The following is a 70,166-nucleotide window of genomic DNA, read 5'->3' as shown; positions in this document are numbered from 1 at the left end:
TCTCGGGCATTGGCCAGCTCTGAGGTCAGGGCCTAGGTTGGGGGGTGGGGAGGGAAGGAGAGCAGAAGAGAAGCTGAAAAGGGCATTCTGACCATGCAGGCAGGAGAGAGGCCCAGCCTGAGCCCTGGTAATGATGATGATGGCCACTCACATGGACACAGCATGTATTGACTGACAAAGAACTTTCCCTCATGACAATCCCTGAACAGGTGACAGCACAACTATTAACCAGAGAGTAAACTAAGGCTCAGAAAAGTTGTGACTTGCCTAGGTCACTCAGATAGTAAGTGTCGAAGCCGGAACTCGAATCCAGGTCACTTAAAAGATGGGGCGCTGCTGCTCACCTCCAGGAGAGGACAAAAAGAATGGCCACAGGAGGGCTTTGGATTCGACCAAACTTCCTGACAGAAGGGGGAGGGGATGGGACATTTCTCTCCCCTGCCATCATCTCTGTGCCTTTGCCCATAGACCACCCAGCATGCAGACTCCATTTCTGCCTTCCTTCCATGATTTTTGTCCTGTCTCCAATTTCCCAGAGTCCCTTGCCCAGATATTTGTTCTGCCCCTTACTAATATAATATCACATATTAAACTAGCTGAGCTCATGCCTTCTCAACTAGAATGAAACTTCCATGAGGGCAAGGGGCCTCAGCTATTCTACACTGGACTTCCTCCAACACCCAGAACAGTAGGTTCTCCCTTGGAACAGTTCTTCAGGTGAATGAACTCACCCTTAATACCCTGCCCCCAGGTACAACCCAAGCGCTGGCTGCCCAAGCACAGAACCTTCAGGAGTTTAAGAAATCTTTTGGTTCAAAGTTCTCCAAATTTCATTCAAGAAAAGGAAGTGGCAAGTAAGGGTGAAGGTCACGGAGTTCCTTTGACCAAGGATTACAGGGACCTTAGAGGTCACAAGACCAATCCCATTTCACAGATGAAGAAACTGAGGCCTAGAGAATTAAAATGACTTGCCCAGGGTCACATGGTAGAACTCGAACCCAGATCTCCCTACCTCCAAGCTCAGTGCTCTCTCTACTAAATCATACCTACTAATAACTTGACCCTCATAGCTTGCTCCTCCTGACCTCCCCTTGGCAATCTACTTCCCCTCTTCTACCCATGGATTCCCCACCTTCTGCCCTTCCAGTGGGCACCCACATGCCTGAGGCCTTGCACCCAGAAGGCATGCAGGTTGGCACAGTTGGACAGGGAGGGTGAGCCCACTGAGTCTGTGGCTACCCCCCTCTTTCCCCCAGCTACCTTCAGGTGTTTCTGGACCCGCTCGTTCTTCTCCGCCTCAGTGGTCCGCTCTTCCTCACTGCGGTCCTTGGTGGAGGCCTCAGCCAGCAGCTCAGCACTGGCTTCAGCCGCGTTCTCATCCTGCTCATCATCCTGCTCATTCTCATGGGGCGTGCTCATAGCATTCTTCAGCTCAGCCCGGGTCTTCTCCAGGTCCTCCTGGACCATTTGGGCCTGTGTGGTAAAACATGCCAATGTGAGCCAGGACTGGTAGGGAGCCTGACCTGAGATTTCAACTGCCAGGTGAACCCATGCAGGCTGGAGCCAAAGCACTGGGATTGATTTATGCAGAATCACCCTACCAGTAGTTGTCAGAGGCAAGATCCAAAGCTTCCTGAACCAAGGAAGATTCTTTATCCACTAGAAAATAGGTGGCAGTTCAAAGCCAGCAAACTCCAAAGGACAAGATCATTGGGATGTTTAACAAAAGAAAGAAAAATACAGTCCGACATAGATAATGTTCATTGGTCACTATGTGGCCAGCAGGGGTCCAAAGAAGACCACCAGGCAGAAATCAGCTGCCATTTCTCTGAGGCTTTCAAGTTTTGTAGAGAGAAGATACCTTCCAGTAACATCCCCCTTCCCTTTTAAGAATAAGAAAGTTGACATTCAAAAACATCACATGCCCTGCACAGGGCATTAGAGCTCCCCAATCTAGCCTGTGGCCCAGGCCAAGGCACTGAGGATGGCCAGAGGTTACCCCAACCCACCCCACCCAGTGGTTCCTGCCTCACCTTCTGCTGCCACTCCACAGCCTCACTCTCTTTCTTCTGTCGGGCCATCTCCAACTGGCTAATCCGGGCTGTCAACTCTGCCATCTCGGAGGCCTGAAGAGGGGAGTGAGCCAGGACCCACTATGAGCCCGAGGGCTCCAGTCTTCCCACCTACTCCCAGGACAGAGGCTGGTTTGCTGCTCTTCTTTGCTTCCCCACAATCAATCCCATTTATGAAGCACCTACTTCGTTATTAATGAATTAATTTACGTATTTCTTTATTAAGCATTATGATAAACACTGGAATGACCCAAAAAAATGAGGATAGCCAAGCCACTGAAGGACCCCAAAAGCAACTGGGCTAAACTGGGGTCTGCCACCCAAGGCTCCCCGCTGCCCCCAGTCTGTTCCTCTAGATGCCAAGTTCAGGGGAACTTCAGAGGCACCTCACAAGGTCCTTCTGTCACATCACAGAACTTTAAAAGTGGTTTTTGTAGAATTAATTGTTTCTGAAAGGTTTGGTAGAATTCATTTGCAAATCCATCCAGACATGGAAACTTTTTAAGTAATTTATTGATGCTTTCTTCAATTTCTTTTTTATGAAATGCGGCTATTCAAGTATTCTATTTCCTGTGCTGTTAATCTGTGTAATTTGTTGTTATGTAAATATGCATCTATTGCACTCAAGTTATCGAATTTATTGATATGTAGTTGGGCAAAATAGCTCTGCACCATTTCCTTAATTTCTTCCTCATTGGTGGTTAGTGCATCCTTTTCATTTTTGATACTGGGTCTTTGGTATTCTTTCTTTCGATCAATCAAATTAACCATTGCTTTGCTTTTCTTTTTTTTTCATAATATGAAGTGAATTTTATTTATCAGTATTCTAAATTTCACTGTTATTTTTTATTTTTTTAATGAAAATATTATTTGAGTTTTACAATTTTCTCCTCAATCTTACTTCCTTCCCACCCCCCAGAAAGCAATCTGTCAGTCTTCACTTTGTTTCCATGTTGTACATTGATCCGAATTGAGTGTGAAGAGAGAGAGATCATATCCTTAGGGAAGATAAAAAATAACTTTCACTTTTATTAAGCTCTACTTTGATTTTCAGAATTTCTAAGTTGTATTTAATTAGGGATTTTTCATTTGCTTTTTGTTGTGGCATACGCAATTCCCTGATCTTCTCTTTCTCTATTTTATTCAAGTAAGCATTTAGAGAGATAAAATTTCCCCTGAAATTTCTTTGAATGCATCCCATAAATTTTGGTATGATCCCTCATTAGTATAATTTTTTATGGAGGAAGTGATTATTTCTATGATTTGTTGTTTAATTGACTATTTTAAATAACTTTAAAATTAAGTTGATTAAATTTCCAATTAATTTTTGGACTATATTTCCCTTCTATGACCCATTATTGCATGTAATACTTATTGCATCATAATCTGAAAAGCGCATGCATTTAGTATTTCTACTGATGTAAGAATGCTTATAGGCCTCAAGAATTACTTGTCTATCAGTACAATTGAAAGGCGTCTACTTTGATAGAGAGAAGGGATACAAGAGAGCTATAAAACAATTAGGACATTGGAAAAGGAAACAGTGTTATGATGGCATAAGAAAGCAGATGCATCTGAAGAGAATTTCATTTATAATGAGACTGTCGAGGGTGATGGTACTTGGAGGAAGGGTGTAGGTATGAAATGATTATGACGTGTTGAAGCTCCTAAATCAATCCATCACTCAGTAAACCTTTGAGATTTGTTCTTGTCTCAGGATAGATAAAAAAGAATATTCTTTGACAGAAGATATGAGTACAAGAGCTATAAAATAATTAAGACATGGAAAAGAAAATTATACAGGGAGAAGGAGGCACTGGAGTTTAAATAACACCACAAGTTATGAGTCACAAAGGACCTATTATAGTAAAGACAAAGAAAGAAGGATTTGAGTCCTGCATAAATCTTACTCTCAATAGACTTGGCTGAAGGAGGGGAAAACATACATTCTCAAATGGGTTGAGAAATTTCTCCTACCCTACTGTTGGGAGCCACGGTGTCTAACCTGCTTGACACCATTGCAGCAAGAAGACTCAAGGCAGTCACACCACCTGATGGAACAACATTTCGTTCTTGAACATATATAGGGATTCCATGCATACCAATATTTAGAGGTCTATTATTGATTGCAGTACTTACTCACCCTAATAGTGGAATGACTATAAAGGAAGGATTTCTGAGAAATTCTTTGAATAACACAGATTGTAAACTCGATCCAAATTTAACAGGAGTGCCTCTCCTTGAGGTATACAAAAGGCTTCAACATTATGAAATCGCTGGAAAACCCAACACTGGGAATTCCAAGGAGATGTCAAAATATATACAGGGAAAACAGATACAAATTGGGTCAGATAGAATTACAGGGAAATTAAGAGTTTTGCCCCCCTTAACAAACACAGGAATATATGAAAAAGATGGGGAGAGAATAGATAGTACAGGTGACCTATATGTAAAATCTAACAGCCTTGGTTTCTTGCGAAAGAATAAAAAAGTCACAGAAACTGTGGTTTCTACCCGGAAGGACTAGAAGAAAAATTGGTTATTATAAGAGTTAACGGATGGGTGGACAAGCATAAAGACACTCACTATAGATCTTTAAGGGAGTAGATCGAAAGACGATACTTACACAGAAAATACAAAAAAACTTTCCATTAAAAGAATTGGTTAATTAGAAACTACAAATGAATTAACAATGATACAATGTAGTAATAAACAAGTTAACACTTGAGATCATCATAGTCTGAGGAGGGATAAAAAAGTGAATTAATTATATGATAGTGAATTAAACTTGTAACCATATGATTAAACTTGTAACCACATAAATTATATGATTGATGATGAAAATTGTACACTTTTGTAACAGGAAATGTTAGCTTGCTTGCTTGAGGCGTACGTGAATCTGAGACTATCAAAACCAATCCCAGCAGCTGACAGTCAGGCAACCTGCTCCTGCCTTTACCCCTGTGTGGACACGACTCATTTCGCCGACTCCGTCCCCGCTGTCAGCTTCCAAGGACCCCCCAGAGGCTGGACCCCCGCGGGGTGGTCTTTCTGCTTCTGAAGCCCGTTACTCAGGAGGTCGGAGCCAGGGGCTGATCTCCCAGCAGCCCTTGCAGAGCCCCGGGCCTCAGTTTCCCTTACGGTCACAGAGGGAGGAGGAGCTTTCTGAGTTTATTCTCCCCCGACAACAGTCTCTGGTCCGCCCTGTTTCTCTGGCAGCAGCAGCGGGGCTCACGGGGGTGGTCCGAGCCCGGGTGCTCTGGGCCGTGTGTCAGCTGACCCCCAGCACGGTTACAGCCCGGACGCTGCACCAATCAGAGAGGGCCGTCTGAGGCCGGGGCAGGGGGGGCGGTGCTTTCCCTTCCCGCCATCAGCACCCTCCCCCACTGTGTTCTAGAAAGCTCCAACGGGAACCCACACCAGGCTGTCCCTGATTGGTCCCAGCGCCCATGCTGGCCAATCATGGTGTAACATGACCTTGCGGGACTGCAGAAGCAGCCAATGAGAGCATGGCTTTCGAGGTCCCCTCCGCTCCCCGGAGCAGTGCAGGGCGCATGCGCCCAGATCCAGGCCTGGGGCGGTGGCGTTCTCCTACTTAGGGGCGCCCCGGGATTCCCCCTCCTCGGGGCGGGAAAGCCGCGGCCAGACCCCTCGGGTGAGTTATCTGGGATTCCTGGGCTCCCTCGTCTCCCGGGGAGGACCAGGGGCCGCGGGCCTCGAGGGGGGCTCTCCGGGAGCCCCTCGGGGCCTCCCCTGGGCCCTGTGGTGGCTCTGAGGGCTGGAAGCTCCTTGCAGTGCCCCCCCAGAGGAGTCCCGGGAGAGGGTGTGGCTGGGGGCGGGGCCACAGCCCTGGCTCCGCCCCCATCGCGGGGCTCCCTTCCCCTGCACCCCCCAAGGAGAGGAGGGGTCCCCTGCGGCCTCTCAGGACCGGGTGGTCCCCACATCGTGGAAGAGGCGGGCTGGGGGCGACCCCTCGCCCTGCTCTCGTGCCCTGGGGCTTCTGCAGACCCACAGAAGCCGACACACTGGATCAAGGTCACGGGCGTGTAGGTGGCAGAGCCAGCCCTGGGGCCCTCCGCCCCGGGGGTCTCTCCTCCCTGGCCTCGGCCCAGATCTCCCAAGGAGGGAATCCCGGGCCCAGCTTCTGTGCTAGGTGCCCTCCTTTCTGAAAGGCGCCACGTTCCACCCCCCCCATTCTAGAGCATTCCATGTCTAACCAGCTCGTGCTGACCTTGTGTTCTCCTCCCCTTCCCCCAACTCAGGTCATGCCGGCCCCACCATGGGTGGACAAGGAGCCTGTGGGACTGCTGCATCTGTTCAACGACGACCAAGGCCCTGACACAAGTCAGTGACGGCACAGGCAGGGCGGGGGGCAGCCTTCCTTTTCATGACTCTGTGGGCCCTGATAGCTACCCCCCCCCCCAGAGAGTGCATATTCTCTGTCTTTTCCAAAGACAATACTCGATCTTCCTCAGTGATTTCCCCAGACAAGACATAAATGCGTAATGAAGGAAGGCAAAGAGAAAACTCAGTAAAGAGCAGGAATGGGGCAGATCTCTGACCTGGAAGTGATAACTCTGCCAATTTGTGCCTCTAGATTTCCTGCTGTATCCTGGCGAGAATGTGATCAGTCGAATAACACAGTTTACTGTGATGCTGCCTTTCCCATCCATCTCCAAACTACATGCAGTAATTGAGATTCCCCCTGAAAGTGGGGCACCTGTCCTTCGAGACTGTAATAGCCTCAATGGTACATACCTCTTCAGACCTCACAGACGCCTAAGCCCTCAGGTGAACTACCAGTTGAAGGATGGAGACTTGGTACTCTTTGCTGACATACTTTGCCAGTATCGCTGTCTGAGTGCTCCCCTCCTTCCGGTCCCCCAGGAGAAGCTTCTTGTTCCTGTGGAGGGGAGGGCTCTGTTACAGGGGACTTTATTGGCTGAAGACTCCAACCATGAAAGAGGTAAATTTTACATATCACGAAGCGGGTCAATTGGGAAAAGAGCCTGGATAATACATACAAAGTTCGTTTCTCCCTAAGGTCCTTCCTTCCTTCCTTCCTTCCTTGCTCTTTCTTATTCTTTTCTTTTTGTGTTGGGAGGGGATGCTACCCAAACACCTGGTAAGATATCTTGACATTTACAAACCTCCAAATCACTCAGACTCTCCTTTATTGGTAAAACTCATTTAGTCCATGTTTCACCTTGATTGGTTGGACGTGAAGATAAATAGTCAGTTTTTGCTATGTTTCCATAAGTCTTATGGGTCATCCCCTCCTAGACTGATTTTTTTTGAATATGCAAGTGTCTCTTCGTGGTTCTTTTCTTTTTTCCTGCTTTAATCATTGAGAAAGCCTAAACATCTTACGCTCTCAACTTCAATTTTTTTCAGGGTGTGGGGAAGAAGGGGACGTGGTCCTTCTTGTCCCCTTTTCCTGAACTCTGCCTTACTGCACATATAGCACTGAATAGAAAGTGCCTCAGTCAAAAGTGATCTAGAAAAGCCCTCGCTTAAAAAGACTAAGGTCTCTCACTGCCTCCAGGGCTGTCTCCACCCATTCTGATTTCTATCTGATCACTGATCACAGATGGTTCTGTGGACAAAGGGTGACTGGTCACTTTGCAGAGTTTCACTCTCTGAAATCTACTTCTGCATGGCATGGCATTGCCTCCCTGATGACATGTTATTCTTCAAAAGAGAAGGAGAATTATAAGTCATCAGTGAAACAGGTTACAGGAGGTCTCAATAGGACCTCAGTTGTAGCAGCTTTGTTTTGGACTCAACCTTTTATCCTGGAAATACAGATGCACATATTTGAAAGGGGAGAGTCTTTTAGTGGGAAAGGCTAAAATACATTTGGACACATGCCAGTCTAAAACCACTAGCAGTGATACAGCCAGTGAAGAAATCTATTCCAGTAGCACCACCTAAATTTAATGTGGGGACAGATGAGGTAATACCCTTAGTTGGGAAAAAAAATGCAGCTGTAAAAAAGGAGGAGCCCCCCCCCCCCACCTTATTCTCTTCACAGTACATCTTGAGAAGGATCAACACCCCATTCATGGAGATGGAAGCCACGATACAGGTGCACATGGCAGTGAATCTCTGACATGTGTGAAGAGCACTCACCTTTCAGCTGAAGCCAATAGTGTGGCAGAGTGCGTCGCAGGAGGTGAGCAAATGGAGCCGACAATCGTGAAATTGAATAGCCAGGGTAAGAGACATATAACCAATCTAGAAACGAGCCTATCAACCTTCCCAAAGGATGCCACAGTAAGTACAGTGGTGGAAACAGGCCCATTAGACATGTTAGACACTGTACTTTGGGAAGGACCCCAGAATTATTGGAAGGGGATTGTGACCCAGATATGAAAGGTGCTGAAGACAGTCAGAATAAAAAGGATGGGGAGTTTTCCCCTCTCTTTCCCTCCATGCCCAACCTTCTATAGATAACAAGAAGGGGGAACTGAGTGGCCGTTCCTGGACTAAGGAGTTTTTTCGACTTCTTTTCTTATTCTTTACATCTAGATTTGCAAAATGCCCAGTGCCTTGTCAGAGTGAATTACAACCGTGAAGGTGAGACCCACACTGGAAACAGGTCCCTGGATCCCTATACGGAATAAGAGATCTGTCATTGTATGCCTAGGGGGGATGACTTGGAAGGGAAAGTGCCCCAGGGTGAGGGTAGGGCTCTTGGCGCTTAACCTTAGTTCCTGGGAGATGGTAAGGCTCTCTTTCTTTGGACAAGAGTAGTATTTGAAAGAGGAGCCCAGGCACTCTCCAGTTTACCCTGGGTTTAAGACTTCACTTAGAATTTGGTGCACCCCTGTATCTGAGCCTCCCCAAATCTGAAGCCATTAATTTCTCCCCTCCCTGCTCTGCCTTATCTTGTATTTTAATGAAGACTCTATAAAGCTTATTATATTTTGTTTATGTAACATCTCTCAGGGTCATTCTGCTCAGAGCAGTCAGAGCCATCAGGAGCTCAACCCAATGACTTTTGCATTGTAACCGGTGAAGCTTGCCCCTTGCCACCTTGGACATCCTTGGATCTACAGCCTGGGAGCTCCAGAAAAGCAGCATTCACGAGTAGGCGAGATACAGAGAACACAAATGAAGAGATCCAGGCACAATCTATGGAGAATGACATGGAGAACCAGGTGATACAAATAGAAACACCTAGAATAGCACCAGAGTGGGGAAAAAGGGAAATGGGGACCTTGAAGAGAAAGACACTGGCAAATGAGGCAAGGAGACCCAAGAGAAAATGTGTGAGTCCAGGGGCACACGGAGAGATACCAGAAAGAGGACAGATATGTATAGCAGGTAGAGGGAAGCAGAAAATTATCCCAGAGAGAAACGTCGTAAAAGGCTGTGGTAAAAGAAAGACAGAAGAGAAGGGTATGGAGAGGCAAATCACTGACAAAGACATTTTTAAGTTTTGGGCGCCAGGAAAAAGGACCAAAACACAGGCCATGGAAACAAAGGCCCCCAGAAAAACGCTTCAGCAAGAGGAAGAGGGACAGATATCAGAAGAGTATGACCAGGAGGAAGAAGCCCTGCAGGGGTTAGCCAGAAACCCCCAAATCCTCAATGATAGTAGACATCAGAGAGGTGAGTGATAGAGGAAAACTTAATTTCATTGCCTGTAAATTTCGCAAGAGCGCAAACTGATAAACTCTTCTTCCCCAGGCCTCCATGACAGAAAAGTACTGCCTCTTGTGGAAGTGTCAATGGTAAGAGCTCCTCCTCTCTGCTCCCTACCTCTGCTTTCTTGTCCACCACGCATTTCTAGAAAATCTTTGATTTGTTTCCACCCTGAGATCCTGATGCTCTCTATAGTCCTTTCCTCCATTTCTCCCTTTCTCCTTGTCATTTCTGGCATTCCTATTTCCTCCTCTCTTTGGTTATTCCCCATCCTCTAATTTCCAGTTAGCGGGCTCCCCCAATTTCACAGTCTCATTCGTTATGACTGTCTGTCTATCTCAGGCTGTCTCAGGAAATGAAAGGCTTTCTTTCTCCTTTCTTTTTTGTTTGCCTTGCCTCTGCGCATCCTCAGAGCATATATTTTTTGGAGTTTTTTGCTGAACAGTTTGGGGGTGGGAAGCAGGCAGGTCCAGAAGAAGGAAGGCCTGCTCAAAGCATTTCTTCAGCACTTAGTAACTGCAAAGTGCTGGGCTAAACTAGGAGTACAAAGACAAAGGTAAGACAGGTCTTGCTCTTTAGAAACTCCTATTCAAATGAGGCAGAGAGTCATATGTGTAAGATTTCATTTTTCAGTCAGATGGAATGGTCCTATGGTCCTCAGGGGGCAGCGTCAAAGGTAGATGGCCATGCCTCTTCTTAAAACTGATTGCCATGGATCAAATAATGGTTTCTGAGGGCAAATCATTTGCTACTAGACTGGAATTACTGTTCCTGAGACTCTTTGGGTCTGGGGGTTCTTGACTGTCTCCATCAGTTCCGATGGGAGGTACCAATCAAGGTAGAGATGATGGTTTCACAGACTAAACCAGTCTGTCTCTTAACTTACCCTCAAGGGGTGACTTAATTTGTTGCTTCAGAAGAGGTGGCTTGCCTGGCTTGTGGGGGTGGGGTTAGGGTTAGCTTGGCTGGGGTAGCGGTCATTTGGAATTTTTGGGAAGTCTAGTCTCATCCACTGAAGCAGAATTGCCGATCCGTGGCTAGAGCCGAACCTGGAACAATGATTTGGGGAGAGCAGCCACACAAGTTGTCGAGTTTTTTCTGGCTGTCATGAGGAAGGAGGGTACATTCTCTCTGATAACTCTGGGTAGTTCTTTCCTTGGAAGAGCTGTCAGTATGATGAGGGAAAGACCAAACAGGATCAAATACAAATTATGAGAGTATGAGCCTGAATTCATTAATCCTGTTGTCCTTCATCAGGATCCCCTTTTTCTGCAGGATCCATTTTATCCGCATTCCTCAGATATACCTATTTCAGCCCCTAAACCTGCAGTCCCTGAAGCCTCACCCCCAGAATGGAGTTCCAGAATCACCCAGAGTGGAAAGAGGAGAACATACAGTCGGTTCTATTCTTCTTCCTCTCCAGCTCCTCAGCAATCACCTGTCTTTGGAAGGGGAAAGGGAAGGGGCAGAGGCAGGCCAAGGGGAAGGGGAAGGGGAAGAGCAAGTCGGCAGGGGATCATTAGGGCCCCAAATATGGAATGTCTCCTCCCTCAGGATTCTAGAGGCAAATCAGAATCTTCTTTCCAAAACCAGACACAAAAGCCTTTCAGTTTCTCCTCTGTACCAGCTACCCACTTGGCCCCTCAGTTCATCTTCAATGATTTGCCCATAATGGGCAATCCCCAAATTCCGTTTCCTCAAAGCTGGAAATGGGGGCCCCCCATAACCACCCCAGAGCCCTCTGATTCTCTAACAGCTGAGTCACCTGCCCCTGGAGCTTCCTGGAACCCCTGGGTAGGGACAGTGTGTATGACTGGGTCTACTGGGAAGGCCCAGCCTGAGTTCCAAGGCTGGAATCAGGCTTCAACTTCCAAGGAATCATTTTCATGCCTCAAGAAACGGGGGAGGGGGCGGCCCAGAAAACAAGCAGCCAGCAGGAAAAAGGAAGATAAGCCAAATGACTTCAAGGTAAGATGTTGAAGACAAATAGGCATTAACTCAGCAGGGGGTGACCACACGGAGAACTCATTGGGATCTTTCTTCCTCCCAGGCCACAGCAAAGGCCCCTGTGGGGGTTGCAGATATAGCAGTCAGGGGCAAGCCTCGCCGGGGTGTGGGACGCCCTAGACTCAGTGAAGAAGAAAAAGCTCTCCGGTTAGAGAGAAGAATTGGAAGGAAAAGCAGAGGGTTTTTGTAAGTAATGGGAATAGATCCTTTGTAAGATAGAAGCCTTTAAGAGGAGACCATGGAGAGATGGGGGCTTGCTGGGCTTCAGTGAATGATGACTTCTCTTCCTCCAGGTGCTCTTCACAGGTGGAGGCAGAAGGAGAACACACTGTGATGGCACTGGATGGAAGTCTGGTTAGTTCGATGCCAGAAGCTTCCGACGTGGTGACAGATTGAGAGGATTTGGACCTAGAATAAGGAACCTGACATAGAGTAATGATCATGGAGCCCAGTTTCAGAAACGTGTCAACAGTGGGCCTGTCATTGCAACTAACTGCGTAAACTAGGTCCCTTTATAGTCATTATAGGGTCTTGTCTTCTTAGGCCTCTACAAATTTTGTCAGCTCTAAAAGCCTACAGGAAATCACAAAAATGTCCTTTAACATCACTGCACTTCAGTTTGCTTTAAAATCACAGGATGGTCTTGTGTGAGTTTTTTGTGAATTTTTTTTTAAATTTTAAATGGAAATAGAAGTGGAGAAAAGAGAAATCGTTTGCCATGTACTCTGAATATGATAAAAGATAGTTTAATATGAGAAGAAATTTCCATTACAAGTAATCTACAAAATAAAGATCAACCTTTGTTTATAAAACTGAAATTTTTTTTCTGCTTATTTGTTGGTAGTCTTATGGTTTAGCTACTTGTAATTTAAATCCTTTCCAGATCTTGTCCTCTCTAGGTCTAAGATTCTGCCATGATTTCCCCAGGTTCCTTCTGTGGTTCAGGTTCCCCTGTAGTCACACAGCGGAAGGTTCTCGTGTCTAAAACCTCATAAGCGCATGTCAGCTGTACTTCTTGAGCCCTTTGTTGTTTTCCCCAGGTGAATTTTTCCTTCTTGACCTCAGTTTCTCCTGTAGTCTTCAGAGTGGTATATCTTCATAAGCTTTAGTAAGCTTTGGTAACTCTATCCCAAAGAGTATGTGACAAAACTTACACAATTCCCTTTAGCTTACTAAGTCCCAGTTTCCTCAACAGTCACTGAAAGCTTGGAGTCTTAGATTCTAATGTTGCTCCGGCACTGTTAAGGTTATTGTAGGCAAGACTTGATACTCAATAAATCTAGCAGCATTTAAGAGTGAATTAATTAAATGTCTGAGCAAATATAGCAGGCTAATTTTTAAGGTGATAATTTTGGGTGACCCGAAAATGAGATTATAAATATCCAAATGGGCCTTGGAAGCAAAAAGAAATTTCCCTAGGGCTGGTTTAAGGCATCATCAGGAGTACACCCTTGAGGACCCAACCAGGAGGGTCTCAGAGTATCTTTTTATTTTATACTTTAATAGAAAATTAGAAAAGGAATGGCTAGGTGGTACAGTAGATAGAGCACTGGCCTTGGAGTCAGGAGTACTTGCGTTCCCATCCGACATCAGGCACTAAATAATTACCTAGCTTTGTCCCCTTGGCCAAGCCACTTAAACCCATTGCCTTGCAAAAAAAATATTAGAAAAGAAAATAAATGTGCAATTTAAACAGCATAACATGATGGAGGACTTATTATCAAGCAATAAATTTCCATTCCAAGAATCTAATATAATAAATATTACTGTTTTCACAGAAGAAGAGCTTTGTGTTTTGTGTTTTGCTATCTTGTTTAGAAAGTAGTAGTTTAAATTATTTTTAGCCCCTGTTAATTCAATGTCTCAGATCCTTTTGTGGATCTCAGAAGATTCTTCCATTCCCCAGGCTTCAGCTGTTGTAATAATCAAAATATCTCGTCCAAAGATCTGAAGGACTTAGCACTTCCACACGTAAGATACTGTGGGTGATCTCACGTAGGTCACTTCAGCTATAGCCTCAGTTTCTTCAGAGATGGGAGGGGTATGGTTGGACTCTAAAGTCGCTGAAGGATTTATCAGCTCTAGTTCTTGCAAGTCTTTCCAGGCTTTTATAAAGTTGAGCTACACCTGATTTTTCACAGAACTTATAATACTCCATCAGATCCATAAAGTATAACGGGAGGGAATCGATGGATTCTTTCAATAGCTATTTTGCCTTCTGGCTCCATATCAGGGTCATTTTCCATCACTAAATTCTATAATATTCAATCCAGGCTCTTTTTTGTCTTCAGTGTTTTCAGGAATCCCAATGATTCTGAAGTTGTCTCTCCTGATTCTCTTCCTGGGGTCAAGCTGTTTCACTAATGAGATATTGTACATTTTCTTAAATGTTTTTTCGGTTTTGTTTTACAGATTCTTGTTGTCTCATGAAGTCATTAGTTTCCACAGGCTGCATTCTTTTTTTAGAGAACTCTCTTCATTTATCTTAACCAACTTCTTTTCCAATTGATTTTTAAGCTTATTCCTGATTTCTTCTAGGAAGTCTTTCTGAGCTGGAAACCATTCTCTCAGAAGTTCTAGATCTCTTTGAGTTAGGATCTTTGCCTTCAAGGGTTTCGATGGAAGCCCCTTTCTGATGGCTTTGCTTCATTTTCCTAGGAACTTGTGTTGGGGGAGGGGCTGATTCACAGAAGTTTTGTGTTGAGATGCCCAGAGGTTTTGCTGACTGGGTTTAGAGATTCCAAATGGGCAGCCATAAGGGGCTGCAAGAGGCTTTTCTCACTGGATTTAATAACTGTGTGACTGGGCAGTAGGGGCCACTGGAGGCTTTGCTCATTGAGTTTGATAACTCCATTTGGGCTGGCCATTGCGCGGCACTGGTTGCTTTCTCTGCAGCATCTCTGACCACGATTTGAGGCCCTCTCCCTTGACCTGGAGGGGTTGGGGGCCCTTTGCTGGATACTTTTCTCCCTCATCAAGTTAGGCTGGATCCTGGGGTGAAATAATTCCTCTCACTATTCACAACTGAAGGAGCTCTGCTGCCTACAACTAAGCCTGGGCTCTGTGTGGGGCGAGCGGGGGACTGTTACTGTGTTTGTTCTGGGAAGAGGACTACGTGAACCTATGGAGCTCATGGCCCTGAGTCGAGCAGAACGATGTCCAGCAGCACTCTGCAACTCTGTGCTGGATTTCTTCAGACCTCTGCTCGCGTGGTCAAAGCCTATGCAGCTGTTGTTTGGTTGGTCCTTGGACTGCCACCCCTGGGCTGGCTCTCTGATCTCTGCACCCGGCTCACCCACGATCCCCAAAGACAGACCTTGAGGTCAATGTTCTTCTCCTAGCTTCTGTTTCTGGCTTTTGTCGATCGGATTTCTGTTAAGAGTTTTGTTTCATATTATATATGAGGGAAGACCAGGAGACCTTGGTACAGTACTTGGCTTCTCTTCGCCATCTTGGATGTAATTCCAGGCTAGGCTTTTCTTAAAGGAAGCCCTCAGCTGGTACACGTGGGACCTGGCTCACTGGGAAAGGACTGTCAGGAACCTCTGCCTGTAAAGGATATCTAATTCAGAAGGGAACATGTCCTCGGGTTCCTCGGTGCTCTTTAATAGCAAATTGCCATGATCATTCCAGGTGCAGCATAGCTTTGTATGAGAGAGAGTTGGTGGAACTCTTTCTTAGAAATCTTAATCTGCAAGTAGTGTGCTGATTTTGTGCTGGCTTTTCTTTTGACAAATGGGATGTGACTTTTTTTTTTGCCACAACAAGATCCATTAAAGGTAAAGTAAATATCAGTATCTCTGCTTCTATCAGGATAATGACTATTGGCATATTTAACTGCTTTAAAGTAGACATTCATTCTTCGGCCAGAGGTTTTTTGGTTCATTCTAAACATGGACAAAGCAAGATGAGAAAACTTTGAAACAAATTACTTTTTTGGACACATGCAGTTTTAAAATGCTTAGTCAGTACTTATTTTTAGATTATTCTTGAACATTTGGTTACATCTTATGTGGCTTCCATTAACAAATCTGTATTATATTGGAATCCGTTTGTACAAAAGGTATTTTGATACTGACTTAGGGTCATAAAGTGTAATTCTTGCTCTTTATAAAACTTCTAGTTGTTTCCTAATTATTGGACCTCTCTTACATAACATTTTCTGTTAAATTGTATCGCTTTGGTTTTTGTTTTCTCAGGTTTTTTTCCCCTAGAGTTTTGCTTCTCAGCTGTATGTCTCCAAGACCAGCCTCTACAGGATGCCAGCCAGCTCTGCCAGCCAATCATTCCCTGGACAATGCCTTAATGAAGTCTTCACTGTAATACATTCATTTCCAAAAAAGACTCTGAAAGACCCAGAAGAATCTGCATCCCCAATAATCTTGGGTGGGGATGATGCAGGGAAATGATGTAGAGAATTACAAATGGAGCAGCACCAGAATCTGTGATCTTATATGCTGTTAAATTTTGTTAAATGGGGGGAGGTTCCCCCCCTTGAGATGTGAACTGACCCTCTAATTATTGTAGCCTTACTGTCTTGTTCCCAATTTTCCCTTTCAGTTAACTGTTCTATGGATGCCGGTATGACAGGAAATGACATGTGGAACTGGAAGATCAAGGACCGGTACATGGCTTGCCATTGGGGGGATACCAGGCTTCAAGTTGCAAGACCACTCCCCAAGTGCCACCCTCTATCCAGACTACCCCAGAAGGGTATATACTAAGAAGCCGCTTCGACCTGTTCCCTTCTTCCAGCCTCCCACCCCGAAGGAAAGGACTGTCTCTGGCTCTTCCTTAATCCAAATGGAGCACTGTGGGTCTCACAGAGTAGTTTGGTTAAGCCAACCCCCTTAGCTTCCTGTCATTCTCTGTCTCTCTCTCTATCTGTCTCTCCATCTCTCTGTGTCTCTCTGTCTTTGTGTCTCTATCTCTCGTTCTCTGTCTCTCAATCTCTCTCTGTCTGTGTCTCTGTGTCTCTTTGTTTCTGTGTCTGTGTCTCTACATCTCTTTCTTTATCTCTGTCTCTGCCTCTCTCTCTCTCTCTCTCTCTCTCTCTCTCTCTGTCTCTGTCTCTCTCTCTCTTTCTCTCTCTCCACCTGGTCTGTCCACAGGGCACTCACTACTCTTCTTAATACTTGTACCCTCTGTTCCTTGCAACATTTTTCCATAATAAAATGCTGAGCAGTTTGAAGATCCCTGGTTGCTGCAAATTCCTTTGCCTTTTCAGTGGTCTGAAATCTTCTGTCTTCAATCTCTAAATCTTGAAAACTTGGCAACAAAGGAATATTTTGTGAAAACTTTTCACTCTTTTCTTTGCTGCTGGATAATATTTTCACAGCAGAGTGCCACCCTGAAAAACTCAGCCAGTGAGTTATGGGGAAGGTGCCAGGAGTGGTACTTTGCCTTAGGCCACATAAGCTCCCTTGATAGTCCTTTAGGTGTAGCTCAAAATCTCACCCTTGATGTAATATTGTGAGTTCATTTTTTAATCAAGAAAATCACAAAAAACCTTCCTTTTGTTCAGAATCCATCTCTGAAAATTTTCTTAAGAGATTTTTATCCCAGATATATGTTTGTGTGTGTGTGTGTGTGTGTGTGTGTGTCTGTGTGTGTGTGTGTTTAAAAATATATTTCAAATTAGAGAGCTCTGTGTAGTTTTGTTCCTTTGACTCTTTTCACATCTCTTCATTGGCCTGGAGAGCGGAGAACAGATCTCTAAACTGAAGAGTTAAGTGAACTGGCCACTTCAAGTCTGACAGCATAATTGGATCAAAGTGCAATCTGTTCAAAGAAGTAGTGTCTATGGTTGTCTATGTGTCTAAACTCCTCTGTGTTTGTGTGTGTGTGTTTGTGTGTGTGTGTGTGTGTGTGTGTGTGTGTGTGTGTAATTCATATTTGAAATGGTTCCTGATTGTTAAAAGTGAGTTAAATGTTTATTCCTTTTATTTGGGGTTTGGGATATAATTGTTTCAAAAAAAGACATTTAAAATTAAATAATCAATAACTGAGTGTAGGGTGTGAGTCTCCCTTCTTACTAGGGAATTTTAATTCCTTTTGATCTCAATCTGAATTTGCAAAGAAGATCCTCCTTTGAATCAGGTTAGTAAATCTAGTTCAAGATGAGAATCTATAGGAAGCTTTTTAGAACAAACCAGACTTTGGTCGTGTTGTCTCTTCGGTTTGATTATCTGCCTGTGAAGAATCACACTTTTGACCCAGGAATGCAGGTGTAAAAGAAAGTAGAGATTTATTAAAAGAAGTTACAACACAGAAGAAAGTGAGAGGAAAGTTAAGAGGAGTTTAAAGGAAAAGCCACATGTATGGAAAGGGCAGGCAGCCATGAGGCTTGGGTCAACCAGGCCACATGGTTTAAGGAAGAGCCAGAGAAAAGCCTCCTTTTAGATGGGAGGTGGGAAGAAGCAAGAGAATGAAGGGATGCCACTTTCCTTTAAATACCCCTCCATTGTAGACCGGACAGAGGGTGGTGTTTGCGGTATGGTGTTTCACCTTGGAGCAGGTAACCTCCATTGGCAAGGTGTGTACTAGTCCTTCCTGTCTCAAGGTACTCAGTTTCCAATTTTAACACATCATTTCCTGCCTGCCAGTGTACAGGCCAAGGTCAGGTGTAGATGGAAATGGAGGATAAGGTACAAAGAACAGGGTCAAGAGGAGACCAGATACAGTCAACAGTGTCCAAGGGACGCAGAATCTCAAGAGAGGGAAGCTCCACCTATTTAATAGATTCTGTTTCTGCAAATTCACTGTTCTCTACATTACTGGCAGCCAGACCAAAGGACACAATGCTGTGCTTTTGTTCATCTCTTTATTGAATTTGAAGAGCTCCTTAAAAAATCTCAGCAGGATCAACAGATTAGCTGTTCCTGGCTGTTCCAGGCTTGACAAAAGCTCGGCACCTGATGTGGTTTGCATTGCTTTTCATATGTGTTTCTGTGTATGTTTGTGTGTTTGTTTGTGTGTCTTTGTGTGTTTCTGTGTAGGTTTGTGTTTGTGTGTGTGTTTGTGTGTGTGTGTGTGTGTGTGTGTGTCTGATTTGGAAGCTTTGTGAGGGAATACCTTTGTGATAGGTTCTCACCTATGAGCTAATTTGTTTGTTGTTAACCTAATATTGATTGACACCTATTGTAATTAAGGAGACTAAGTATTCTCTTGGGCTTATGAAAGGGAAATATGTAGCTATTTGTAACTTGTACACTGGACTGAGGAGCTTATTGTTTCATTACTTTGTGTTTATAAATTCAAGTCTTTGGAAATAAGGGTGATTTTGTCTCAGAATATCTTTCCCTGCTTTAATTGTAACTCAGAAAGACATTAGACAGGAAGAGTGATCCCGCCCTCAAGATGCTTTAAGAGGCCAGGAAGAGATAACACCCAATCAGGGTCTCTGAAAATTAAATCTGCCAACTCATATTATGTAGCTCCTAGTAAGATAACTTGCTGGTCGGTGACATTCTTAGGAATTTTATGGGTTCTCTGACTTTTGGCTGTCTGTTGTGAAAAAACATGAACTATTTGAAGTTACCGTAATAGTATTGAAACCAGAAATTAATAGCTGATTATTTTGTAGGGATAATGAAAGGGAAAATATCAGGACCACCTCCAGGGCTCCTGATATAACTAAATAATGTACCGTATAATAATGGAAATATTGTTTTGTGAAACCTAATAATTCATGTATATATATATATATATATATTGACTTGAAAACTTGATCGTTCTAAATATATATATATATATATATATATATATATATATATATATTGAAAACTTGATCGTTCTAAATACTGTTTAATTACAATGGAATTAATGACATAGGGTGAAAATTTGATGTCTGGGGCACCTAGGTGGCACAGTGGATAGAGCACCAGCCCTGGAGTCAGGAGGACCTTAGCTCAAATCCAGTCTCAGACTCTTAATAATAACCTAGCTGTGTCACCTTCGGCAAGTCACATAGCCATGTTGCCTTGAAAAAAAATCCCAAGAAGAAAGGAAATTTAAAATCCCCTAAGATGTTCTGATCATTTTAAAGAATTCTGAAAGCAATGATATGTATCTATTTGAAACATGGTTAATAACTCAATGGGTCCATTTCAAAAAGTTGCTTTTATGAAAAAAAAACCCAGATCTAAGTGTGAATTAGTATTATTGAATTATTACATCCCAACTTCTATTTATTATATTTTGTTTTTCATTAAAGATTTTATTCATTTTGAATTTTGCAATTTCCCGCTAATCTTACTTCTCTCCCCCCACTCCCCACAGAAGGCAATTTGTAAGACTTTACATTGTTTACAAAGTATACATTGATCCAAATTGAGTGTGATGAGAGAGAAATCATATCCTTAAGGAAGAAACACAAAGTATAAGAAATAGCTTCCCCTCGACTTCCATCAATATTTTTTTACACGTAAATCTTTTCCTTTACCTTTGATCTCTTTGAGATACACACATTCCAAATGGCTCTTCAAATAGGTGGGAGCAGCAGACCACCAATAATTCATTAGAGGACTTCTTTGTCCTCATCTCTTCTATCAGTTGTCATTTCTGATAATGTCAGCTGGTATATCACAGTTTCTTTCCTTTACTTTTCTCTAAATATTCATTATTTATACTCTTTTATATGACTATAAGATAGTTTTTAAAATTTTAGCTTTGGTTTTTTTTTGTTTTTTTTTTTTGGTCAGGCAAGGGGGTTAAGTGGCTTGCCCATGGCCACGCAGGTAGGTGATTTAAATCAATTGTCTAAGGCCGGATTTGAACTCAAGTGCTTCTGATTCCAGGGCCGGTGCTCTGACCACTGCACCACCTAGCGGCCCTATAAGATAACTTTGAAAGAGAAGGTATTTATCATAGAAACTAGCTATTAATTTTCTGATATTCATTTATTCACTATGGTAGCTTTCATTCAACTTTTATTTTCCTTGATCGTCTAATTTAATTAGGTCTAATTTTGCTTCGTCTGAGATCATGCTTTGTATTTCAGTTGTTTTTACTTCAGCAGAAACCAAAGAGATTCTACTTCAACCCTCATCTTAATTCTGTATGTTGGTCTTTCCCTGTCAATACTGTTTCTTGTAAACAACATATTGTTGGATTCTGGTTTCTTGTCTATCTGCTTTTGGATTATGGGTAAGTCAACCCCTTTCAAATTTTCAGTAATGATCATTAGTGGTTATTTCCCTCCATCCTCTTTTCTTCTGTTTCTTCTTCTCATTTTTTTTAGCCTGTCCCTCTTCAAGGGCCTATTTTGTTGTATCCATGGCCTCCCTTTATCTTCCCTTCTCCTTATCATCCCTGTGCTTTGCTCTCCTTCCCTTCTGCTATCACTTCCCTTCTGAGTCAGCTAGATTTTAATCCACAACTGAGCCTGTCTATATGTTGTTTCTTCCCTCTTTCATCAATTGTGATAAGAGTGAGCTTCCAACATTGCCCACTGACTCCTCCCCATTTCCCTTTCATTGTTAAACTTCTGTCTCATCCAGAGATCATTGCATGATAATCCATTCTCTGTCTATGTAGAATCCTTCAAACTACCCTTTATCATAATGAAGATCTTATGAGTTACATGCATCATCTTTACATGTTGCTATTTAAACAATTTAGCCTTCTTTAGGCTTCTCTGGAGACTTCTGTTCAGGAATACCTAAAATTTCTGTATTTCTTGAAATGTCCACTTCCCCCTGTGCATGAGGGAAAGAGACTTCTCATAACAATTCACAGAATGGAAACATAATTTCTAAATCAGTGACATTTGGAATTTAATGCTACTTAGCTTTGCTGCATAGTTTATTTTTCATCACAATTCTAGCTCTTTGACTTCCCAAATATCATATACAGCCTCTCTGCTCCTTTACCACAGAAGCCTCTAACTTTTATGTGTCTTTGGCTCCATGATATTGGAATTGTTTTCTTGTGGCTGCTTGAAATGTTTTTTTTCCTTCACCTGAGAACTCAGGAATTTGCTTAAAATATTACTGGGAGTTTCCAATTTCTGTATTTCTTTCAGAAGGTGATTGTTGGATCCTTTCTACTTTTATTTTGATGCTCTGGGTCTAAGCTATCAGGGTCCTTTTCTTGAATAATTTCTCAAAATAATTCTTAGGTGGGTTTTCGGTAGATCAATAACTCTTAAATGAACTCTTCTCCATCTCTATTTCTCCGTCAGTTGCTTTTCTGCTCATATTTTTTGTATTTTCTTCTACTTTTTCATTCTTTTGACTTTAAATGATGGGAGGAAGCAAGCCACCCTCCACTGCCTATGGCAGTTTTGGAAATCCACATCTTGCCATCCCCTTTGAGAGTTCTACCTAAAGCAATACTGTATGTCACTGAAATTTAAGTATATTGGTTGAGAATGGTAGGGGAGAAAGCAAAGAAGTAACTCACTTGTAGCAAGAGTTTATTTGTATTAACTATATGTGCACTCTTGTTCTGTAGGGTGCCAGCCCCAGACCTTTCTGCCAATGTCAGTATATGGACAAAATTTAATAGAAGATTTAGTTAAAAATCACCCAAAATGCATCTTTATTGAAAGAAAATAAATCAACCATAGGATTAAGCACAGATATCATGGGACTCTTTACTAAAGTTCAAATTAGCCTTTTTGTAGAGATGTGGAGGGTTGAATCTCTGCTCACCCCCCCCCCCAGTTCTATTTGAGTAAGTTAATACTTTTTTTCAATGAGTTACACAGACCCATAGCAGAAATCCTTAAAGAATCCCTGAAAGACACTTCTCACAAAAATTCAGAGAATGGAAACATAAGATTTAAAACAATGACATTTCGAATTTAACACTACAAACTTCCCAAGATGCCCCTGACCAACCCAGCAGCTCCGTATTGCAAATGTACCAACTTCTTTGTAAAATTTATGTACCAGACTGGTGAATATGGATAAGTTAGATGTTTTATATTATAAAATAAGCTCAGCAAATCTGTGAAATTGTAACCAATCTCTGAACGATTTTATTTGACCTGATATAATGGGCGTTTGATGCCTCCTGCCTGGAACTGACCCCCGGGTCCTCATGGCCTGAGGTCTTCTCAGTCACCTGAAGACTCTTCCCCTCCAGAAGACTGGTGCATATAAGCCCCAGAGCAAAGACCAGCCAAGGGAAGTGGACAAAAGGGAACATGTCAGGACAAGGAGTGAGGGGAACCAAGAATGGCCCAAGCCCTCTTCTATGAGCTGGCCTCCTTTTCTCTTTTCAACTGCTCCCCCACTCCCTGCTTGGAAGGAGAGAGAGGGTGGGGATGGCAGGATACTCAAAGAGGCGATCAAGACTGCAGGGGAGTCCAATCTGTGTTGTCTTTGGTCCTTTCCTTGCCAGGGGATGGATGCACTCTATAAATGACAGAGCTACAAAGAGCAACAAGCCACACCTAGATGCAGGGAGCCCTGAACAGTGAAAGGAATGGGAAAAGTCTGCTCAGGTTAGTCCCTTAGAAGTCAATCAAGCGGGGAGGGGTCCAGGAAGATGGGCTCCTTCTGTGCTCTCCTGATAGAAAGGAGGCAAATGAAATTCTAGGGTTCCACAGATTCTGCATTGAAATAGAGATCATGGAGATTGCAGAGATCTCGGGAGCCCTGCACAGGGAAAGGCGCCCTCAAAATCTGTTCAATGTACGTGGGGTGGTTCGAGGATTTCAGTGAAGATTTTGGCTGGAATACATGTCCTGTATGTTAAGAGTCACATTAGGATCCTGATGTTAGTGGGACCTGAGAACAATCCGAGGTCAAGCTGCATTGAGACTCACATCATGGGGACTGCAGACCATGGCACAGAGCCCGTTGTCCTGTGGCCTGAGGTTTGATCTCTCCTCCACTGACCTTCTGTCAGAGGCTGGGCCCAGTCCAGAGATGACAGACTGCAGAGACACAGAGGACAACACCATGAGGGGACGGAATCCCCTTTACACAGCAGTCTGAGACAATTCCACCCAACACAGGAGAGATCCATCATCTACACAGAACAGGGAGAATATGGGAAGGTGGTTTTATAAAAGCCCCCCAGCCTGGACTCTTCATCATTTGGAGGGGGTGTTTGTAAGAAAATAGGGTAATGCGGCTTGCGCAGACTCAAGGTCTGGTGCTCTATCCCCATCACCACCTAGCTTGCCCTGGGCTCATCATTCTGGCTGGCACTGCTCTGCAGGTGCATGGAGCTGACCTCACCTCATGGCTGAGCATATTCCTGTTTCTCAGGGACTTCTCAACTCTATTTCTTTTTGGGGAGTGGGAAGCCAGAAGGATAAAAGTAAAAGTTTCCCCATCACACCCTCCTGCCACCTACTCTCCCATTTCAGTAAATTCTTAGTGCCCCCAGGTCAGGAACAGGGACTGAAGCCAGAATACTAATAAGAGGTTTCCAGAGACAGTCTCAGGGTCTTCCTCAGGCAGACCTTAATGCAAACCTGCACATGGTCAGAGTACAAAAAGGGCACAACTAATGCCCGATGTGAAGATCTCCCAATCACTACTGGGGACTCATGGAAATAAAAGATCAATATTTTCCTTTGAAGGCACGTTTGATTAATACGTTTTGGGTTCAATTTGCTCCTACAACATGACACATTCACACCAACAAAATTAAAAAGTATATTGGATAAAGTGATTATAAAACAGGTAGTAATAAATCAGTTTCACAGCAAAAGTAACCAATAAGTCCTAATATAATAAATAGATATAATATAATAAAAAGAAGAGCAAAGCCTGCATAAACATAAAAGGTAAGAGAAATATTAAGATAAATATATTAAATATGAAGAGAAAACAACACCCATTTGGGGCAGCTTCAACACCTGAATCAATAGACGCTGGGGAGTCCTGAGGTACAGCCTCTAGAGTCCCCATCCGGAAGGTCATGGGCAGAGCATCCTCTCCGTGGGTGAGACTCCAATTAGGCTAAGGTCTAATTAGATCTCATATAGCTACAGAACAAAGAAGACTTCTTGCCAATATTTTCTGGAATAAAACCAAATTTTCCAGGTTGCCCGAGGAGGGAGCCACTCCTCCCCGAACCCCAAGCATTATGCTGTTTCCATTCAGCCATGGCTAGTTCCTAAAGAGGCAATGTGAATCAAGTACAGTCTTGAGAATCTGGCCAGGACCAGTCAAGGGTGTTCAGTGGTCTTTTTAAATACTCAAACTGTTTTAAATATGCACATGAGATCAATCCTGCTCTTCTCCCCTCCCTGTACATCAAGGGTGAATTGGGTGTCAGTAATTGTAGCTAAACTACAAGGCCTGATCATGGAAAACCTTAGATCTTATGTTTTAACCGTTTCAGGCTTCACACCTGGAAGAGGGATTGACCCATCCAGGCAGGGGTACCTTTGCCCCTGGACCTGCATCTCTGACCTTTCGCTCGTCTTTCTCCTTAGGAGACCAACAGGTTAGGCAGTGAATCTCCCACAGGAGCCAAGGAGACCCTTCCTGCAAGGCCAGGCACCTGGTCCCCTCCCAGGTAATGACTGTGGGAGAGTTTCATAGACAGCTATGGATGACTTTCCTTCTCTCCTCACTGACCTTGCACCAGCCAGAGGAAGAAGGACCCCAGCTCACCTCTGACTGATGTAGGGGAAAGATGAAGAGAACTGTGAATGTAGAACTTGGGTGGAAAACTAAATTGACTAAGACTTTCCTCTTGACATGTAAAATGACTAGAAGTAGAGAATTGTGACTGTAACACAAAGAGTTATACACTTGAAGGATGCTTGGGTGGAAACCTCCCCCATTCTTGATATATCACTAATTCATTGTTTAATGTAAAGTTTGTATCCTGATCTCCTTAGGCTTTACCTAATTCTTGCTGTACTAGGAGAAGCAATATAGAAAACCCTGAGTTGGATCCCAGCTCAGGGAAACAGACTTCTCAACTGTGGACCAGTCAACACTGCTAATCTGTTCTTTTCTCTCTCTCTCTCTCTCTCTCTCTCTCTCTCTCTCTCTCTCTCTCTCTCTCTCTCCCAGTCCTTCCTATGTCTTATAATTTTTTCAATAAATTTTTGTTTCATTTCCACCCATGCTTTCGCAAGTCTAAATAATGATTCCTCATAGGCAGAACCAAACCCAAACAACCAGTGCCTGCATGACCACACTCAAGGACACTTTATTAAGGATGCTGTGAACACACCACTGCTCCAAGCGAGGAATTAGAGTCCTGGCCTCAATTCCCAACACCCACTATTCCCCTAACTCTTCCCAAGAAGAGTGTTGTGAGAACAATAAAGCAAGTTTAGGGAACTTAGAAAGGAGCAGAAGATTGTAGCTGGGCCACACATTTGTAAGTAGCCTCTTCCAAGTTGTCTGCATGGCAGGACATGTTCATTTGTTTTAAAATGAAAACTTACATAATCCTATTTATGTAAAGCCATTAAAACAGTTCTCACTCCAAACTGTAATAAATGACAAAATTCAGAAGCTCAGGAAGCCTGGACTTACTTCCACTGACCCTGTGCTCAGAATTTCAGTGGGAAACAAGGTTTTAGAAGAGGCTCTTCCAGATCATTTCTACCCTGATCACACTGAGATTGAATGATAAGGAGAGTTAAGAAGGACTGGGAAACCTTTTGCTGGATAGAAGAAAATTATTGCAGTGGAACCTAATGATAGACTATATTTGTAACCGAAATGTGTCAACTTTAGTGTAAATCCCTAAATAATTCTTTGAATTTTAAATGCTGAAATATCTTCTAATATTCCTTTTCAACTCAGGGGTAGGGGTGCAGGGTGGGTTTTCTTAGTTGCATAGAGTTGTCTGTTTGGTTCTTGTCCTCACTTATCGAAGACACTCCAAATAACATCAGTACATTTGAAACAAATGACACTGCGTCAGGCTGTGGCTGATCAGAACAATAGGAGCTCAGAATACTCTGCCCTGTTTGGACACAAACAGTCCACAGGAACACCTCTCTGCTTACTCTAAGTTATGGACGACACGTTTCCTTTGAGCTATGTCCATTCTGCCTTGCTCTTAGAGCACAGTCCCCCTCGCTGATGAGGGCATGCCATGCTGTGCGGTCTGCGCCAGTGTCTCCCATGCTGCACAATCAATTCTAAAGTTCCTCAGAGGGACCTTCAGGGTGTTCCAGCATCGCTTCTTCTGAGCCTCTTGTGAACGCTTGCCTTGTGTGGGCTCTCCATAGAAAAGTTGCTGGCAAGCCTACGCCTGGCATTCTAACAATGTGTCCAGCCCTTTTGAAGACGCACTCTCTGTAGTAATATTAGCATGTTAGGCATTTCTAGGCATAGACCTAAGATTGCTTGTACACATCACTAAGAATTTTTTTAAAATAACTCTCTCCTTTGAACTGGGAAAGATTCTTCTCTTCAGCAGAAAGTGAGACCAGAGCAGGGCTCTCTGACCTTACTTGTAAACAACCTTCCTTTATTGAAGCAATGGACAACATATTTTGATTCGACACTTTAATGAGAGTTCTACAGTAGCTCAGTTTCACTCACTAAAGCATTTACCAAACCCATACTGCGTCGCATAAAATCACACTGCGGGCTGTGTGTGGCTGGATTTTGGGCAGCCTTGGCCTAGATATGCTACGAAATCCCTTAAGCGAAGGGAAAAATTGGATTCTGGTGCTTCTGGAGGACTTTTGACCTTACCACTCTACTTTCTCCCGTGAATGACTCAGTAATTGAGAAAGTAAAAACTGAGTCTCTTAAGAACAAGGAAAAGACTGTGAACTCAATATCACAATTTTGTCACATTACTACAGTGTGGGAAAATTTCTTCAGGATGACTTCTGTGCAGCCTAAGACTGGTTCAGTGTGGGAAATCAAGATGACATGGTTAAAACCATAGAATTTACGAATCTAAACCCCGTTAGTCAATTATTAAGTGTATGAGGCCAAATTTGAACTCAGATCCTACTGTTTCCAGGGCTGGAGCTCTATGCACTGTGGCCCCTATCTGCCCCGAACCCTCCACAATCTGATCATTTTTGTACTAAATTCTCTCTTTCCTTTGACTTCCCTTTTTGTATGGTCATCTACCTGTCTCATTCTTTTAGCCATGATTCCTTTCAGGCATCAAATTCAGCATGCGAAAATCTCACTTCTTCAGTTGAGTATCACATTCAGGTTCTGAGTTTATCCCACTTTCTAAGATCTACAATGTCTACTAACTTTCCTACAGAGCTTCTAAGGCATCCTCCAGTTCAGGTGCCGTCCAATGTTTTCTTTAAGCTCATAATTCTGGGTCATTTGTGTTCTCTCAGATCTGATATCCCACCATCTCTGTCCTATCCACATTCTTACATTCATAATTCATATCCTAACATTCTGTTAAGCTAACATTCTGTTAGCCTGCATAGATGACTTCTCTTATAACAAGGAATGTACTTCTTCAATATTCCCTGCCACTTCCAATATACTGCCCCAGATACCATGTTTTAAGACCAGAAGTGTGAGCTTTGAAGGGCATAGCTTCCTCAGATTTATGATGTTCCTTTTATTCTTTTATCGATTTTTCAATTCTGTTTGCTTTCAATACACTTCTCTTCTGCCTTGTCAGTATAATAACCTCAAATTACAACTCAAGTACTTTTTTACTTCAAACAACTTCACATCTACTCTATTCCACAAAATACTCAACAATCATGATCATTTAGGGGAATATCAAGACCTGGCCCAGTGAGGAAGAGATTTCAGGATATTACAAGTTTTTTTTCCTTATCACTTTATGGAAAAGGAGGTATTGTCTTGGCACTTTGCAACATTATCTAGGTATTGAAAGAACTCCATTTTCATTTATGTACCATTATCGTGTCTGACATAAAATATATTGATATGATTAAATAAACTATTTCAAAAGGTTACAGTGGCTTCTTGCCTATACTTTGGTCCACTGAGCACATACCCAAGCAGCTTCATTCCTAGCCACATTGTTTGGTTTGTCAGAACTGACTATTTACCACTTCCCAGAAACCCCAGTTCTGACTTTGTCTGCCTTCAAGGCCCTTCTGACATTCTGTGTTATAAAGACTCTCCTGGTTTTAATGCCCCTTTTTCTCTTCCTACTGCCATTCTCTGCTCTATGGATCCTACCAGTCCTGACCTTCTCAGTTGAGGATCCCACTGACTCTGGAAATTTCTCTTCTTAGGATCTAGACATCTCTCACAGTCTATCTACTACAATCCTTCCCAATGCTGTCATAACAAATTCTAGTATCTATCTCACCTTGATTTGGAAATTCCACACAACTCAGAAAATGCCTATTCTAAGTGAGCTCCTAGTTCTGACATTCTGAATTCTATGTTCTGAAATTTCCTTCAAGCCCAAATATTCCAGACTAAGATTGTCCTCTGTGTTCTTGAATTCCATAAACTTTAGGTTTTGATAAACACGACTATTGAGTATTTTGGAAAAATAAAAACAAGACGCTGCTGGCTCAAAGTGGGACCAAAATGACATGTCAGGACACAAACGTATCCATTTGTATATAAGACTAAAATGAGTTCTGAAGGCTCTACCAGAGATCAGACACAAATAACCCATATGTACAGTTGGAATAGAGAAGTCCTTCAATTTACACATCTCAGATTTCATCAAACAACAGTATAAGGCTGACAAGTACCTCTGAGGAAAAATGACATCTGGAAAAAAAGAACCAGAAGAGATAGTTTAGGAATTACTGGTTTACCTGAAAACCACCATCAGAAAAAGTGCTTGGACAGTAACATGTCATAAATTATCATGGAAAAGTGCTCGAATACCCTAGAAGAAGAAGAAAAAATAGTCCTTAAAAAATTCCATCAATCATTCCACAAAGAGATCCAAAGTGAATACTCCAAGGAATTACAATAAGAAAATTTCAGATTTCTTAGTTAAAGGAAAAAATTGCAGTCAAAAAGAAACAAATTAAAGAACCACAGTGAGGACAAAGTAGGACTTAGCATTTTCAGCATTAACAAGTCAGAAGGACTAAAACAGGATATTCTGGAAGGGAAAGGACCTTGGATTGCATTCAAGAATCAACTGCCCTGCAAAATTCAGCACATTGTTTCAGGGGAAAGGGAGACTTGCAATGCAATCAAGAACTTTCAAATTTACCTGATAAAAAGACTACAATTGAACAGAAAATTTGATTTTCAAATAAAAGACTCAAGAGATGTATAAGACGTATAATGTATTAGATGTATAAGTTAAAAAAAACAAATTGGGAAATGCTAGTTAATTATGTGGAATGATATTTCTCTTAGGACAGCTGAAAGATGGCAGAAGATAGTATAAATTGACTGATGTGATGAAATTTTTAGCTCTTGAGACTTGTATTCCTTTTGGGTCATTGCAAGGGAGGGTACTTAAAAAGGGAGTGCGGCTATAAATTGGCTGTGAGGTGGTCAAACTCTTAGCTTTTGAGGGTTGTATTTATATTGGGACATTTGGAGGGATTATTGTTGGGAAAAGTGTGTGATTCATATATAGAAATACAGATGATTTATGTGTGTTTAGCTTGTATCCTGTGAATTTGCTGAATCTGTTAATTATATCAAGTAGTTTTTAAGATGAGTTTCTAGACTTGCCTCATTATACCATCATTTCATCTGCCCAGAGTGACAGTTTTGCTACCTCATTGACAATTCTATTGCCTTCAATTTCATTTTCTTCTCTTATTGCTGAAGCTAATATTTCTAATTCAATTTGAATAGTAATGATGATAATGGACATGTTTGTCTCACTCTGATCTTATTGGAAATTCTCCTAGATTATCCCCATTAAATACGGATTATTATTTTAGGGTAAATTCCATTTCTTCCCATACTCTCTAGGCTTTTTAGTGGGAATGGAATTTGTATTTTTTCAGAGACTTTTTCAGCATCTATTGAGATAATCATATGATTTCTGTTGGTTTTGATATTCATATGTTCAATGATGTTGAGTGTTTTCCTAATATTGAACTAACCCTGCCTACCTGTTATAAATTCTGCCTGATCATGGTGTATTGTTCTAGTGCTAACTTGCTGCAATATCTTTGCTAAAATTTTATTTGAGATTTTTCCATCAATTTTTGCGTCAATGTTGATTAGGAAGATTGATCTGTCATTTTCTTTTTTTTCGTTAATTTGAACTCTTCCTGGTATATATATAACCATCATATTGGTGCCATATTGGTAGAACTACATATTCTTTGTTCTATTTTTAAAAATAGTTTCTGTAGAATTAATTGTTTCTTAAAAGTTTGGTAGAATTCATTTGTAAATCCATCCGGACATGGAAATTAAGTTGATTAAATTTCCAGTTAATTTTTGGACTATATTTCCCTTCTATGACCCTTTATTGCATGTAATACTTATTGCATCATAATCTGAAAAGCACATGCATTTATTATTTCTAGTGATGTAAGATTGCTTATAGGCCTCAAGAATTACTCTTCTATCAGTACAATTGAAAGGCGTCTACTTTGATAGAGAGAAGGGATACAAGACAGCTGTAAAACAATTAGGACATGGGAAAAGGAAACAGCATTATGATGGCATAAGAAAGCAGAGGCATCTGAAGAGAATTTCATTTCTAATGCAACTGTTGAGGGTGATAGTACTTGGAGGAAGGGTGTAGGTATGAAATAATTATGAGGTGTTAAAGCTCCTAAATCAATCCATCACTCAGTAAGCCTTTGAGAACTGTTCTTCTCTCAGGATAGATAAAAAAGAATATTCTTTGACAGAAGATATGAGTACAAGAGCTATAAAACAATTAAGACATGGAAAAGAAAATTATACAGGGAGAAGGAGGCACTGGAGTTTAAATAACACCACAAGTTATGAGTCACAAAGGACCTATTATAGTAAAGACAAAGAAAGAAGGATTTGAGTCCTGCATAAATCTTACTCTCAATAGACTTGGCTGAAGGAGGGGAAAACATACATTCTCAAATGGCTTGAGAAATTTCTCCTACCCTACTGTTGGGAGCCAGGGTGTCTAACCTGCTTGACACCATTGCAGCAAGAAGACTCAAGGTGGTCACGCTGCCTGATGGAACAACATTTTCTGCTTCAACATAGATAGGGATTCCATGCATACCAATATTTAGAGGTCTATTATTGATTGCAATACTTACTCACCCTAATAGTGGAATGACTATAAAGGAAGGATTTCTGAGAAATTCCTTGAATAAAACAGATTGTAAACTCTATCCAAATTTAACAGGAGTGCTTCTCCTTGAGGCATACAAAAGGCTTCAATATTATGAAATCGCTGGAAAACCCAACACTGGGAATTCCAAGGAGATGTCAAAATATATACAGGGAAAACAGATACAAATTGGGTCAGATAGAATTACAGGGAAATTAAGAGTTTTGCCGCCCTTAACAAACACAGGAATATATGAAAAAGATGGTAAGAGAATAGGTAGTACAGGTAACCTATATGTGAAGTCTAACAGCCTTCGTTTCTTGCAAAAGAAGAAAAAAAGTCACAGAAACTGTGGTTTCTACCAGGAAGGCCTGGAAAAAAAATTGGTTATTATAAGAGTTAACGGATGGGTGGACAACCATAACGACCCTCACTATAGATCGTTAAGGGAGTAGATCGAAAGACGATACTTACACAGAAAATAGAAAAAAACTTTCCGTTAAAACAATTGGTTAATTAGAAACTTCAAATGAATTAACAATGATACAATGTAGTAATAAACAAGGTAACAGGTTGAGGACAACATAGTCTGAGGAGGGATAAAAAAGTGAATTAACTATATGATAGTGAATTAAACTTGTATCCACATGATTAAACTTGTAACCACATGAATTATATGATTGGTGATAAAAACTGCACTTCTGTAACCCTGGAAATGATGTTAGCTTGCTTGCTTGAGGCGTACGTGAATCTGAGACTATCAAAACCAATCCCAGCAGCTGACAGTCAGGCAACCTGCTCCTGCCTTTACCCCTGTGTGGACACGACTCATTTCGCCGACTCCGTCCCCGCTGTCAGCTTCCAAGGACCCCCCAGAGGCTGGACCCCCGCGGGGTGGTCTTTCTGCTTCTGAAGCCCGTTACTCAGGAGGTCGGAGCCAGGGGCTGATCTCCCAGCAGCCCTTGCAGAGCCCCGGGCCTCAGTTTCCCTTACGGTCACAGAGGGAGGAGGAGCTTTCTGAGTTTATTCTCCCCCGACAACAGTCTCTGGTCCGCCCTGTTTCTCTGGCAGCAGCAGCGGGGCTCACGGGGGTGGTCCGAGCCCGGGTGCTCTGGGCCGTGTGTCAGCTGACCCCCAGCATGGTTACAGCCCGGACGCTGCACCAATCAGAGAGGGCCGTCTGAGGCCGGGGCAGGGGGGGCGGTGCTTTCCCTTCCCGCCATCAGCACCCTCCCCCACTGTGTTCTAGAACGATCCAACGGGAACCCACACCAGGCTGTCCCTGATTGGTCCCAGCGCCCACGCTGGCCAATCATGGTGTAACATGGCCTTGTGAGAATGCAGAAGCAGCCAATGAGAGCATGACTTTCGAGGGCCCCTCCGCTCCCCGGAGCAGTGCAGGGCGCATGCGCCCAGATCCAGGCCTGGGGCGGTGGCGTTCTCCTACTTAGGGGCGCCCCGGGATTCCCCCTCCTCGGGGCGGGAAAGCCGCGGCCAGACCCCTCGGGTGAGTTATCTGGGATTCCTGGGCTCCCTCGTCTCCCGGGGAGGACCAGGGGCCGCGGGCCTCGAGGGGGGCTCTCCGGGAGCCCCTCGGGGCCTCCCCTGGGCCCTGTGGTGGCTCTGAGGGCCGGAGGCTCCTTGCAGTGCCCCCCCCCCAGGAGTCCCGGGAGAGGGTGTGGCTGGGGGCGGGGCCACAGCCCCCATCGCGGGGCTCCCTTCCCCTGCACCCCCCAAGGAGAGGAGGGGTCCCCTGCGGCCTCTCAGGACCGGGTGGTCCCCACATCGTGGAAGAGGCGGGCTGGGGGCGACCCCTCGCCCTGCTCTCGTGCCCTGGGGCTTCTGCAGACCCACAGAAGCCGACACACTGGATCAAGGTCACGGGCGTGTAGGTGGCAGAGCCAGCCCTGGGGCCCTCCGCCCCGGGGGTCTCTCCTCCCTGGCCTCGGCCCAGATCTCCCAAGGAGGGAATCCCGGGGCCAGCTTCTGTGCTAGATGCCCTCCTTTCTGAAAGGCGCCACGTTCCACCCCCCCCCATTCTAGAGCATTCCATGTCTAACCAGCTCGTGCTGACCTTGTGTTCTCCTCCCCTTCCCCCAACTCAGGTCATGCCGGCCCCACCATGGGTGGACAAGGAGCCTGTGGGACTGCTGCATCTGTTCAACTACGACCGAGGCCCTGACACAAGTCAGTGACGGCACAGGCAGGGCGGGGGGCAACCTTCCTTTTCATGACTCTGTGGGCCCTGATAGCCACCCCCCCCCCCCAGAGAGTGCACATTCTCTATCTTTTCCAAAGAAAATAATCGATCTTCCTCAGTGGTTTCCCCAGACAAGACATAAATGCGTAATAAAGGAAGACAAAGAGAAAAGAGAAAACTCAGTAAAGAGCAGGAATGGGGCAGATCTCTGACCTGGAAGTGATAACTCTGCCAATTTGTGCCTCCAGGTTTCCTGCTGTACCCTGGCGAGAATGTGATCAGTCGAATAACACAGTTTACTGTGGTGCTGCCTTTCCCATCCATCTCCAGACTACATGCAGTAATTGAGATTCCACCTGAACGTGGGGCACCTGTCCTTCGAGACTGTAATAGCCTCAATGGTACATACCTCTTCAGACCTCACAGACGTCTCAGGCCTCAGGTGAACTACCAGTTGAGAGATGGAGACTTGGTACTCTTTGCTGACCTGCTTTGCAAGTATCACCACCTGAATGCTCCCCTCCTTCCAGTCCCCCAAGAGAAGCTTCTTGTTCCTGTGGGGGAAAGGGCTCTGTTACAGGGGACTTTATTGGATGAAGATTCAAACAAGGAAAGAGGTAAACATTAGGTGTCACGAAGTGGGTCGATTGGGAAAAGAGCCTAAATAATAGGAACAAAGGTCATTTCTCCCTAAGTTCCTTCCTTCCTTCCTTCCTTCCTTCCTTCCTTCCTTCCTTCCTTCCTTCCTTCCTTCCTTGCTCTTTCTTATTCTTTTCTTCTTGTGCTGGGAGGGGATGCTACACAAACACCTGCTAAGATATCTTGACATTTACAAACCTCCAAATCACTCAGACTCTCCTTTATTGGTAAAAGTCATTTAGTCCATGTTTGACCCTGATTGGTTCGACATGAAGATAAATAGTCAGTTTTTGCTATGTTTCCATAAGTCCTATGGGTCATCCCCTCATAGATTGATTTTTTTTGAATATGCAACTGTCTCTTCGTGGTTCTTTTCTTTTTCCCTGCTTTAATCATTGAGAAAGCGTAAATATCTTACGCTCTCAACTTCAGTTTTTTCAGGGTGTGGGGAAGAAGGGGACGTGGTCCTTCTTGTCCCCTTTTCCTGAACTCTCTCTTACCGCACGTATAGCACTGAATAGAAAGTGCCTCAGTCAAAAGTGATCTAGAAAAGCCCTCGCTTAAAAAGTCTAAGGTCTCTCACTGCCTCCAGGGCTGTCTCCACACATTCTAATTTCTATCTGAATACTGGTCGCAGATGGTTCTGAGGACAAAGGGTGACTGGTCACTTTGCAGAGTTTCACTCTCTGAAATCTACTTCTGCATGGCATGGCATTGCCTCCCTGATGTCATGTTATTCTTCAAAAGTGAAGGAGAAATATAAGTCATCAGTGAAACAGGTGACTGTAGGTCTCAATAGGACCTCAGTTGTAGCAGCTTTCTTTTGGACTCAACCTTTTATCCTGGAAAGACACAGGCACATATTTGAAGGAGGAGAGTCTTTTAGTGCGAAAGGCTAAAATACATTTGTACACGTGCCAGTCTAAAACCACTAGCAGTGCTACCGCCAGTGAAGAAATCTATTCCAGTAGCACCACCTAAATTTAATGTGGGGACAGATGAGGTAATACCCTTAGTTGGAAAAAACAATGCAGCTCTAAAAGAGGAGGAGCCCCCCACCATATTCTCTTCACAGTACATCTTGAGAAGGATCAACACCCCATTCATGGAGATGGAAGCCACGATACAGGTGCACATGGCAGTGAATCTCTGCCATGTGTGAAGAGCACTCACCTTTCAGCTGAAGCCAACAGTGTGCCAGAGTGGGTCCCAGGAGGTGGGCAAATGGAGCCGCCCATTGTGAAATTGAATAGCCAGGGTAAGAGACATATAACTAATCTAGAAACGAGCCTATCAACCTTCCCAAAGGATACCACAATAAGCACGGTGCTGGAAACAAGCCCATTAGACATGTCAGACCCTGTACTTTGGGAAGGACCCCAGAATTATTCAGAAGGGGATTGAGATCCAGAGGTGGAAGGTGCGGAAGACAGTCAGAATAAAAGGGATTGGGAGTTTTCCCCTCTCTTTCTCTCCATGCCCCACCTTCTTTAGAAAACAAGAAGGTGGAATTGAGTGGCCGTTCCTGGAATAAGGATTTTTTCACCTTCTTTTCAGATTCTTCACATCTAGATCTGCAAAATGCCCCATGCCTTGTCAGAGTGAATTACAACCGTGAAGGTGAGACCCACACTGGAAACATGTCCCCGGATCCCTATACGGAATAAGAGATCTGTCATTGTATGCCTAGGGGGGATGACTTGGAAGGGAAAGTGCCCCAGGGTGAGGGTAGGGCTCTTGGCGCTAAACCTTAGTTCCTGGGAGATGGTAAGGCTCTCTTTCTTTGGACAAGAGTAGTATTTGAAAGAGGAGCCCAGGCACTCTCCAGTTTACCCTGGGTTTAAGACTTCACTTAGAATCTGGTCCACACATGTATCTGGGCCTCCCCAAATCTGAAGCCATTAATTTCTCCCCTCCCTCCTCTGCCTTATCTTGTGTTTTAATGAAGACTCTATAAAGCTTATTATATTTTGTTTCTGTAACATCTCTCAGGGTCATTCTGCTCAGAACAGTCAGAGCCATCAGGAGCTCCACACAATGACTTTTGCATTGTAACCCATGAAGCTTGCCCCTCGCCACCTTGGACATCCTTGCATCTACAGCCTGGGAGCTCCAGAAAAGCAGCATTCTCGAGTAGGCGAGACACAGAGAAGCGAAATGAAGAGATCCAGGCACAATGTATGAAAAATGACATGGAGAACCAGGTGATACAAATAGAAACACCTAGAATAGCACCAGAGTGGGGAAAAAGGGAAATGGGGACCTTGAAGAGAAAGACACTGGCAAATGAGGCAAAGAGATCCAAGAGAAAATGTGTGAGTCCAGGGGCACACAGAGAGATACCAGAAAGAGGACAGATATGGATAGCAGGTAGAGAGAAGCAGAAAATTATCCCAGAGAGAAACATCGTAAAAGGCTGTGGTAAAACAAAGACAGAAAAGAAGGGAATGGAGAGACAAATCACTGACGAAGACACATTTGAGTTTTGGGCGCCAGGAAAAAGGACCCAAGCACAGGCCATGGAAACAAAGGCCCCCAGAAAAACGCTTCAGCAAGAGGCAGAGGGACAGCTATCAGAAGAGTATGACCAGGAGGAAGAAGCCCTGCAGGGGTTTCCCAGAAACCCCCAAATCCTCAGTGATAGCAGACATCAGAGAGGTGAGTGATAGAGGAAACCTTAATTTCATTGCCTGTAAAGTTCCCAAGAGCGCAAACTGATAAACTCTTCTTCCCCAGGCCTCCATGACAGAAAAGTACTGCCTCATGTGGACGTGTCAATGGTAAGAGCTCCTCCTCTCTGCTCCCTACCTCTGCTTTCTTGTCCACCACGCATTTCTAGAAAATCTTTAATTTGTCCCCACCCTGAGCTCCTGATGCTCTCTATAGTCCTTTCATCCATTTCTCCCTTTCCCCTTGTCATTTCCGGCATTCCCATTCCCCTACTCTCTTTGGTTATTCCCCATCCTCTAATTTCCAGTTAGCGGGCTCCCCCAATTTCACAGTCTCATTGGTTATGACTGTCTTTCTACCTCAGGCTGTCTCAGGAAATGAAAGTCATATGTGTAAGATTTCATTTTTCAGTCAGATGGAATGTTCCTATGGTCCTAAGGGGGCAGCAGCAAAGGTAGATGGCCATGCCTCTTCTTAAAAATCATTGCCATGGATCAAATAATGGTTTCTGAGGGCAAATCATTTGCTACTAGACTGGAATTACTGCTCCTGAGACTCTTTGGGTCTGGGGGTGCTTGACTGTCTCCATCAGTTCTGATGGGAGGTACCAATCAAAGTAGAGTTGATGGTTTCACAGACTAAACCAGTCTGTCTCTCAACTTACCCTCAAGGGGTGACTTAATTTGTTGCTTCAGAAGAGGTGGCTTGCCTTTCTTGTGGGGGTGGGGTTAGGGCTAGCTTGGCTGGGGTAGCGGTCATTTGGAATTGTTGGGAAGTCTAGTCTTATCCACTGAAGCAGAATTTCCAGTCCGTGGCTAGAGCAGAACCTGGAACAATGATTTGGGGAGCGCAGCCACACAACTTGTCAAGTTTTTGCTTTCTGTCATGAGGAAGGAGGGTACATTCTCTCTGACAACTTTGGGTAGTTCTTTCCTTTGAAGAGCTGTCAGTATGATGAGGGAAAGACCAAACAGGATCAAATGCAAATTATGAGAGTATGAGCTTGAATACATTAATCCTGTTGTCCTTAATCAGGATCCCCTTTTTCTGCAGGATCCATTTTGTCCGCATTCCTCAGATGTACCTATTTTAGCCCCTAAAGCTGCAGTCCCTGAAGCCTCACCCCCGGAATGGAGTTCCAGAATCACCCAGAGTGGAAAGAGGAGAACATACAATCCGTTCTATTTCTCTTCTTCTCCAGCTCCTCAGCCATCACCTGTCTTTGGAAGGGGAAAGGGAAGGGGCACAGTCAGGCCAAGGGGCAGGGGAAGGGGAAGAGCAAGTCAGCAGGGGATCATTAGGGCCCCAAATATGGAATGTCTCCTCCCTCAGGATTCTAGAGGCAAATCAGAATCTTCTTTCCAAAACCAGACACAGAAGCCTTTCAGTTTCTCCTCTGTACCAGCTACCCACTTGGCCCCTCAGTTCATACTCAATGATTTGCCCATAATGGGCAATCCCCAAATTCCGTTTCTTCAAAGCTGGAAATGGGGGCCCCCCATAACCACCCCAGAGGCCTCTGCTTCTCTAACAGCTGAGTCACCTGCCCCTGGAGCTTCCTGGAACCCCTGGGTAGGGACAGTGTGTATGACTGGGTCTACTGGGAAGGCCCAGCCTGAGTTCCAAGGCTGGAATCAGGCTCCAACTTCCAAGGAGCCATTTTCATGCCTCACGAAACGGGGGAGGGGGCGGCCCAGAAAACAAGCAGCCAGCAGGAAAGAGGAAGATAAGCCAAATGACTTCAAGGTAAGATGTGGGAGAAAAATTGGCATTAACTCAGCAGGAGGTGACCACACTGAGAACTCATTGGGATCTTTCTTCCTCCCAGGCCAACGCAAAGGCCCCTGTGCGGGTTGCAGATATAGCAGTCAGGGGCAAGCCTCGCCGGGGTGTGGGACGCCCTAGACTCAGTGAAGAAGAAAAAGCTCTCCGGTTAGAGAGAAGAATTGGAAGGAAAAGCAGAGGGTTTTTGTAAGTAATGGGAATAGATCCTTTGTAAGGTAGAAGCCTTTAAGAGGAGACCATGGAGAGATGGGGGCTTGCTGGGCTTCAGTGCATGATGACTTTTCTTCCTCCAGGTGCTCTTCACAGGTGGAGGCAGAAGGAGAACAGACTGTGATGGCACTGGATGGAAGTCTGGTTAGTTCGGTGCCAGAAGCTTCCAACGTGGTGACAGATTGAGAGGATTTGGACCTAGAATAAGGAACCTGGCATAGAGTAATGATCATGGAGCCCAGTTTCAGAAACATGTCAACAGTGGGCCTGTCATTGCAACTAACTGCGTAAACTAGGTCCCTTTATAGTCATTATAGGGGCTTGTCTTCTTAGGCCTCTACAAATTTTGTCAGCTCTAAAAGCCTACAGGAAATCACAAAAATGTCCTTTAACATCCCTGCACTTCAGTTTGCTTTAAAATCACAGGATGGTCTTGTGTGAGTTTTTTGTGAATTTTTTTTAAAATTTTAAATGGAAATAGAAGTGGAGAAAAGAGAAATCCTTTGCCATGTACTCTGAATATGATAAAAGATAGTTTAATATGAGAAGAAATTTCCATTACAAGTAATCTACATAATAAAGATCAACCATTGTTTATAAAACTGAAAATTTTTTTCTGCTTATTTGTTGGTTGTCTTATGGTTTAGCTACTTGTAATTTAAATCCTTTCCAGATCTTGTCCTCTCTAGGTCTAAGATTCTGCCATGATTTCCCCAGGTTCCTTCTGTGGTTCAGGTTCCCCTGTAGTCACACAGCGGAAGGTTCTCGTGTCTAAAACCTCATAAGGGCATGTCAGCTGTCCTTCTTGAACTCTTTGTTGTTTTCCCCAGGTGAATTTTTCCTTCTTGACCTCAGTTTCTCCTGTAGTCTTCAGAGTGGTATATCTTCATAAGCTTTAGTAAGCTTTGGCAACTCTATCCCAAAGAGTCTGTGAGAAAGCTCACACAATTCCCTTTACCTTACTAAGTCCCAGTTTCCTCAACAGTCACTGAAAGCTTGGAGTCTTAGATTCTAATGTTGCTCCGGCACTGTTAAGGTTATTGTAGGCAAGACTTGATACTCAATAAATCTAGCAGCATTTAAGAGTGAATTAATTAAATGTTTGAGCAAATATAGTAGACTAATTTTTAAGGTGAAAATTTTGGGTGACCCAAAAATTTGATTATAAATATCCAAATGGGCCTTGGAAGCAAAAAGAAATTTCCCTAGGGCTGGTTTAAGGCATCATCAGGAGTACACCCTTGAGGACCCAACCGGGAGGGTCTCAGAGTATCTTTTTATTTTATACTTTAATAGAAAATTAGAAAAGGAACGGCTAGGTGGTGCAGTAGATAGAGCACTGGCCTTGGAGTCAGAGGAGTACTTGCGTTCCCATCTGACATCAGGCACCAAATACTTACCTAGCTGTGTCCCCTTGGGCAAGCCACTTAAACCCATTGCCTTGCAAAAAAAATATTAGAAAAGAAAATAAATGTGCAATTTAAACAGCATACCATAAGGGAGGACTTAATATCAAGCAATAAATTTCCATTCCAAGAATCTAATATAATAAATATTACTGTTTTCACAAAAGAAGAGCTCTGTGTTGTTTGTGTTTTGCTACCTTGTTTAGAAAGTAGTAGTTTAAATTATTTTAGCCCCTGTTAATTCAATGTCTCAGATCCTTTTGTGGATCTCAGAAGATTCTTCCATTCCCCAGGCTTCAGCTGTTGTAATAATCAAAATATCTCGTCCAAAGATCTGAAGGACTTAGCACTTCCACACGTAAGATACTGTGGGTGATCTCACGTAGGTCACTTCAGCTATAGCCTCAGTTTCTTCAGAGATGGGAGGGGTATGGTTGGACTCTAAAGTCGCTGAAGGATTTATCAGCTCTAGTTCTTGCAAGTCTTTCCAGGCTTTTATAAAGTTGAGCTACACCTGATTTTTCACAGAACTTATAATACTCCATCAGATCCGTAAAGTATAACGGGAGGGAATCGATGGATTCTTTCAATAGCTATTTTGCCTTCTGGCTCCATATCAGGGTCATTTTCCATCACTAAATTCTATAATATTCAATCCAGGCTCTTTTTTGTCTTCAGTGTTTTCAGGAATCCCAATGATTCTGAAGTTGTCTCTCCTGATTCTCTTCCTGGGGTCAAGCTGTTTCACTAATGAGATATTGTACATTTTCTTAAATGTTTTTTTCGGTTTTGTTTTATAGATTCTTGTTGTCTCATGAAGTCATTAGTTTCCACAGACTGCATTCTTTTTTTAGAGAAGAAGTGTCTTCATTTATCTTAACCAACTTCTTTTCCAATTGATTTTTATGCTTATTCCTGATTTCTTCTAGGAAGTCTTTCTGAGCTGGAAACCATGCTCTCAGAAGTTCTAGATCTCTTTGAGTTAGGATCTTTGCCTTCAAGGGTTTCGATGGAAGCCCCTTTCTGATGGCTTTGCTTCATTTTCCTAGGAACCTGTGTTGGGGGAGGGGCTGATTCACAGAAGTTTTGTGTTGAGATGCCCAGAGGTTTTGCTGACTGGGTTTAGAGATTCCAAATGGGCAGCCATAAGGGGCTGCAAGAGGCTTTTCTCACTGGATTTAATAACTGTGTGACTGGGCAGTAGGGGCCACTGGAGGCTTTGCTCATTGAGTTTGATAACTCCATTTGGGCTGGCCATTGCGCGGCGCTGGTTGCTTTCTCTGCAGCATCTCTGACCACGATTTGAGGCCTTCTCCCTTGACCTGGAGGGGTTGGGGGCCCTTTGCTGGATACTTTTCTCCCTCATCAAGTTAGGCTGGATCCTGGGGTGAAATAATTCCTCTCACTATTCACAACTGAAGGAGCTCTGCTGCCTACGACTAAGCCTGGGCTCTGTGTGGGGCGAGCGGGGAACTGTTACTGTGTTTGTTCTGGGAAGAGGACTCCGTGAACCTATGGAGCTCATGGCCCTGAGTCGAGCAGAACGATGTCCAGCAGCACTCTGCAACTCTGTGCTGGACTTCTTCAGACCTCTGCTCGCATGGTCAAAGCCTATGCAGCTGTTGTTTGGTTGGTCCTTGGACTGCCACCCCTGGGCTGGCTCTCTGATCTCTGCACCCGGCTCACCCACGATCCCCAAAGACAGACCTTGAGGTCAGTGTTCTTCTCCTAGCTTCTGTTTCTGGCTTTTGTCGATCGGATTTCTGTTAAGAGTTTTGTTTCATATTATATATGAGGGAAGACCAGGAGACCTTGGTACAGTGCTTGGCTTCTCTTCGCCATCTTGGATGTAATTCCAGGCTAGACTTTTCTTAAAGGAAGCCCTCAGCTGGTACACGTGGGACCTGGCTCACTGGGAAAGGATTGTCAGGAACCTCTGCCTGTAAAGGATATCTAATTCAGAAGGGAACATGTCCTCGGGTTCTTCGCTGCTCTTTAATAGCAAATTGCCATGATCATTCCAGGTGCAGCATAGCTTTGTATGAGAGAGAGTTGGTGGAACTCTTTCTTAGAAATCTTAATCTGCAAGTATTATGCTGATTTTGTGCTGGCTTTTCTTTTGACATGGGGTGTGACTTTTTTTGCCACAACAAGATCCATTAAAGGTAAAGTAAATATCAGTCTGTCTGCTTCTATCAGGATAATGACTATTGGCATATTTAGCTGCTTTAAAGGAGACATTCATTCTTCAACCAGAGCTTTTTTGGTTCATTCTAAACATGGCCAAAGCAAAATGAGAAAACTTTGAAACACATTACTTTTTTGGACACATGCAGTTTTAAAATGCTTAGTCAGTACTTATTTTTAGATTATTCTTGACCATTTGGTTGCATCTTACGTGGCTTCCATTAACAAATCTGTATTATATTGGAATCCGTTTGTACAAAAGGTATTTTGATACAGACTTAGGGTTATAAAGTATAACTCTTGCTCTTTATAAAACTTCTAGTTGTTTCCTAATTATTGGACCTCTCTTACATAACATTTTCTGTTAATTATATCTCTTTGGTTTTCTTTTTTCTCAGGTTTTTTCCCCCTAGAGTTTTGCTTGTCAGCTGTATGTCTCCAAGACCAGCCTCTACAGGATGCCAGCCAGCTGTGCCAGCCAATCATTCCCTATACAATGCCTTAATGAAGTCTTCACTGTAATACATTCATCTCCAAAAAAGACTCTAAAAGCCCCAGAAGAATCTGCATCCCCACTAATCTTGGGGGGGGGCATAATGCAGGGAAATGATTTAGAAAATTACAAATGGAGCAGCAGCAGAATCTGTGATCTTATATGCTGTTAAATCTTGTTAAGTGGGGGGAGGTGCCCCCTCTTGAGATGTGAACTCACCCTCTACTGATTGTAGCCTGACTGTCTTGTCCCCAATTTCCCCTCTCACTTAAATGTTCTATGGATGCTGGTATGGCAGGAAATGACATGTGGAATTTGAAGATCAAGGACCAGTACATGGCTTGCCATTGGAGGATACCAGGCTTCAAGTTGCAAGACCACTCCCCAAGCGCGACCCTCTATCCAGATTACCCCAGAAGGGTATATACTAAGAAGCCCCTTGGACCTGTTCCCTTCTTCCAGCCTCCCACCCCGAAGGAAGGGACTTTCTCTGGTTCTTCCTTAATCCACATGGAGCACTGTGGGTCCCCCCGAGTAGCCTGGTTAAGCAAACCACCATAGCTTTCTGTCATTCTCTGTCTCTCTCTCTCTCTCTCTGTCTCTCCATCTCTCTCTGTCTGTGTCTCTGTGTTTCTGTGTCTGTGTCTCTACATCTCTTTCTGTATCTCTCTGTCTCTGTCTGTCTCTGTGTCTCTGCCTTTCTGTCTCTCTCTCTCTCTCTCTCTCTCTCTCTCTCTCTCTCTCTTTCTCTCCACCTGGTCTGTCCACAGGGCACTCACTACTCTTCTTAATACTTTTACCCTGTGTTCCTTGCAACATTTTTCCATAATAAAATGCTGAGCAGTTTGAACATCCCTGGGTGTTGCAAATTCCTTTGCATTTTCGGTGGTCTGAAATCTTCTGTCTTCAATCTTTAAATCTTGAAAACTTGGCAACAAGGGAATATTTTGTGAAAACTTTTCACTCTTTTCTTTGCTGCTGGATAATATTTTCACAGTAGAGTGCAACCCTGAAAAACTCAGCCAGTGAGTTATGGGGAAGGTGCGAGGAGAGGGACATTGCCTTAGGCCACATAAGCTCCCTTGATAGTCCTTTCGGTGTAGCTCAAAATCTCACCCTTGATGTAATATTGTGAGTTCATTCTTTTCTCAAGAAAATCACGAAAATCCTTCCTTTTGTTCAGAATCCATCTCTGAAAATTTTCTTGAGATTTTTATCCCAGATATATGTTTGTGTGTCTGTATGTCTGTGTGTGTGTGTTTGTGTGTGTGTGTGTGTGTGTTTAAAAATACATTTCAAATTAGAGAGCTCTGTGTAGTTTTGTTCCTGTGACTCTTTTCACATCTCTTCATTGGCCTGGAGAGCTGAGAATAGATCTCTAAACTGAAGAATTAAGTGAACTGGCCACTTCAAGTCTGACAGCATAATTGGATCAAAGTGAAATCTTAGTTCAAAGAAGTTGTGTCTGTAGGTGTCTATGTGTCTAAACTCCTCTGTGAGTGTGTGTGTGTGTGTAATACATATTTGAAATGGTTCCTGATTGTTAAAAGTGAGTTAAATGTTTATTCCTTTTATTTGGGGTTTGGGATATAATTGTTTCAAAAAAAAAGACATTTAAAATTAAATAATCAATAACTGAGTGTAGGGTGTGAGTCTGCCTTCTTACTAGGGAATTTTAATACCTTTTGATCTCAATCTGAATTTGCAAAGACGATCCTCCTTTGAATCAGGTTAGTAAATCTAGTTCGAGATGAGAATCTATAGGAAGCTTTTTAGAACAAACCAGACTTTGGTCGTGTTGTCTCTTCGGTTTGATTATCTGCCTGTGAAGAATCACACTTTTGACCCAGGAATGCAGGTGTAAAAGAAAGTAGAGATTTATTAAAAGAAGTTACAACACAGAAGAAAGTGAGAGGAAAGTTAAGAGGAGTTTAAAGGAAAAGCCACATGTATGGAAAGGGCAGGCAGCCATGAGGCTTGGGTCAACCAGGCCACATGGTTTAAGGAAGAGCCAGAGAAAAGCCTCCTTTTAGATGGGAGGCGGGAAGAAGCAAGAGAATGAAGGGATGCCACTTTCCTTTAAATACCCCTCCATTGTAGACTGGACAGAGGGTGGTGTTTGGGGTGTGGTCTTTCACCTTGGAGCAGGTAACCTCCATTGGCAAGGTGTGTACTAGTCCTTCCTGTCTCAAGGTACTCAGTTTCCAATTTTAACACATCATTTCCTGCCTGCCAGTGTACAGGCCAAGGTCAGGTGTAGATGGAAATGGAGGATAAGGTACAAAGAACAGGGTCAAGAGGAGACCAGATACAGTCAACAGTGTCCAAGGGACGCAGAATCTCAAGAGAGGGAAGCTCCACCTATTTAATAGATTCTGTTTCTGCAAATTCACTGTTCTCTACATTACTGGCAGCCAGACCAAAGGACACAATGCTGTGCTTTTGTTCATCTTTATTCAATTTGAAGAGCTCCTTAAAAAATCTCTGCAGGATCAACAGATTAGCTGTTCCTGGCTCTTCCAGGCTTGACAAAAGCTCGGTCCCTGATGTGGTTTGCATTGCTTTTTATATGTGTTTCTGTGTATGTTTGTGTGTTTGTTTGTGTGTCTGTTTGTGTGTGTGTGTTTGTGTGTGTGTGTGTGGGTGTGGGTGTGTGTGTGTGTGTGTGTGTGTCTGATATGGAAGCTTTGTGAGGAATACCTTTGTGAAAGGTTCTCACCTATGAGCTAATTTGTTTGCTGTTAACCTAATACTGATTGACACCTATTGTAATTAAGGAGACTAAGTATTCTCTTGGGCTTATGAAAGGGAAATATGCAGCTATTTGTAACTTGTTTACTGGATTGAGGAGCTTATTGTTTCATTTCTTTGTGGTTATAAATTCAACTCTTTGGAAATAAGGGTGATTTTGTCTCAGAATATCTTTCCCTGCTTTAATTGTAACTCAGAAAGACAATAGACAGGAAGAGTGATCCTTCCCTCAAGATGCTTTAAGAGGCCAGGAAGAGATAACACCCAATCAGGGTCTCTGAAAATTAAATCTGCCAACTCATATTATGTAGCTCCTAGTAAGATAACTTGCTGGTCGGTGACATTCTTAGGAATTTTATGGGTTCTCTGACTTTTGGCTGTCTGTTGTGAAAAAACATGAACTATTTGAAGTTACCGTAATAGTACTGAAACCAGAAATTAATAGCTGATTATTTTGTAGGGATAATGAAAGGGAAAATATCAGGACCACCTCCAGGGTTCCTGATATAACTAAATAATGTACCGTATAATAATGGAAATATTGTTTTGTGAAACCTAATAATTCATGTATATATATATATATATATATATATATGTATATAGACTTGAATACCTGATCATTCTAATTCCTGTTTAATTATAATGGAATTATTGACATAGGTTGAAAATTTGAAGTCTGGGGCACCTAGGTGGCACAGTGGATAGAGCACCAGCCCTGGAGTCAGGAGGACCTTAGCTCAAATCCAGTCTGAGACTCTTAATAATAACCTAGCTCTGTGATTTTGGGCAAGTCACATAATCACAATGCATTGAAAATAATAACCCAAGAAGAGAGAAAGTTTAAAATCACCTAAGATGTTCTAATCATTTTAAAGAATTCTGAAAGCAATGATATGCATCTCTTTGAAACATTTGAGTAAATTAATACCTTTTTTTTCAGTGAGTTACATAGATCCATAACAGAAATGCTTAATGGATCACTGAAAGAGACTTCTCACAAAAATTCACAGAATGGAAACATAAATTTTAAAACAATGACATTTGGAAGTTAATGCTACAAACTTCCCAAGATGCCCCTGACCCACCCAGCAGGTCAGTATTGCTAATGTACCTACTTCTTTGTAAAACCTATGTACCAGACTGGTGAATATGGATAAGTTAAATGTTTTATGTTTTAAAATAAGCTCAGCAAACCTGTCAAATTGTCACCAATCACTGAAGGATTTTAGTTGACCTGCTATAATTGACTTTTGATGCCTCCTGCCTGGAACTGGGCCCGGGGGCTTCGTGGCCTGAGGTCTTCCAAGTCACCTCCAGACTCTTCCCCTGCGGAAGACTGGTATGTATGAGCCCCAGAGCAAAGAACAGCCAAGGGAAGTGGACAAAAGGGAACGTGTCAGGACAAGGAGTGAGGGGAGCCAGGGATGGCCCAAGGCCTCTTCTCTGAGCTGGCCTCCTTTTCTCTTTGCAATTGCTCCCCCACTACCTGCTTGGAAGGAGAGAGAGGGTGGGGATGGCAGGATACTCAAAGAGGCCATGAAGGCTACAGGGGAGTCCAATCTGTGTTGTGTCTGGTCCTTTCCTTGACAGCGATGGATGCACTCTGTAAATGACAGAGATACAAAGAGCAACAAGCCATACCGACATCCAGGGAACTCTGAACAGTGAAAGGAATGGGTAAAGTCTGTTCAGCTTAGGCCCCTAGAAGTCAATCAAGCGGGGAGGGGTCCAGGAAGATGACCTCCCTCTGTGCTCTCCTGGTAGAAAGGAGGCAACTGAAATTCCTGGATTCCACAATTTCTGCATTGAAACAAAGATCCTGGAGATTGCACAGATCTGGGGAGCCCTGCACAGGGAAAGGCCCCCTCAAAATCTGTTCAGGTTACATGGGGTGCTTCAAGGATTTCAGTGTAGATTTTGGCTGGAATACATGTCCTGTCTGTTACGAGTCACGTCAGGATCCTGATGTGAGCAGGACCTGAGAACAATCCAAGGTCAAGGTCCATTGAGATCCACATCATGGGGACTGCAGAGCATGGCACAGAGCCCGTTGTCCTGTGGCCTGACGGTTGTAGTCTCCTCCACTGACCATTCTGTCAGAGGCTGGGCCCAGTCCAGAGATGACAGACTGCAGAGACACAGAGAACAACATGAGGGGAGGGAAGCCCCTTTACACAGCAGTCTGGGACAATTCTACCCAAGAAAGGAGAGATCCATCATCCACACAGGACAGGGAGAATATGGGCAGGTGGTTTTATAAAAGCCCCCCATCCTGGACTCTTCATCACTTGGGGGGGGGAGTTTGTAAGAAAATAGGGTAAAGCCACTTGCCCAGACTCCAGGTCTGGTGCTCTATCCCCTGCACCACCTAGTTCCCCCTGGGCTCATCATTCTGGCTGGCACTGCTCTGCAGTTGCATGGAGCTGACCTCACCTCATGGCTGAGCATCTTCCTATTTCTCAGGGACTTCTGATCCCTGTTTCTTTTGGGGGGAGTAGGAAGCCAGGAGGAAAAATGTAAAACTTTCCCCATCCCACCCTCCTGCCACCTACTCTCCCATTTCAGTAAATGCTTAGTGCCCCCATGTCAGGAACAGGGACTGAACCGAGGATAGCAATAAGAGGTGACCAGAGACAGTCTCAGGGTCTTCCTCAGGCAGACCTTAGTGCAAACCTGCACGTGGTCAGAGTACAAAAAGGGCACAACTAATGCCAGACGTGAACATCTTCGAGTCACTCCTGGGAACTCATGGAAGTGAAGGATCAATATTTACTTTGAAGGCACGTTTGATAACTGAGTTTTGGTTTCGACTTGTTGGTACAACATGACACGTTTACACCAACAAAACTAAAACTTATATTGAATAACGTGATTATAAGACAGGTAGAAATAAATCAGTTTTACAGCAAAAGTAACCAATGAGTCCTAATATAATACAAAGAAGAGCAAAGCCTACATAAACATAACTATTAAGAGAAAACATCACCGATTTGGGGCAGCTTCAACACCTGAATCAACAGACACTGAGGAGTCCTGGTGTACAGCCTCGAGAGTCCCAATCCGGAAGGTCATGGGCAGAGCACCCTCTCGGTGGGTGAGACTCCAATTAGGCTAAGGTCTAATTAGATCTCATACAGCTGGAGAATAAGAAGACTTCCTGCCATTTTTTTGTGGAATAAAACTAAATTGTCCAGGTTGCCCGAGGAGGGAGCCACCCCTCCCTGTACCCCAAGCATTATACTGTTTGCATTCAGGCATGGCTAGTTCCTGAGGAGATAGGCAATGTGAATCAAGTACTGCCTTGAGAGTCTGGCCAGGACCAGTCAAGGGTGTTCAGTGGTCTTTTTAAATACTCAGACTGCTTTCAATATGTGCATGATCCAAAAAAAATGGGGCAGCTAGGTGGGCAGTGGATAAAGCACCAGCCCTGGAGTCAGGAGTACCTGGGTTCAAATCCAGGCTCAGGCACTTGGGACTTACCTAGCTGTGTGGCCTTGGGCAAACCTCTTAACCCCCTTTGCCTTGCAAATACCTAAAAATAAAATATGCGCATGAGATCAATCCTGCTCTTCTCCCATCCCTGTACATCAAGGGTGAATTGGGGGTCAGAGATCCTCTGTAGATAAACTACAAGGCCTGACCATGTAAAATCTTAGATCCTATGTTTTGACCTTATCAGGCTTCACACCTGGAGGAGGGATTGACCCATCCAGGCCGGGGAACCATGCTCCTAGACCCTTGTCTCTCACCTGTCCCTGTTCTCTCACCTTCGGGGACCAACAGGTTAGGCAGTGAATCTCCCACAGGAGCCAAGGAGACCCTTCCTGCAAGGCCAGGCACCTGGTCCCCTCCCAGGTAATGACTGTGGGAGAGTTTCATAGACAGCTATGGATGACTTTCCTTCTCTCCTCACTGACCTTGCACCAGCCAGAGGAAGAAGGACCCCGGCCCAACTCTGACTGATGCAGGGGAAAGATGAAGAGAATTGTGAATGTAGAACTTGGCTGGAGATGTAAGTTGACTAAGACCTTCCTCTGGAGATGTAAAATGAGTAGAAATAGAGAATTATGTCTGTAACAGAAAGAGTTATAATCTTAATCGATGCTTTGGTGGAGACCCCCTCCCGATTCTTGATGTATCACTAATTCATTGTTTAATGTAAAATTTGTATCCTGATCTCCTTAGGCTTTACCTAATTCTTGCTCTACTAGGAGAAGTAAGATAGAAAACCCTGAGTTGGATCCCAGCTCAGGCCACAGACTTCTCAACTGTGGACCAGTCAACACTGCTTAGCTGTTCTTTTCTGTATCTCTCTCTCTCTCTCTCTCTCTCTCTCTCTCTCTCTCTCTCTCTCTCCCAGCCCTCCCTATGTCTGGTAACATTTTAAATAAAGTTTTGTTTCATTTCCACCTACGCTTTCACATGTCTAAATGATGATTCCTCATAGACAGAACCGAACCCAAACAGCCAGTGCCTGCATGACCACGGTCAAAGATACATGATTAAGGATGCTGTGAACACACCACTGCTCCAAGCGAGGAATTAGAGTCCAGGCCTCAGTTCCCAACACCCACTATTCCCCTAACTCTTCCCAAGAAGAGTGTTGTGAGAACAATAAAGCAAGTTTAGGGAACTTAGAAAGGTGCAGAAGACTGTAGCTGGGCCACACATTTGTAAGTAGCCTCTTCCAAGTTGTCTGCATGACAGTATATGTTCATTTGTTTTCAAGTAAAAACTTGCATAAAGCTATTAATGTAAAGCCATTAAAACAGTTCTCACTCCAAACTGTAATAAATGACAAAATTCAGAAGCTCAGGAAGCCTGGACTTACTTCCACTGACCCTGTGCTCAGACTTTCAGTGGGAAACAAGGTCTTAGAAGAGACTTTTCCAGTTCCTTTCTACCCTGATCACACTGAGAGTGAAAGATAAGGAGAGTTAAGAAGCACTGGAAAACCTTTGGCTGGATTGAAGAAAATTGTTACAGTGGAAGCTAATGATAGACTAAATTTGTAACTGAAATGTGTCACCTTTAGTGTAAATCTCTAAATTATTCTTTGATTTTTAAATGCTGAAATATCTTCTAATATTCCTTTTGAACTCAGGGGAAGGGGTGCAGGGTAGGTTTTCTTAGTTGCATGGAGTTGTTTGTTTGGTTCTTGTCCTCACTTATCGAAGACACTGCAAATGACATCAGTACATTTGAAACAAATGACACTGCGTCAGGCTGTGGCTGATCAGAGCAACAGGAGCTCAGAATACTCTGCCCTGGTTGGACACAAACAGTCCACAGGAACACCTGTCTGCTTACTCTAAGTTTCAGACGTCACGTTTCCTTTGGGCTACGTCCATTCTGCCTTGTTCTTAGAGCACAGTCCCCCTCGCTGATGAGGGCATGCCAGGCTGTGCGGTCTGCGCCAGTGTCTCCCATGCTGCACAGTCAATTCTAAAGTTCCTCAGAGGGACCTTCAGGGTGTTCCAGCATCGCTTCTTCTGAGCCTCTTGTGAGCACTTGACTTGTGTGGGTTCTCCATAGAAAAGTTGCTGGCAAGCCTACGCCTGGCATTCTAACAATGTGTCCTACCCATCAAAGACACACTCTCTGTAGTAATATTAGCATGTTAGGCCGTTCTAGGCATAGGCCTAAGATGACTTTTACACACCATTAAGATGTTTTTTACAATAACTCTCGCCTTTGAACTGGGATAGATGCTTCTCTTTAGCAGAAAGTGAGACCACAGCAGGGCTCTCCAACCTTACTTGTAAGCAACCTTCCTTTATTGAAGCAATGGCCAACATATTTTGATTTGCCACTTTAACGAGAGCTCTACAGTAGCTCGTTGTCGCTTACTGAAGCATTTGCCAAACCCATAGCGCGTCGCGTAAAATCACACTGCGTGCTGTGTGTGGCTGGATTTTGGGCAGCCTTGGTCTAGATATGCTAAGAAATCCCTAAAGCAAAGGAGAAAAATTGGATTCTGGTGCTTCTGGAGGACTTTTGACCTTGCCACTCTACTTTCTGAATGATTCAGTAATTGGGAAATTAAAAACAAAATCTCTTAAGAACAAGGAAAAGACTGTGAACTCAATATCAAAGTTTTGTCACATTACTACAATGTAGGAAAATTTCTTCAGGATAACTTCTGTGGAGCCTAAGACTGGCTCAGTTTGGGAAATCAAGATGACATGATTAAAACCATAGAACGTACTGATCTAAACCCAGTTAGGCAATTATTAAGTGTCTGAGGATAATTTTAACTCATTGTCCTACTGTCTCCAGGGCTGGTGTTCTATCCACTGTGGCACCTATCTTCCCTGTACCCTCCACTCTCTGATCATTTTTGTACTAAATTCTCTCTTTTCGTTGACTTCCCTTTTTGTATGGTCATCTACCTGTCTCATTCTTTTAGCCATGATTCCTTTGAGGCATCAAATTCAGCATGCCAAAATCTTGCTTCTTCAGCTGAGTACCACATTCAGGTTCTGAGTTTATCCCACTTTCTAAGATCTAACATGTCTACTAAATTTCCTACAGAGCTTCTAAGGTATCCTCCAGTTCAGGTGCCCTCCAATGTTTTCTTTAAGCTCATAAATTCTGGGTCATTTGTGTTCTCTCAGATCTGATATCCCGCCATCTCTGTCCAATCCACATTCTTACATTCATAATTCATATCCTAACATTCTGTTAAGCCAACATTCTGTTAGCCTGCATAGATGACTTCTCTTATAACAAGGAAGGTACTTCTTCAATATTCCCTGCCACTTCCAATATACTACCCCAGATACCATCTTTTAAGACCAGAAGTGTGAGCTTTGAAGGACATAGCTTCCTCAGATATATGATGTTCCTTTTATTCTTTTATCGATTTTTCAATTCTTTATTCTTTCGATACACTTTTCTTCTGCCTTATCAGTATAATAACTTCAAATTAAAAATCCAGTACTTTTTATTACTTCCAACAACTTGACATCTATTCTTTTCCCCAAAATACTCCACAATCATTACCATTTAGGGGAATATCAAGACCTGTCCCACTGAGGAAGAGATTTCGGGATATTACGAGTTTTTATTTTTTTTCCCCTTATCACTTTAAGGAAAAAGAGGCATTGTCTTGGCACTTTGAAGAATTATCTGGGTATTGAAAGACCTCCATTTTCATTAATGTACCATCATTGTGTCTGATATAAAATATATTGATATGATTAAATAAACTGTTACAAAAGGTTACAGTGGCTTCTTGCCTATACTTTGGTCCACTGAGCACATACCCAAGCACCTTCCTTCCTAGGCACATTGTTTGGTTTGCCAGAACTGACTATTTACCACTTCCCAGAATCTCCAGTTCTGACTTTGTCTGCCTTCAAGGCACCTTCTGAGATTCTGTGTTATAAAGACGCTCCTGGTTTTAATGCCCCTTGTTCTCTTCCTACTGCCATTCTCTGCTCTATGGATCCTACCAATCCTGACCTTCTCAGTTGAGGATCCCACTGACTCTGGAAATGTCTCTTCTTAGGATCTAGACAACTCTCACAGACTATCTACTACAATCCCTGCCAATGCTGTCATAACAAATTCTAGTATCTATCTCACCTTGATTTGGAAATTACACACAACTCAGAAAATGCCTATGCTAAGTGAGCTCCTAGTTCTGACATTCTGAATTCTATGTTCTGAAATTTCCTTCAACCCCAGATATTCCAGACTTAGATTGCCCTCCGTGTTCTTGAATTCCATAAACTTTAGGTTTTGATAAAGACATCTATTGAGTATTTTGGAAAAATGTAAACAAGGTGCTGCTGGCTCAAAGCGGGACCAAAATGACATATCAGGACACAAACGCATCCATTTGTATATCAGACTAAAATGAGCTCTGAAGGCTCTACCAGAACTTAGACACAAATAACCCATATGAACAGTTGGAATAGAAAAGTCTTTCAGTTTACACATCTCAGACTTCTTTGGAACTACTCCAACTGAGTTTTGCTCAGAGAACACAACATCTATTTTCATGTGGACATGCCATGCTGAGAGGTCCTGTGCCCATGTCTCCTGCATCTCACAAACAGTTCCAAGGTTCTTAGGACACCTCTCAAGATCCTTGCATATCTTCTTTTGGCATCTGTGTGGCCTTTGCCTTTTGTGAGTTCTGTATATATAGTCTAAAAGATTATCTTGGCAAAGCTATATTTGACTTATAGCCTACCTGACCAGGTCATTAGAGTTGGGATCTCTGTAGCAGAGTTTGTATATTTGGCAATTCAGCTCAGCAAAGATCCTTAGCCACTACCAGGGCAGAAAGAAGATGCTGGCACAAAGTTAGAAACCTCCTGGAGCTTTTCCAGAAACAAATTTGAATGGAGTCTCTAATTAGATCCTAAAAGGAAGAGTCTCCCCAAAAAGAAAATGAAGCCATTAAGATCCTGAAGGAAGTTCATGAAAAGGCCTATAGTTTGGGTAAAAAGGGGGAGTATAGTCCAGCATAGATGGGAGAGTTGGGAAGTCAGAGAAAGTCTTTATTTGTCACATCAAAGGAAAGGTCCTGGTGCAGCTCCATGAGCACTGAGGGCCTCATCCCCAGCTGAGACAAAAAGGATTTAAGCCCTGGGAGACTGTTGCAGAATTGGGCTACCCTAGCATAGGGGGCAACCTGGAAGCATCAGAAATATCAGAATGGAAAGTCAGGCATCAGGACCCAGGTTCCCCCCCCTCAAAAAAAAAAACACACCAAACATGGGATTATTTAGCCTAGACCATAAGAACAGAGCTCAATTGATAAGAGGGCCAAAAGTCAAAAAAAAAGTACTAACCACTGACAGCTACTATTCTGATAGAGTATGAAAAAATGTCCTCTCAGGAGAGGAAAACAGGGACAAAATGACTACAGGTAAAGCCTCGATGGGGTAAAAGAACTGATCTTAATTCAAAAAAGCTCACTCTGAAGAGCCAGAAAAGGATTTTAAAAACAGAAGAAAAGAGGAAGAAGAAAAATGGAGAAAAGAAATGAGAGTCATATAGAAGAATTATGAAATGTTATCCAAAGAAAACAATAATTTCAAAAATAAAATCGATCAGTCAGCAAATAAAATGAACCAACTTGAAATGGAATCAAACTGAAGAAAATAAAATTTTTAAAAGTACAATTGGACAAATGGAAACAAATGACTCTGTGTGACACCAAGTTTTCATCAAACAACAGTAAAAGGCTGACAAGTACCTCTGCGGAAAAATAATGGATCTGGCGAAAAAGACCCAGAAGAGATAGTTTACGAATTATTGGTTTACCTGAAAACCACCATCAGAACAAGTGCTTGGACAGTAACATGTGGTAAACTATCATGGAAAAGTGCTCGAATATCCTAGAAGAAGAAGAAAAATAGGCCTTACAATAATCCATCAATCACTCCAGAAAGAGATCCAAAGTGAAAACTCCAAGGAATTACAATAGGCAATATTTCTGAGTTAACAAAAGCAACTGCAGACAAAAAGAAACAAATTAAAGGAACCGCAGTGAGAACAAAGCGGGACTTAGCATTTTCAGCATTAACAAATCAGAAGGACTGACATATGATATTCTGGAAGGGAAAGGACCTTGGATTGCATCCAAGAATCAACTGCCCTGCAAAATTCAGCACATTGTTTCAGGGGAAAGGTAGACTTGCAACGCAATCGAGAACTTTCAAATTTACCTGATCAAAAGACTACAAGTGAACAGAAAATTTAATTTTCAAATAAAAGACTCAAGAGATGTATAAGATGTATAATGTATTAGAAGCATAAGTTAAAAAAACAAAGTGGGAAATGCTAGTTAATTATGTGGAATGAGATTTCTCTTAGGACAAGTGAAAGATGGCAGAAGATAGTATAAATTGACTGTGATGGGATGAAATTTTAAGCTCTTGTGAGTTGTATTCCTATTGGGTCATTGCAAGGGAGGGTACTTAAAAAGGGAGTATGGCTATAAATTTGCTGTGAGGTGGTCAAACTCTTAGCTTTTGACGGTTATATTTATATTGGGACATTTGGAGGGATTATTTTTGGAAAAGGTGTGTGATTCATATATAGAAAGACAGATGATTTATGTGTGTTTATCTTGTATCCTGTGAATTTGCTGAATCTGTTAATTATATCAAGTAGTTTTTAAGATGAGTTTCTAGAGTTGTCTCATTATACCATCATTTCATCTGCCAGAGTGACAGTTTTGCTACCTCACTGTCAATTCTATTGCCTTCAATTTCATTTTACTCTCTTATTGCTGAAGCTAATATTTCTAATTCAATTTGAATAGTAATGATGATAATGGACATGTTTGTCTCACACTGATCTTATTGGAAATTTTCCTAGTTTATGCCCATTAAATACTGTTTATTATTTTAAGGAAAATTCCATTAATTCCTAGACTCTCTAGTCTTTTTATTGGGAATGGAATTTGTATTTTGTCACAGACTTTTTCAGCATCTATTGAGATAATCATATGATTTCTGTTGGTTTTGATATTCATATGTTCAATGATGTTGAGTGTTTTCCTAATATTGAACTATCCCTGCCTACCTGTTATAAATTCTTCCTGATGATGGTGTATTGTTCTAGCGCTAACTTGCTGTAATATCTTTGCTAAAATTTTATTTGAGATTTTTCCATCAATTTTTGCATCAATGTTCATTAGGAAGATTGATCTGTCATTTTCTTTTTTTTTTTTGGTTTCTTTGGACTCTTCCTGATATAGATATCACCATCATATTGGTGCCATATTGGTAGAACTACTTCTTCGTCGTTCTATTTTTAAAAATAGTAATTTATTAATGCTTCCTTGAATTTCTTTTTTATTAAATGGGGCTATTCAAGTATTCTATTTCCTCTTCTGTTAATCTCGGTAATTTGTTCTTATGTAAATATGCATCTATTTCACTCCAGTTATCGAATTTATTGATATGTAGTTGGGCACAATAGCTCTGCACCATTTCTTTAATTTCTTCCTCATGGCTACTTAGTTCATCCTTTTCATTTTGGGTACTGGATCTTTGGTATTTTTCTTTTGATCAATCAGATTAACCAATGCTTTGCTTTTCTTTTTTTCATAATATGAGCTGAATTTTATTTATCAGTCTTTTAAATTTCACTGTTTTTTTTTATTTTTTTAATGAATATATTATTTGAGTTTCACAAATTTCTCCTCAATCTTACTTCCTTCCCACCCCCCAGAAAGCAATCTGTCAGTCTTCACTTTGTTTCCATGTTGCATATTGATCTGAATTGAGTGTGATGAGAGAGAAATCATATCCTTAAGGAAGATGGAAAATAACTTTCAGTTTTATTCACCTCTACTTTGATTTTCAGAATTTCTAAGTTGTATTTAATTAGGGATGTTTTTCCTTGTGGCTTTTCCTTGTGGCATATGCAATTCACTGATCTTCTCTTTCTCTATTTTATTCAAATAAGCATTTAGAGAGATAAAATTTCCCCTGAAATTTCTTTGACTGCATCCCATAAATTTTGGTATCTTGCCTCATTATTATAATTTTTCATAAAGGAAGTGATTATTTCTATGATTTGTTGTTTAATTGACTATTTTAAATAACTTTAAAATTAAGTTGATTAAATTTCCAATTGGTTTTTGGACTATATTTCCCTTCTATGACCCATTATTGCATGTAATACTTATTGCACCATAATCGGAAAAGCACATGAATTTATTATTTCTAGTGATGTAAGAATGCTTATAGGCCTCAAGAATTAGTCTTCTATCAGTACAATTGAAAGGCGTCTACTTTCATAGAGAGAAAGGATACAAGAGAGCTATAAAACAATTAGGACATGGGAAAAGGAAACGGAATTATGATGGCATAAGAAAGCAGAGGCATCTGAAGAGAATTTCATTTGTAATGGGACTGTCGAGGGTGATGGTACTTGGAGGAAGGGTGTAGGTATGAAATGATTATGAGGTGTTGAAGCTCCTAAATCAATCCATCACTCAGTAAACCTTTGAGAATTGTTCTTGTCTCAGGATAGATAAAAAAGAATATTCTTTGACAGAAGATATGAGTACAAGAGCTATAAAATAATTAAGACATGGAAAAGAAAATTATACAGGGAGAAGGAGGCACTGGAGTTTAAATAACACCACAAGTTATGAGTCACAAAGGACCTATTATAGTAAAGACAAAGAAAGAAGGATTTGAGTTCTGCATAAATCTTACTCTCAATAGACTTGGCTGAAGGAGGGGAAAACATACATTCTCAAATGGGTTGAGAAATTTCTCCTACCCTACTGTGGGGAGCCAGGGTGTCTAACCTGCTTGACACCATTGCAGCAAGAAGACTCAAGGCGCTCACACTGCCTGATGGAACAACATTTCCTGCTTCAACATAGATAGGGATTCCATGCATACCAATATTTAGAGGTGTATTATCGATTGCAGTACTTACTCACCCTAATAATGGAATGACTATAAAGGAAGGATTTCTGAGAAATTCCTTGAATAAAACAGATTGTAAACTCTATCCAAATTTAACAGGAGTGCCTCTCCTTGAGGCATACAAAAGGCTTCAATATTATGAAATCCCTGGAAAACCCCACACTGGGAATTCCAAGGAGATGTCAGAATATATACAGAGAAAATAGATACAAGATGGGTGAGCTAGAATTACAGGGAAATTAAGAGTTTTGCCCCCCTTAACAAACACAGGAATATTTGAAAAAGATGGTGAGAGAATAGGTAGTACAGGTGACCTATATGTGAACTCTAACAGCCTTAGTTTCTTGGGAAAGAATAAAAAATTCACAGAAACTGTGGTTTCTACCAAGAACGTCTGGAAGAAAAATGGGTTATTACAAGAGTTAACGGATGGGTGGACAACCATAACGACCCTCACTATAGACTGTTAACGGAGTAGATCGAAAGACGTTACTTACACAGAAAATACAAGAAAAACTTTCCATGAAAAGAATTGGTTAATTAGAAACTTCAAATGAATTAACAATGATACAATGTAGTAATAAACAAGGTAACAGGTTGAGGTCAACATAGTCTGAGGAGGGATAAAAAAGTGAATTAATTATATGATAGTGAATTAAACTTGTAACCATATGATTAAACTTGTAACCACATAAATTATATGATTGATGATGAAAATTGTACACTTTTGTAACAGGAAATGTTAGCTTGCTTGCTTGAGGCGTACGTGAATCTGAGACTATCAAAACCAATCCCAGCAGCTGACAGTCAGGCAACCTGCTCCTGCCTTTACCCCTGTGTGGACACGACTCATTTCGCCGACTCCGTCCCCGCTGTCAGCTTCCAAGGACCCCCCAGAGGCTGGACCCCCGCGGGGTGGTCTTTCTGCTTCTGAAGCCCGTTACTCAGGAGGTCGGAGCCAGGGGCTGATCTCCCAGCAGCCCTTGCAGAGCCCCGGGCCTCAGTTTCCCTTACGGTCACAGAGGGAGGAGGAGCTTTCTGAGTTTATTCTCCCCCGACAACAGTCTCTGGTCCGCCCTGTTTCTCTGGCAGCAGCAGCGGGGCTCACGGGGGTGGTCCGAGCCCGGGTGCTCTGGGCCGTGTGTCAGCTGACCCCCAGCACGGTTACAGCCCGGACGCTGCACCAATCAGAGAGGGCCGTCTGAGGCCGGGGCAGGGGGGGCGGTGCTTTCCCTTCCCACCATCAGCACCCTCCCCCACTGTGTTCTAGAACGCTCCAACGGGAACCCACACCAGGCTGTCCCTGATTGGTCCCAGCGCCCACGCTGGCCAATCATGGTGTAACATGGCCTTGTGAGAATGCAGAAGCAGCCAATGAGAGCATGACTTTCGAGGGCCCCTCCGCTCCCCGGAGCAGTGCAGGGCGCATGCGCCCAGATCCAGGCCTGGGGCGGTGGCGTTCTCCTACTTAGGGGCGCCCCGGGATTCCCCCTCCTCGGGGCGGGAAAGCCGCGGCCAGACCCCTCGGGTGAGTTATCTGGGATTCCTGGGCTCCCTCGTCTCCCGGGGAGGACCAGGGGCCGCGGGCCTCGAGGGGGGCTCTCCGGGAGCCCCTCGGGGCCTCCCCTGCCCCTGTGGTGGCTCTGAGGGCCGGAGGCTCCTTGCAGTGCCCCCCCCGAGGAGTCCCGGGAGAGGGTGTGGCTGGGGGCGGGGCCACAGCCCTGGCTCCGCCCCCATCGCGGGGCCCCCTTCCCCTGCACCCCCCAAGGAGAGGAGGGGTCCCCTGCGGCCTCTCAGGACCGGGTGGTCCCCACATCGTGGAAGAGGCGGGCTGGGGGCGACCCCTCGCCCTGCTCTCGTGCCCTGGGGCTTCTGCAGACCCACAGAAGCCGACACACTGGATCAAGGTCACGGGCGTGTAGGTGGCAGAGCCAGCCCTGGGGCCGTCCGCCCCGGGGGTCTCTCCTCCCTGGCCTCGGCCCAGATCTCCCAAGGAGGGAATCCCGGGGCCAGCTTCTGTGCTAGGTGCCCTCCTTTCTGAAAGGCGCCACGTTCCACCCCCCCCATTCTAGAGCATTCCATGTCTAACCAGCTCGTGCTGACCTTGTGTTCTCCTCCCCTTCCCCCAACTCAGGTCATGCCGGCCCCACCATGGGTGGACAAGGAGCCTGTGGGACTGCTGCATCTGTTCAACTACGACCGAGGCCCTGACACAAGTCAGTGACGGCACAGGCAGGGCGGGGGGCAACCTTCCTTTTCATGACTCTGTGGGCCCTGATAGCCACCCCCCCCCCCCCCAGAGAGTGCACATTCTCTATCTTTTCCAAAGAAAATAATCGATCTTCCTCAGTGGTTTCCCCAGACAAGACATAAATGCGTAATAAAGGAAGACAAAGAGAAAAGAGAAAACTCAGTAAAGAGCAGGAATGGGGCAGATCTCTGACCTGGAAGTGATAACTCTGCCAATTTGTGCCTCCAGGTTTCCTGCTGTACCCTGGCGAGAATGTGATCAGTCGAATAACACAGTTTACTGTGGTGCTGCCTTTCCCATCCATCTCCAGACTACATGCAGTAATTGAGATTCCACCTGAACGTGGGGCACCTGTCCTTCGAGACTGTAATAGCCTCAATGGTACATACCTCTTCAGACCTCACAGACGTCTCAGGCCTCAGGTGAACTACCAGTTGAGAGATGGAGACTTGGTACTCTTTGCTGACCTGCTTTGCAAGTATCACCACCTGAATGCTCCCCTCCTTCCAGTCCCCCAAGAGAAGCTTCTTGTTCCTGTGGGGGAAAGGGCTCTGTTACAGGGAACTTTATTGGACGAAGATTCAAACAAGGAAAGAGGTAAACATTAGGTGTCACGAAGTGGGTCGATTGGGAAAAGAGCCTAAATAATAGGAACAAAGGTCATTTCTCCCTAAGTTCCTTCCTTCCTTCCTTCCTTCCTTCCTTCCTCCCTTCCTTCCTTCCTTCCTTCCTTCCTTGCTCTTTCTTATTCTTTTCTTCTTGTGCTGGGAGGGGATGCTACACAAACACCTGCTAAGATATCTTGACATTTACAAACCTCCAAATCACTCAGACTCTCCTTTATTGGTAAAAGTCATTTAGTCCATGTTTGACCCTGATTGGTTCGACATGAAGATAAATAGTCAGTTTTTGCTATGTTTCCATAAGTCCTATGGGTCATCCCCTCATAGATTGATTTTTTTTGAATATGCAACTGTCTCTTCGTGGTTCTTTTCTTTTTCCCTGCTTTAATCATTGAGAAAGCGTAAATATCTTACGCTCTCAACTTCAGTTTTTTCAGGGTGTGGGGAAGAAGGGGACGTGGTCCTTCTTGTCCCCTTTTCCTGAACTCTCTCTTACCGCACGTATAGCACTGAATAGAAAGTGCCTCAGTCAAAAGTGATCTAGAAAAGCCCTCGCTTAAAAAGTCTAAGGTCTCTCACTGCCTCCAGGGCTGTCTCCACACATTCTAATTTCTATCTGAATACTGGTCGCAGATGGTTCTGAGGACAAAGGGTGACTGGTCACTTTGCAGAGTTTCACTCTCTGAAATCTACTTCTGCATGGCATGGCATTGCCTCCCTGATGTCATGTTATTCTTCAAAAGTGAAGGAGAAATATAAGTCATCAGTGAAACAGGTGACTGTAGGTCTCAATAGGACCTCAGTTGTAGCAGCTTTCTTTTGGACTCAACCTTTTATCCTGGAAAGACACAGGCACATATTTGAAGGAGGAGAGTCTTTTAGTGCGAAAGGCTAAAATACATTTGTACACGTGCCAGTCTAAAACCACTAGCAGTGCTACCGCCAGTGAAGAAATCTATTCCAGTAGCACCACCTAAATTTAATGTGGGGACAGATGAGGTAATACCCTTAGTTGGAAAAAACAATGCAGCTCTAAAAGAGGAGGAGCCCCCCACCATATTCTCTTCACAGTACATCTTGAGAAGGATCAACACCCCATTCATGGAGATGGAAGCCACGATACAGGTGCACATGGCAGTGAATCTCTGCCATGTGTGAAGAGCACTCACCTTTCAGCTGAAGCCAACAGTGTGCCAGAGTGGGTCCCAGGAGGTGGGCAAATGGAGCCGCCCATTGTGAAATTGAATAGCCAGGGTAAGAGACATATAACTAATCTAGAAACGAGCCTATCAACCTTCCCAAAGGATACCACAATAAGCACGGTGCTGGAAACAAGCCCATTAGACATGTCAGACCCTGTACTTTGGGAAGGACCCCAGAATTATTCAGAAGGGGATTGAGATCCAGAGGTGGAAGGTGCGGAAGACAGTCAGAATAAAAGGGATTGGGAGTTTTCCCCTCTCTTTCTCTCCATGCCCCACCTTCTTTAGAAAACAAGAAGGTGGAATTGAGTGGCCGTTCCTGGAATAAGGATTTTTTCACCTTCTTTTCAGATTCTTCACATCTAGATCTGCAAAATGCCCCATGCCTTGTCAGAGTGAATTACAACCGTGAAGGTGAGACCCACACTGGAAACATGTCCCCGGATCCCTATACGGAATAAGAGATCTGTCATTGTATGCCTAGGGGGGATGACTTGGAAGGGAAAGTGCCCCAGGGTGAGGGTAGGGCTCTTGGCGCTAAACCTTAGTTCCTGGGAGATGGTAAGGCTCTCTTTCTTTGGACAAGAGTAGTATTTGAAAGAGGAGCCCAGGCACTCTCCAGTTTACCCTGGGTTTAAGACTTCACTTAGAATCTGGTCCACACATGTATCTGGGCCTCCCCAAATCTGAAGCCATTAATTTCTCCCCTCCCTCCTCTGCCTTATCTTGTGTTTTAATGAAGACTCTATAAAGCTTATTATATTTTGTTTCTGTAACATCTCTCAGGGTCATTCTGCTCAGAACAGTCAGAGCCATCAGGAGCTCCACACAATGACTTTTGCATTGTAACCCATGAAGCTTGCCCCTCGCCACCTTGGACATCCTTGCATCTACAGCCTGGGAGCTCCAGAAAAGCAGCATTCTCGAGTAGGCGAGACACAGAGAAGCGAAATGAAGAGATCCAGGCACAATGTATGAAAAATGACATGGAGAACCAGGTGATACAAATAGAAACACCTAGAATAGCACCAGAGTGGGGAAAAAGGGAAATGGGGACCTTGAAGAGAAAGACACTGGCAAATGAGGCAAAGAGATCCAAGAGAAAATGTGTGAGTCCAGGGGCACACAGAGAGATACCAGAAAGAGGACAGATATGGATAGCAGGTAGAGAGAAGCAGAAAATTATCCCAGAGAGAAACATCGTAAAAGGCTGTGGTAAAACAAAGACAGAAAAGAAGGGAATGGAGAGACAAATCACTGACGAAGACACATTTGAGTTTTGGGCGCCAGGAAAAAGGACCCAAGCACAGGCCATGGAAACAAAGGCCCCCAGAAAAACGCTTCAGCAAGAGGCAGAGGGACAGCTATCAGAAGAGTATGACCAGGAGGAAGAAGCCCTGCAGGGGTTTCCCAGAAACCCCCAAATCCTCAGTGATAGCAGACATCAGAGAGGTGAGTGATAGAGGAAACCTTAATTTCATTGCCTGTAAAGTTCCCAAGAGCGCAAACTGATAAACTCTTCTTCCCCAGGCCTCCATGACAGAAAAGTACTGCCTCATGTGGACGTGTCAATGGTAAGAGCTCCTCCTCTCTGCTCCCTACCTCTGCTTTCTTGTCCACCACGCATTTCTAGAAAATCTTTAATTTGTCCCCACCCTGAGCTCCTGATGCTCTCTATAGTCCTTTCATCCATTTCTCCCTTTCCCCTTGTCATTTCCGGCATTCCCATTCCCCTACTCTCTTTGGTTATTCCCCATCCTCTAATTTCCAGTTAGCGGGCTCCCCCAATTTCACAGTCTCATTGGTTATGACTGTCTTTCTACCTCAGGCTGTCTCAGGAAATGAAAGTCATATGTGTAAGATTTCATTTTTCAGTCAGATGGAATGTTCCTATGGTCCTAAGGGGGCAGCAGCAAAGGTAGATGGCCATGCCTCTTCTTAAAAATCATTGCCATGGATCAAATAATGGTTTCTGAGGGCAAATCATTTGCTACTAGACTGGAATTACTGCTCCTGAGACTCTTTGGGTCTGGGGGTGCTTGACTGTCTCCATCAGTTCTGATGGGAGGTACCAATCAAAGTAGAGTTGATGGTTTCACAGACTAAACCAGTCTGTCTCTCAACTTACCCTCAAGGGGTGACTTAATTTGTTGCTTCAGAAGAGGTGGCTTGCCTTTCTTGTGGGGGTGGGGTTAGGGCTAGCTTGGCTGGGGTAGCGGTCATTTGGAATTGTTGGGAAGTCTAGTCTTATCCACTGAAGCAGAATTTCCAGTCCGTGGCTAGAGCAGAACCTGGAACAATGATTTGGGGAGCGCAGCCACACAACTTGTCAAGTTTTTGCTTTCTGTCATGAGGAAGGAGGGTACATTCTCTCTGACAACTTTGGGTAGTTCTTTCCTTTGAAGAGCTGTCAGTATGATGAGGGAAAGACCAAACAGGATCAAATGCAAATTATGAGAGTATGAGCTTGAATACATTAATCCTGTTGTCCTTAATCAGGATCCCCTTTTTCTGCAGGATCCATTTTGTCCGCATTCCTCAGATGTACCTATTTTAGCCCCTAAAGCTGCAGTCCCTGAAGCCTCACCCCCGGAATGGAGTTCCAGAATCACCCAGAGTGGAAAGAGGAGAACATACAATCCGTTCTATTTCTCTTCTTCTCCAGCTCCTCAGCCATCACCTGTCTTTGGAAGGGGAAAGGGAAGGGGCACAGTCAGGCCAAGGGGCAGGGGAAGGGGAAGAGCAAGTCAGCAGGGGATCATTAGGGCCCCAAATATGGAATGTCTCCTCCCTCAGGATTCTAGAGGCAAATCAGAATCTTCTTTCCAAAACCAGACACAGAAGCCTTTCAGTTTCTCCTCTGTACCAGCTACCCACTTGGCCCCTCAGTTCATACTCAATGATTTGCCCATAATGGGCAATCCCCAAATTCCGTTTCTTCAAAGCTGGAAATGGGGGCCCCCCATAACCACCCCAGAGGCCTCTGCTTCTCTAACAGCTGAGTCACCTGCCCCTGGAGCTTCCTGGAACCCCTGGGTAGGGACAGTGTGTATGACTGGGTCTACTGGGAAGGCCCAGCCTGAGTTCCAAGGCTGGAATCAGGCTCCAACTTCCAAGGAGCCATTTTCATGCCTCACGAAACGGGGGAGGGGGCGGCCCAGAAAACAAGCAGCCAGCAGGAAAGAGGAAGATAAGCCAAATGACTTCAAGGTAAGATGTGGGAGAAAAATTGGCATTAACTCAGCAGGAGGTGACCACACTGAGAACTCATTGGGATCTTTCTTCCTCCCAGGCCAACGCACAGGCCCCTGTGCGGGTTGCAGATATAGCAGTCAGGGGCAAGCCTCGCCGGGGTGTGGGACGCCCTAGACTCAGTGAAGAAGAAAAAGCTCTCCGGTTAGAGAGAAGAATTGGAAGGAAAAGCAGAGGGTTTTTGTAAGTAATGGGAATAGATCCTTTGTAAGGTAGAAGCCTTTAAGAGGAGACCATGGAGAGATGGGGGCTTGCTGGGCTTCAGTGCATGATGACTTTTCTTCCTCCAGGTGCTCTTCACAGGTGGAGGCAGAAGGAGAACACACTGTGATGGCACTGGATGGAAGTCTGGTTAGTTCGGTGCCAGAAGCTTCCGACGTGGTGACAGATTGAGAGGATTTGGACCTAGAATAAGGAACCTGACATAGAGTAATGATCATGGAGCCCAGTTTCAGAAACGTGTCAACAGTGGGCCTGTCATTGCAACTAACTGCGTAAACTAGGTCCCTTTATAGTCATTATAGGGGCTTGTCTTCTTAGGCCTCTACAAATTTTGTCAGCTCTAAAAGCCTACAGGAAATCACAAAAATGTCCTTTAACATCCCTGCACTTCAGTTTGCTTTAAAATCACAGGATGGTCTTGTGTGAGTTTTTTGTGAATTTTTTTTAAAATTTTAAATGGAAATAGAAGTGGAGAAAAGAGAAATCCTTTGCCATGTACTCTGAATATGATAAAAGATAGTTTAATATGAGAAGAAATTTCCATTACAAGTAATCTACATAATAAAGATCAACCATTGCTTATAAAACTGAAAATTTTTTCTGCTTATTTGTTGGTTGTCTTATGGTTTAGCTACTTGTAATTTAAATCCTTTCCAGATCTTGTCCTCTCTAGGTCTAAGATTCTGCCATGATTTCCCCAGGTTCCTTCTGTGGTTCAGGTTCCCCTGTAGTCACACAGCGGAAGGTTCTCGTGTCTAAAACCTCATAAGGGCATGTCAGCTGTCCTTCTTGAACTCTTTGTTGTTTTCCCCAGGTGAATTTTTCCTTCTTGACCTCAGTTTCTCCTGTAGTCTTCAGAGTGGTATATCTTCATAAGCTTTAGTAAGCTTTGGAAACTCTATCCCAAAGAGTCTGTGAGAAAGCTCACACAATTCCCTTTACCTTACTAAGTCCCAGTTTCCTCAACAGTCACTGAAAGCTTGGAATCTTAGATTCTCATGTTGCTCCGGCACTGTTAAGGTTATTGTAGGCAAGACTTGATACTCAATAAATCTAGCAGCATTTAAGAGTGAATTAATTAAATGTTTGAGCAAATATAGTAGACTAATTTTTAAGGTGATAATTTTGGGTGACCCAAAAATTTGATTATAAATATCCAAATGGGCCTTGGAAGCAAAAAGAAATTTCCCTAGGGCTGGTTTAAGGCATCATCAGGAGTACACCCTTGAGGACCCAACCGGGAGGGTCTCAGAGTATCTTTTTATTTTATACTTTAATAGAAAATTAGAAAAGGAACGGCTAGGTGGTGCAGTAGATAGAGCACTGGCCTTGGAGTCAGGAGTACTTGCGTTCCCATCCGACATCAGGCACTAAATAATTACCTAGCTGTGTCCCCTTGGGCAAGCCACTTAAACCCATTGCCTTGCAAAAAAAATATTAGAAAAGAAAATAAATGTGCAATTTAAACAGCATACCGTAAGGGAGGACTTAATATCAAGCAATAAATTTCTATTCCAAGAATCTAATATAATAAATATTACTGTTTTCACAAAAGAAGAGCTCTGTGTTGTTTGTGTTTTGCTACCTTGTTTAGAAAGTAGTAGTTTAAATTATTTTAGCCCCTGTTAATTCAATGTCTCAGATCCTTTTGTGGATCTCAGAAGATTCTTCCATTCCCCAGGCTTCAGCTGTTGTAATAATCAAAATATCTTGTCCAAAGATCTGAAGGACTTAGCACTTCCACACGTAAGATACTGTGGGTGATCTCACGTAGGTCACTTCAGCTATAGCCTCAGTTTCTTCAGAGATGGGAGGGGTATGGTTGGACTCTAAAGTCACTGAAGGATTTATCAGCTCTAGTTCTTGCAAGTCTTTCCAGGCTTTTATAAAGTTGAGCTACACCTGATTTTTCACAGAACTTATAATACTCCATCAGATCCGTACAGTATAACCGCAGGGAATCGATGGATTCTTTCAATAGCTATTTTGCCTTCTGGCTCCATATCAGGGTCATTTTCCATCACTAAATTCTATAATATTCAATCCAGGCTCTTTTTTGTCTTCAGTGTTTTCAGGAATCCCAATGATTCTGAAGTTGTCTCTCCTGATTCTCTTCCTGGGGTCAAGCTGTTTCACTAATGAGATATTGTACATTTTCTTAAATGTTTTATTTGGTTTTGTTTTATAGATTCTTGTTGTCTCATGAAGTCATTAGTTTCCACAGACTGCATTCTTTTTTTAGAGAAGAAGTGTCTTCATTTATCTTAACCAACTTTTTTTCCAATTGATTTTTATGCTTATTCCTGATTTCTTCTAGGAAGTCTTTCTGAGTTGGAAACCATGCTCTCAGAAGTTCTAGATCTCTTTGAGTTAGGATCTTTGCCTTCAAGGGTTTCGATGGAAGCCCCTTTCTGATGGCTTTGCTTCATTTTCCTAGGAACTTGTGTTGGGGGAGGGGCTGATTCACAGAAGTTTTGTGTTGAGATGTCCAGAGGTTTTGCTGACTGGGTTTAGAGATTACAAATGGGCAGCCATAAGGGGCTGCAAGAGGCTTTTCTCACTGGATTTAATAACTCTGTGTGACTGGGCGGTAGGGGCCACTGGAGGCTTTGCTCATTGAGTTTGATAACTCCATTTGGGCTGGCCATTGCGCAGCGCTGGTTGCTTTCTCTGCAGCATCTCTGACCACGATTTGAGGCCCTCTCCCTTGACCTGGAGGGGTTGGGGGCCCTGTGCTGGATACTTTTCTCCCTGATCAAGTTAGGCTGGATCCTGGGGTGAAATAATTCCTCTCACTATTCACAACTGAAGGAGCTCTGCTGCCTACGACTAAGCCTGGGCTCTGTGTGGGGCGAGCGGGGAACTGTTACTGTGTTTGTTCTGGGAAGAGGACTCCGTGAACCTATGGAGCTCATGGCCCTGAGTCGAGCAGAACGATGTCCAGCAGCACTCTGCAACTCTGTACTGGACTTCTTCAGACCTCTGCTCGCATGGTCAAAGCCTATGCAGCTGTTGTTTGGTTGGTCCTTGGACTGCCACCCCTGGGCTGGCTCTCTGATCTCTGCACCCGGCTCACCCACGATCCCCAAAGACAGACCTTGAGGTCAGTGTTCTTCTCCTAGCTTCTGTTTCTGGCTTTTGTCGATCGGATTTCTGTTAAGAGTTTTGTTTCATATTATATATGAGGGAAGACCAGGAGACCTTGGTACAGTGCTTGGCTTCTCTTCGCCATCTTGGATGTAATTCCAGGCTAGAACTTTCTTAAAGGAAGCCCTCAGCTGGTACACGTGGGACCTGGCTCACTGGGAAAGGATTGTCAGGAACCTCTGCCTGTAAAGGATATCTAATTCAGAAGGGAACATGTCCTCGGGTTCCTCGCTGCTCTTTAATAGCAAATTGCCATGATCTTTCCAGGTGCAGCATAGCTTTGTATGAGAGAGAGTTGGTGGAACTCTTTCTTAGAAATCTTAATCTGCAAGTATTGTGCTGATTTTGTGCTGGCTTTTCTTTTGACATGGGATGTGACTTTTTTTTGCCACAACAAGATCCATTAAAGGTAAAGTAAATATCAGTCTGTCTGCTTCTATCAGGATAATGACTTTTGGCATATTTAGCTGCTTTAAAGGAGACGTTCATTCTTCAACCAGAGCTTTTTTGGTTCATTCTAAACATGGCCAAAGCAAAATGAGAAAACTTTGAAACACATTACTTTTTTGGACACATGCAGTTTTAAAATGCTTAGTCAGTACTTAATTTTAGATTATTCTTGACCATTCGGTTGCATCTTACGTGGCTTCCATTAACAAATCTGTATTATATTGGAATCCGTTTGTACAAAAGGTATTTTGATACAGACTTAGGGTTATAAAGTATAACTCTTGCTCTTTATAAAACTTCTAGTTGTTTCCTAATTATTGGACCTCTCTTACATAACATTTTCTGTTAATTATATCTCTTTGGTTTTCTTTTTTCTCAGGTTTTTTCCCCCTAGAGTTTTGCTTGTCAGCTGTATGTCTCCAAGACC

At 43.4% G+C, this 70,166-nt stretch overlaps 4 protein-coding genes and 1 long non-coding RNA gene across 5 annotated transcripts in view; 4 read left to right on the top strand and 1 right to left on the bottom strand.

Moving 5' to 3' along the window:
* The window catches only part of LOC141497879 (moesin-like), a 2,966-nt gene extending 707 nt beyond the window's left edge, over positions 1-2,259 (bottom strand). The window contains exons 1-3 of the mRNA XM_074200724.1: positions 2,034-2,259; positions 1,261-1,473; positions 1-32 (exon numbers count right to left, since the gene is read on the bottom strand). The exon at positions 1-32 is cut by the window's left edge and continues 707 nt beyond it. Coding sequence (XP_074056825.1) covers positions 1-32; positions 1,261-1,473; positions 2,034-2,117 — 329 coding nt within the window. The 5' untranslated portion in view covers positions 2,118-2,259. The remainder of the gene's footprint in view (positions 33-1,260; positions 1,474-2,033) is intronic.
* A 71-nt stretch (positions 2,260-2,330) lies between these two features.
* On the top strand, positions 2,331-11,123 carry LOC141498585 (uncharacterized; the record flags this gene model as incomplete). The annotated part of the gene is made up of 11 exons (XM_074201791.1): positions 2,331-2,414; positions 4,997-5,398; positions 5,617-5,727; positions 6,335-6,416; positions 6,670-7,038; positions 8,107-8,247; positions 8,604-8,651; positions 9,024-9,235; positions 9,515-9,689; positions 9,768-9,811; positions 10,998-11,123. Coding segments are annotated over exons 1-11 (1,794 nt in total), but the record flags the coding sequence as incomplete, so codon positions are not given.
* A 104-nt stretch (positions 11,124-11,227) lies between these two features.
* On the top strand, positions 11,228-12,442 carry LOC141501217 (uncharacterized). The gene is made up of 3 exons (XR_012472172.1): positions 11,228-11,690; positions 11,773-11,915; positions 12,023-12,442. It is a non-coding gene; the product is annotated as an uncharacterized LOC141501217 (long non-coding RNA).
* A 10,866-nt stretch (positions 12,443-23,308) lies between these two features.
* Positions 23,309-39,944, top strand: LOC141498584 (uncharacterized). The gene is made up of 14 exons (XM_074201790.1): positions 23,309-23,371; positions 25,038-25,142; positions 32,615-33,016; positions 33,088-33,170; positions 33,255-33,345; positions 33,944-34,025; positions 34,287-34,655; positions 35,753-35,935; positions 36,235-36,297; positions 36,670-37,335; positions 37,414-37,457; positions 38,401-39,093; positions 39,176-39,318; positions 39,426-39,944. The coding sequence occupies exons 1-14, from the start codon at positions 23,309-23,311 to the stop codon at positions 39,526-39,528; spliced, it is 3,090 nt and encodes a 1,029-aa protein (XP_074057891.1). The 3' UTR covers positions 39,529-39,944.
* Positions 39,945-49,730: 9,786 nt separating this feature from the next.
* LOC141498583 (uncharacterized) lies at positions 49,731-66,697 on the top strand. Its single transcript, XM_074201789.1, has 14 exons — positions 49,731-49,761; positions 49,859-49,962; positions 59,390-59,791; positions 59,863-59,945; positions 60,030-60,120; positions 60,727-60,808; positions 61,072-61,440; positions 62,538-62,720; positions 63,020-63,082; positions 63,455-64,120; positions 64,199-64,242; positions 65,186-65,878; positions 65,961-66,103; positions 66,211-66,697. The coding sequence occupies exons 1-14, from the start codon at positions 49,731-49,733 to the stop codon at positions 66,311-66,313; spliced, it is 3,057 nt and encodes a 1,018-aa protein (XP_074057890.1). The 3' UTR covers positions 66,314-66,697.
* Positions 66,698-70,166: the final 3,469 nt, after the last annotated feature.

The sequence above is a fragment of the Macrotis lagotis genome, chromosome X (assembly GCF_037893015.1).
Source record: "Macrotis lagotis isolate mMagLag1 chromosome X, bilby.v1.9.chrom.fasta, whole genome shotgun sequence".
Classification (NCBI taxonomy): domain Eukaryota; kingdom Metazoa; phylum Chordata; class Mammalia; order Peramelemorphia; family Peramelidae; genus Macrotis; species Macrotis lagotis.
This window is presented reverse-complemented; position numbering and strand designations above follow the sequence as displayed.

What these genes read in the sequence shown, in the direction of transcription:
- LOC141498584 (XM_074201790.1), top strand. Translation starts at nt 23,309, where the DNA reads ATGGAGATTGCAGAGATCTCGGGAGCCCTGCACAGGGAAAGGCGCCCT. An exon ending in CGACCGAGGCCCTGACACAA is followed by an intron (nt 34,026 to 34,286) that starts GTCAGTGACGGC and finishes TTGTGCCTCCAG; the next exon opens with GTTTCCTGCTGTACCCTGGC. An exon ending in CTCATGTGGACGTGTCAATG is followed by an intron (nt 37,458 to 38,400) that starts GTAAGAGCTCCT and finishes CTTTTTCTGCAG; the next exon opens with GATCCATTTTGTCCGCATTC.
- LOC141498583 (XM_074201789.1), top strand. Translation starts at nt 49,731, where the DNA reads ATGAGATCAATCCTGCTCTTCTCCCATCCCT. An exon ending in GCCGCGGCCAGACCCCTCGG is followed by an intron (nt 60,121 to 60,726) that starts GTGAGTTATCTG and finishes CCCCCAACTCAG; the next exon opens with GTCATGCCGGCCCCACCATG. An exon ending in ATAAGCCAAATGACTTCAAG is followed by an intron (nt 65,879 to 65,960) that starts GTAAGATGTGGG and finishes TCTTCCTCCCAG; the next exon opens with GCCAACGCACAGGCCCCTGT.